The sequence below is a fragment of the Lissotriton helveticus genome, chromosome 7 (assembly GCF_964261635.1).
Source record: "Lissotriton helveticus chromosome 7, aLisHel1.1, whole genome shotgun sequence".
NCBI lineage: Eukaryota > Metazoa > Chordata > Amphibia > Caudata > Salamandridae > Lissotriton > Lissotriton helveticus.
The window spans coordinates 1,245,059,454-1,245,131,542 of NC_136068.1; positions in this window are offsets into that span (position 1 = coordinate 1,245,059,454).

A 72,089-nucleotide genomic window follows, 5' to 3' on the forward strand; every position below is an offset into this window, starting at 1 on the left:
ATTATTTTTCAAAAAGTTTTGAAAAAGTTTATAAATTGTAGTTGCAGCAACTGCAATGCCCCAAACAAACAACACCAACTTACTTGTAAAATCTCAACTCCAAAAGTGATCCAAACAAAAAGTCCTCAAATACAAATATCCAGCAGCAGCCACAAAAAGTAATCCTTCCAGCTCCAGATCCAATTGAAAAGTGACCACGACATCGACAAAGCACTGGGAGGAGCCTGCTGGACAGGAACAGTAAGTTGGATACTCTGGGTCACTTCTTTCCTCCCAAACCCCCAAAAATGCACTCCTTGCACAAAAAAGTGCAGCCAAATGTCAATCTGAGGAGTTATTCTGATCCAAATCATCAATTTCAGAAGGTTTATGCTGCCAGCGATAGATTTCTTGTGCAGAATTACAATTTTTGCTATTTCGGGAAAGCGAGAAGTTCAAATCTCCTGCCGGAAGTCAGCTGCGCGGTGCATCTACGTGTTCGCAATTGTTTACTCTTGCAATGCTTGATCGCGGGCCCTTATGACTTTTTCACGTTTTGAGGGCCTCGCAGTGAAAGATGGCGGGACGCTATGACGTACTCGTGGTCGAAAAGTCTTGCGCTATCAAGCAATGACGTACACGCGTTAGAAAAGTCTTGCGAAATCACACAGCAAGATCGAAAATGGCGCAGCGCACGCAAACCGGGAGGAAAACAACTCGGCGAACTTAGAATCACGGTAAGTCAATGCCGCGCGTGCGAGATTGTATTTTTGAAGCACTACCAAGCAAAAAAAATCCGCCAACTCGCGAATTGTGAATTCTTTGACAATTTCGCACGATTTGCGGACTGCGAAATTGCCAAAAATCCGTAAATTCCGCGAGCAGAATGGATTTTCAGCCCATACTTAATTATGAGCATAGGGATAACAAGGAAAAGGAGAGGACAGAAAAAAAGCATATGGATTTGAAGACAAAGGTGATATTCCAGCAGGCGTTTAGAGGGAATGGTAGAGGTCATGGTGGTCCTGCCCGACAGCTTCCACGTACTAGTAGGCAGCTGAATACGACACCTCTGGGGCCGAATCAGTGTGCATACTGTAAAGAGGAGTGATATTGCCGTAGTGAGTGTCCTGTGATGTTGCAGAAGGTGGCGGTCCCTAGAGGACGAGGTTCTCATGGACTGGGTCATGGAGCTGGTGGTGCTGATAGGGCTTTGAATGCTGCAAGCCTCACCGGGTCGTTCTGATAATAATTATTTTGATTATCCTCGGGATGGACAGTACTACCATGATGACTATGAAATGGAGGAAGTAACAGGAATGTCTTATAGCTAGGACAGCCAGGGACATAGTGGGGGACCAGTTCCACTACCTATAGATCATCATGGTCCTTATGTAACAGCAGAACTGCAAGGTTCAACTAAGGAATTTTTGTGAACACAGGTGCAACAAAAAGTTATGTTTCTCAAAATTTGGTCACTTGTGCAACTCTGTCTAGCCATAATAATGTTTCGGATTGTATCAGTGTGCCGGTTGTAAGCCCCATTTCAAGACCTCTTGCATTAACTATTGGTCCTTTCACTATGGATTCACCATTTTTGCTGACATCTAATTGTGGTGAAAATTTGATAGGTTTGGATTTGTTGAAGCAATTGCATGCTACTATTTATTGTTTCCTGGTGGGTATCTATATGACAATGTGTCTAGGTGTAATATGCGCTAAACATTTTCTTTACAAAGATGTGCCTCTTCCTGTTGAATTTGCTGATGTGCTACCCACTCTGTGGGTGTCAGGTGACACAGACATGGGACTGCTGCAGATACCACCAGTTTTGATACAGGTTAAGGATGGTGCTATTTTGCCTTGTATCCCTCACTATAAAATACCACAGGCAGGAGAGCGAGCCTTATTACAGATTATTCAGGAGTTGATAGAGAAGGGAGTGGTTGAGGAGACGACTGCCAATATTTGTAATAGCCCTATTCTTCCCATTCTTAAACGGAAACCTTCGGGTTCCTCTGATGATCATGAAGATGTTTATCGTTTTGTGATTGATTTGCGCGAAGTTAATAAAATAGTGGTTCCCCAGTTTCCAGTGGTCCCCGACATTATTACACTTTTGACAGTGATTCCTTCTTCTACTAAATTCTTTTCTATAAATGATTTGAAAAATGCATTCTTTAGTATTCCTATTCATCCAGATAGCAGGTACTTGTTGGGTTTACACTAGCTGGCAGAAGCTTTAGGTTCTGTCAAGCTCCTCAGGGCTCCACTGAGAGTCCAAGTATTTAAAGTCAAACTCTAAAGTCCCAATTGGATTCCCTTTTGCTTCCAGCAGGTAATGTTTTGGTGCAGTAAGTTGATGACCTCCTTATTGCTTCTGATACTGAGCAGCGTTGTAGAGATAGTACTGTTCAATTGTTGTTGCATTTGGCTCAACATTGCCATAAAGTGTCTCTTTCCAAATGTCAGCATTGTTGACAGGAGGTCACCTATTTAAGTCACCTACTGTCAAAGGAGGGTAGGAAGTTGACCCCTGAGCATATCAGTATCATGGTTAAAATGCCCATCCCACAGACAGAAAGATGTGCATGCTTTTATAGGTATCGCTTCCTACTGTTGGCAGTGGATACCTAACTACTCCTTAGTAATCAAACTCTTGCTTGCATTAATAACTAAAGACGTGCATGAACCCTTGCCTTAGACGCTTGAATGTCAGCAGTCTTTTGAACAATTGAAAACTGCACTTTGCTCAGTTTCAGAACTTGGCACCCCTGACTACAACAAACGGTTTGTGTTGTTTGTCCATGAGATGGCTGGTTGCGTGCTTTCTGTTTTAACACAAAAAATGGAGATAGGCAAAGGTTGTGTCCTTATTTCTCTGCTGTTCTTGACCCTGTTGCAAGAGCCCTCACAAGCTCTCTAAGAGCAGTCGCAGCTGTGGCCATCTCGATAAGACAATCGGCTGGACTTGTACTTGATACTGATCTCACAGTCGCGGTACACCATGCTGTGGATACACTCTTGAATAAGACTAAGACACAGCACCTTACCAGCGCATGTCTGACTGGCTATGAACTAACATTGTTCCCTAAACACATTACGATTAAATAATGTAACACTCTGAATCCGGCCATGTTACTGCCCCTCCCTTCTGAGAGTGATGAGATTGATAAACACGACTGTATTTTCCAGACGGAATAAGAGACGAAAGGATGGGTAGACTTGACTTATGTTCCCTTATTTGACCCACAAAGGGATCTATATGTTAATGGCTCTTGTTTTAAATTACCAGATGGCACTACAACAGCTGCGTATGCTATCACCACACTGTGTACAGTAGTTGAGACATCAGGAGTTCCTTATCAGTCGGCCCAAGCTGCTGAGCTTGTTGCCTTAATACGGGCTTGCGAATTGAGTGAGGGACTGGTTGTCAATATTTATACTGACAGCCAGTACGCCTTTGGAGTCGCCCATAACTTGGGCGACGCTGGGCAGAGAGAGGGTTTCTTACTTCATATGGCACAAAAATTCAGTATGGGCATCTCATATTGAGGCTCTTGTCTGCTTTGACACTCCCTAAGAAATTGCCCATAACAAAGTGTAGTGCCCACCGGAAAGTCATTGACGATGTAGGTAGGTGAAATGCCTTTGCAGATCAAACAGCTAAGGAAACAGCTCGGACTAAAATGTAAAGAATGTCTGTAGCAGGTCCCACTAGGTGGGTGCTTGAAATTACCATGTTTGAGGATGCACTTGAGAATGTGAAAGAGATACAAAGTGATGCCACAATAGAGGAATTAGCAATGTGGTAAGAAAGTACACCACAATTGAATGATGAGGCACATTGGATTGATAAGTCAGGGAAAAAGAGATGGATGCTGCCAGATGCATATGTTCTTCCTGTAGTTACGATGGCCCATGGCCCAGCCCATATTAGTGCTAAGGGTGTTTGCAAATTGTTAGATCATGTGTGGCAGAAGGACAATATTTCAAAGACAGCTGAACATGTAGTGAAGTACTGCATGGTGTGCATGATGCACAATTCTGGAAAAGGCACCCCTACACCACCCGGTAATTTTGCACTACCCACTTTTCAATTTGAGGTCTTTCATATGGATTACATAGAAGTGGATAGATGCAATCATTTGAAGTATGTGTTAGTGGTTGTTTGTGCATTCAGTAAATGGGTTGAGGCTCATCCTACCAAAGACAATATAGCCATTACGACCGCAAAGGCAGTAGCGGTCGGTGGTGGGAGTAGCTGCTAGGCGGTGATGTGGAGAGGGGGAGGGGCAGGGTGGGGGTAGTAATCTATGGAGTACAGAGGATTACAGGTAAGTAAACATATAAATAAAACACATTTTCTTGCGTGCACTGCATCGCATTTGGGGATGCAGTGCGCACAACGAAATTTGTTTTTTTTATTTATATGTTTACTTACCTGTAATCCTTCGTAATCCATAGATTACTAACCCCCACCCTGCCCCTCCCCCTCCCCAAGTCACCGCCCGGCAGCTACTCCCACCACCAACCGCTACTGCCCAAAGGTACTCCCGAAGGAGTTCTTTCCTCTTTTTGGCTTGCCCCATTTGATCTGGAGTGATAACGGAAGTCATTTCAATGCTAAAGTGATTCAATTGATTTGTGATGGTTTGAGTATGAAGCAGACGTTCCATGCTGCCAATCATCCACAGTCAGCAGGTTTAGTTCAGAAGTACAATGGTACTCTCAAACTTAAATTGGCAAAGATTCAGGAGAAAACAAGGTTACAGTGGCCAGATGCTCTACCATTAGCTCTTTTGCCGACAAGAACAACAGCACATTCTAGGACAGGATTGTCACAGTACGAGGTCTTGTTTGGACGCCCAGCAAATGTCTGGGGCATCCCACACTCTATATGGTTTTCTGATATTGAGTATCCGTTGTTGATTGACTATCTCTCCCAGTTAACTGAAAGTTTATGTTCTATTCACCAACAGGTCCGGGAATTCCTGCCAGCTGCACTAGAGGGGCCCGGACACCATATTCAGCCTGGTAATTTTGTGCTGGTGAGGAATTTTCAGTGGTAGAAGAGTTTGGAGCCACGGTGGAAGGGACCGGAACAGGTCTTTCTATCAACATGCACACAAATGAAGGTCGCCAACCGTAATAACTGGATCCATGCAACTCATTGTCGCAGGGTCCCTCTGCCTTTGCCCTATGATCAATGGACGAAAGATCGAGTAGGAGACTCCGAGTGTAATACGGTGCCTCGATTTGTCCTCTTCTGCGACGCCAGGCTGACCTGGACCAAAGCGGATGAGGAAAATGATAAAGTGCTGAATGCAGTGGTCCTTCCCGAAATACGAGCTATCCAGGAGCCACTTTTTACTGATCCTTCTGTGTGTGTAATCACTAGTTACAATTTGCGCCCTCGGCTCAAAGACAGTGCACCAATGGAGAATTCAGATTAGTTGGGGATGGACTGTGTAAGTTAGGTTGTACTTTGCTATAGTACCAACGGAATTAGTTTAGGGTGATGTGAGATTTGTGCACTGTTTAAACATTGGACAGGATAGATAGAAAGTCTCCCCTTGGGGGCACAATATCCTGCCCGACGTTGGATCCCGAGCTTAGGACAGAGCAAGCTCCATCGCCAGTGCTCAAGAGCGCCAACGTTTTGATGGACAATAAGAGCCTGTACCAGTGAGGCTCTGATGGACACTGGAAACTTGTAAATCCTCTTGCTGGCATTTTGCCCCTTTGCTTCATCATTTGCTATGCATCCATTTCGCAGAATGGTTGCTGATGAAGAGTAGCCAGAGATTCCCCTTGTTCACAAACGTATGTTTTGGTCTACCAAGAAAAATATATTATGTGCTATTTTTATGATTTTGCTGCTATCGATTCTGGGTGTGGTGTTCTGGGTTTTCAAACGTGATCAGGATGCACCGTAAAGTACTGAGAATAATGTTGTTTCCTAAATCCGCACAAAAAGGGCAGACCAAGTAATGTATTTCTAGACATGCGTAAAAGGTTTTTTGGGGAAAGTACAGCTGGTTATCCCACTGAATCTGTTAGAAGTTTGTAGACTGCTAACCCATTGTCACTTGCCAATTACACGTATATCCGCCCTGCACAATTTGTAGAGGTAAGGGGTGAGTTTGGTATGCGATATCCCGGCCCTTGCTTATATTATAGGAAGCCACGAGGAAGGGGATATCCGGGGTGTGACTATAATACGTATTGTGATAATTTATATATGAAAGAACAAAATGTTCAGCATGAGCTGAAAATTCGTTCCGCTCGCGAAATTTGCGGATTTTTGGCAATTTCGCGTTCCGCGAATCGTGCGAAATTGCCAAACAATCAGCAATTCGCAAGTTTGTGAATATTTTTTGCTTGTTCGCGCTTCAAAAATACAATCTTGCGCGCACTGCGTTGACTTACCTTGATTCTGAGATTGCCGAGTTATTTTCCTCCCGCGAACAAGATGGTTGCGCCCAAAAACGACCGCATGGGTAAGTTCGCGGTAGCCGCGCTGAAAAAAAACCCTGCGAACATAAAAAATAAAAACATTCGCAAATTTCACCCATAGTGGGTTGGCACCACCAAGATTTAACAGTGACCTGAAAAGCTGGTTATCATCCTGCCTGTTGTACGATGATAAATAGTACTGATGCATTTCTGTATATTAATTGTTCTAGGATAGTGTCAAAAATACGATGTCTTTAGCAAAAGTTAAGGATCCAAGTACCTTTAAAATGAATACCAGATATGCTCCAGTAGATTATCAAGGCTCACTTTATGCATACCAAGGATTTTTTTTCCCAATGGCACTTACTCTAATGTTTATAATGGTACAGATGATGTTGCTCTAGGGATGGTGCTTCCTCTAGGCGTGCCTTGTAAGTACAGTAAGCCTAGTGTAAGATGCGTAAAAAGAACATTGAATGCAGAGTTTTGCGATGGAGTGACAGATTTGGAAGTCAATAACTATAGTAATAGTATCACCTTTGGGTATATTCTTTCCTCCATTATTACGTTTGGTGATACTGCAATGGCCAGGGGTGAAAGAGATAGAGAATATTTTGTTTGTAAGCTGCAGATACTGTCTAACAACACAGTAGCGGCTTTGCGTGACATTACTGCCCAATTGGAAAGTATGCAGATATAATCTGAGCAGACTAGATAGCCTTTTGATTTCATCTTAGCTAAGGGTGGTGGTGTGTGCGAGGTAGTAGGAGACGAGTGTGTAGTTGGGATTACTAATATGGAATAGAACATTACCCAAATCATGTTAGACAACCTACTTGTCTAGTGGTGGGTAGAGACAGAGTGACCTTGAATAGTAGATAATGTGTGCCCAGCCTCAGAATCAAAACTTACTCCTTTGTAATTTACTGTCCAGCTGCATCTCCTTGGAAAATTACATGGTGGGCGTTCTTTTATTGGTTTCAAAGTGTACTTAATGTAGCGTTATGATAGTTGATGCAAGTCCCTCTGCAGCACTCCTAGCGACTGGGCAGACAGGGCTTCGTTCTGAGTGCATCTGAATAAATCCTTATTGGTTTGTATTCTCTACTGTCTGACCAACTCTTCTATTGGTATGGAAGGCTGAGAGGTGGTTGTGAGTGACCCTAATTGGGTCACTTCCTTCAGTCCTCCCTGCTGAACCTTGGCCTCCCGCAGTCTGTGTTCTAGGTCCAGGATCTGTGTCAGTAGTGCTAATTTCACACTATATGTGGTCTTAATACAGAGGCCTCATATGACCACTTTGAAGACATCCCACTCCATCCCTCTCTCTGAAGTGGTTCCCTCATTCTGCTCAAAATTAGTGATATCCGAGTCTATGGGTTTGATGAAGACTCTATCTCACAGTGCTGGCATGTATAATTTCCAGGTGGGTACTGGCACTCAAAGTCTGACCCTTGTTAAGGAGGTGTGCTCAGAGAGTGTACAACTGAAGTGTTAAGTGGCTGAGATATGAGGCACCATGTCAGAATTAAATAGGAAGAGATAATTTCTAGAGCACAATTGATGGACTGCGGATTTATTGCTCTCTCGCGGTGGGGTACATGGAGCATCAAAGGTTGTGCCTGTGACTATGACCAAGTCAGTCTTTATAGGTGCCTGCAGTTCTAACCACCATTGTGCACTGCAGTGGGGAAAGAGCCCATCCAAATAGGTATCATGTACAGCATTGAAGTCTCCCCTACATATGCTGAATGATGTCAAGTCCTGTACTATTGTAGGAGGTGGATTTGTTAGGAATTGAGGTTGATTGTTATTAGGTGCATATATCGCCACTAGAGCACTCAAGTGCATCTCCCCCCACTACTTATCTACCCTCAGTGTCTACCACTGTGCGGGCTGTAACCAGCAGTACTGTATGAGCCACCCAGATGAGCAACCCAGTAGCATATGCCACATAGGAGGTGCCAATGATTTGGTCCTTCAAACTCTTGTGTACTTTGAGGAGTTCTGTGGAGGTCATATATGTTTCCTGCAAGTAAGAGATATGTGCCTGCATCACAATTACAAATATATGATGTGGCAACGACTGGGAGTAGCAATCCCCAGAAATTCCAGGACATGATATTATGCATAGGTGAAGAATAAATTAGGCAGTTTGTCATATTGCAGCCTTGTTCCCCCCCACCTCCCACAGGAGTTGGGCCCCTAAGGTACATGTGTAGATCTGGTCCCGGCGTTAATGAGATGGTGCTGAAGTTCCACGAATAAAAACAGAAAATTATTACCCCAACTCTAAGTCTCATGTCAGGACAGAAAAGTGTCTACGACCAAATATAAACTACAACAAAGATTGGAAATACTTGTTCCATCCAGAATTGTGTAGATTCATCAGTCTGGATTAACAGAAAAAGGTATGCATCATCTGTGGTTACATACAAGTGTTACAAGTCCCCCCCCCACTTTAGTGAGGAGGTTCCCAGCTCCTTAGCCCTTCACCTCAAGTACAGCGACCCTCTGTAAAAGCATATGGTTCATATGTTGATATCACTTGATCCAATGTCATTGGAATAAGGCTAGGACCTATACGTAGCTTTGCTGGAATGTTCTACAGAGTGAGGGCCAGTTCTCACTTGGGGGAGTAGGCTACAGGTCTGGGAGATCTTGTTGTTTGGCTGTTTTGGGTTTCTACCCCTGCAAAAGCCATAGTGTGCTCTTGTGCCACTTGTTGGTCTGCCTCTGGAGGCCTGCGAGGCAGCTGGCATGGATTTCTCCAGCCTGTACCTGGTTGAGTGACTCGGGGTGCAGTGGACACCCCGTTCAACTCCATCCACTCCCAGACATCTGCCGATGTTTTGAAGAAAAACAAGGTCTTGGAGTCCATAACGCATAGTTAAGCCGGACACATAAGGGAACATTTCTGTCCTAGCTTGCGGAGTTTCTGTTTAACCAGCCTGAATGAGCCCCTGAATCTTTGCATCTCCACAGTGTAATCCAGCTAAATGTTTACTGAGATATTGTCAAACTGCCAGGGACCTTTGCTCCTGGTGACTTGCAGGATGTGATAGGGATTGCGATAATTGAAGAGGCGCGCCACCACAGGCCGTTACAAAAATCCAGAAAGGGGGGGCATCCAAGGACTGTGTCGCCCATGTTCAGATATCTGTGGGCTCTTTCCAGTGAGAAGAACTGGATCACCAATCCTCCATGGAGAGTTCGATGTTGGAGCCCTCCACTCCCTCCGAGAGTCCCACCAGAGAGATAATATTCCAGTGTGACTGGCCTTCCACATCCTCCACCTTGGCACGCAGGAGGGTGACTTCAGATTAGAAGGCTTTATTGTGAGATTGCATCTCTGACCGTGAAGGGCACATCCCAGTCAATGTAGGATCATTGGCTTCCACTCCGTTTCTTAGATTGGCTTGGTCAACTTGTAGCAGTCCCATGTAATTCCCCTGCACATAAAATGTGGGCTCCGGGGAGGTTTTAATGTTCCTGATGTTCTGAAATAGTTCATTGAACTTTTCTGGTAATTTCTACCAACTGGGTGCCACATCCTTCACCTGTCAGAGGAGGGTGGGACAGGGCTCACTTCCTCACTTTGGGGCCCTTTGCGGGGCTATTGTTTGACCATCATTGCTGGTTAAGGTAGCAGGGGGAGGGGAGCAAAGCCCGCGACTGCCAGATGTTCGACCTTAACCAGCTCATAGTCTCAGGCTAGCAAGTGAGAGATTGTGGGCCGTTTCGAATGTTCCCCCTGCTCACCTCAACTTTTTACGTGTTTCTGTCCATATGGCATTACGGGATGTGCCGGCATCAGTTGCCTTTACCAGCTGGCTATCAATTTCAGAGTCAGTGCTATGCCACCAGTGAAGGCAGAATGGGACGGGGCTGTGGGGTGTATGCCCCCTCCATTCAGCTATGAAGCTGGCCAGTCTGCAGGTAACTGTTAACATCTCAACAGCAAGAAGGGGCAGGTTTGGAGCCCATTTTTCTATGGAGCCCAGGTTGCAGTATCCACATACACTGGCAGGTGGGGGCCCTGTAGACAAGGAGTGCGCTAAAATGAGTCAGAACCACCAGCAAGTGTAAACTGCATGGGCAGATCTTCCCAGCTCTTCTCTGGGCAGCACCACCTCCATAGGTATTGCCCTCGTCATCTCAGGGCAGTCGGGGGGAACAGGGTCACTTGATGAAAACAGGTGTTGCATCATGCCACTCCCAAGTTGCCTATCAGTAGCAGTAGAGGTTAGCAACTGTGGCAGCGGGTGACCGTGGCCCTTATGTGTTACAAGCCCATGTTGCAGAGGCTGATTGCCATCAGGCCATTGTCGCACAGTACCTTGCATTGTCTGCATCTCGTTGTGTGTAGCCGAGAGGGAGTTGAAACAGCAGCCACTTAGGGTGCCTCTATCCTGGTCAGCTGAGATGCAGCAATGATCGTAGGCAACAGCGTCAGGCTGGGTTGTGACGAGAGGACAAGGTTTTCAGCATGTTTTCAGCATGTGACAAGCCGTGGCCCAGGATGTGCCTGTATCTCCGTTGACTGCTCTCCTGTGTGTTGTTGCTAGGCAGGATGTGATCACTGCGGCTTAACCATTCCAGTCTACCCCGACAAGGGGTAGGATACAGTCACAATGATTTTGGGCAGGGATGTGGCGCAGAGCTCCTTCACTCTACGTTTGACTTGGTCATCATCTTAGCCACGCCCCTCTGAGAATTCGCACTCAAATGCAATTTGCCATATAGATATTTCCATACTGATATATATATATAGAACAGTGAAGCTTTTCCTACTTCAAAAGATTACGCCGAGCCTCAATTTTCCATCAAGCGTGCTTTATTTAAATGAACAAAGTCGTGGCAAACACTGCCCGACGCGTTTCGGAACACAGAGTTCCTTGGTCACGGAACTCTGTGTTCCGAAACGTGTCGGGCAGTGTTTGCCACGACTTTGTTCATTTAAATAAAGCACACTTGATGGAAAATTGGGGCACAGCGTAATCTTTTGAAGTAAGAAAATATTCACTGTTCTGATATATATATATTTAATTCCATTAATGTTATTAAATCCATGACAACAGGGGTTTAGAGATATGTTCTTGTATAACTTCCGCAGCTATTTCGATCTAACTTGTACATATAACTGTGGTTTTTTGGATTTTTAGGCAATAATATGATTATTTATCAATATTTATTAGGCTTTTAACTTTTACAGTCATTTCAGAAGTTTTTCCTAGCCGTTGCCATGAATACTTATTAACTTACTTTTTACTCACTGAGGTTTTATAAATTGTGTCTGTAATATGTATTTTACTGTTATTACATCATGATTATTTTGCTGTGTATATTATATGTGCAAATATTGGCATTTATGCCGTGATTTTTCTTTAAGAGGCTTTGAAATCAACAGTATTTCTTTGATTTCTATGACATGTGATGGCACTCTTGCACTTTAAATGGGTGGTCAGCCCCTTTGGCGCTGACATGTGATCAAGGCTATCCTTAGCCGAAACGCGTCATGGTGGACTGGTGCTGGGCTATATTTGAATAAAAGAAAATTTTGCACCTTCTTGGGTCTCGCTGGTTCCTGCTTGTGTGCGTGGCTGCCTTGCTGCGCTTGCCGGTGTTGGGAATTCAACATACCTCATATATATATATATATATATATATATATATATGCTCTCTTTTGGTAGGTGTGTGTGTGTGCTTGCATCCGGGTGTGTGTGTGTGCGTGTGTTTGTGTACCAGGGTTTACTCACTTGCAAACAATGGCAAGCATCCACAAACGTATATGTTTGAGATATTCATCACTGATTTGTATGCAGTTTCCCACCCTAAAAGCAGTTAATATGTTAGTGTTGGGAATGACCATCGTTTGTGAAGTATTCTCTCATATTTTTGCCTGCTTTTGCTGAACCCGTTTTTACTGGTCTCTGCACACTTTACTCCTGCTAATCAGTATAAAGTACTTGTGCTTTTCTCTCTAAGCATGTTTGAATTGGTATAGCTCTAGTTGGCACATTTAGTTTATCTGTACGCCTCTAGTGTATGGTGTCACTGGTACACAGAGCATGTAAATAAATGCTACAAGTAGGCTGCAGAACTCATTGAGCCACCCACTAAAGTAGCACTGCAGCTCAAGTGTGCAGTTTAAATTGACATGTCGTCCTGGTTAAGTAAACATTTGCCAGGCATAAACCTTCCTTTTCAATGCCCAAAAGTCCCCGTTAAGGTAAGACCTAAAAACCCATCGGGCAAGGTGCATGGCATTTTAAAAGTAGGACCTGTATATTTAGTGTTTTACATTTCCTGACAGTGAAAAGCCTCCACAGTTGTTTTTCTGTGTGGCTAGGGTGGTTCTCCCATAGGCTAACACGAGTTTACACTATTACATTTATTAAGTGTTACATTCAGTTTGGGAGTAGCTAAACAACTGTTCAAGGACTCATTGTAATATTAATTTAAACTCCAACTAAATGTTCAAGTTGGATTTTATATTACTATTTCGAAAATTACACTTTTAGAAAGTTGTCATTTTCCTCTCTACAACCAAAAAGCTTTCATGATAGTGTCAGGCTGACATTTAACCCCTGATGGCTACCCTGTGCTGAGATCTGGATTGCTCCCAGGTGGTGGACAAAGGGCTCTGGGTGTCGGGAGAGGTAATCTCACACCTAGTCCTGCCTCTCTGTTGTCTCTCTAGTCAGGCAGGCTCCAAAACCATCTCCACAGAAAACATCTGGACCTGAGAAGAATCAGAAAAAGAGCTAACCTGCTGTCTGATGAACTGGAAGGAAGATTGGACCTGCTTGCCCGAGAGTGACTCCAAGGATCAGTTGGTTGACCTCCTGTTTGCGCTGCCAAAACACAGCAAGCTTCAAGAGGCCTTTTTCTGTTTCCAGCTGACCAGTACCCACTGGCCCGGACCTGGTCCTTTTTGCTGGCCTTGGCAGGAGTGGGTCATGACCCCCCCCAAGTACTGTCCCCTAAGGCCTCGACCCTTTGGTAGTGGTCAGAATGTAGTCTTCCGTGCCTGAATGGAGGTTTACTGGACTCAATGCCGAGCATCAATGCCAAAACACTCATTGGCGACTCCCCACACCCTACATACTTGGTTGACTGTTTCACCAGATCCAATAAGGAGCAGCACATGGTTAATGGCTACCCCAGACTCCCTGCTGAACAGTTTCCGAGTGACACCACCAAAGCTTATCAACTACTTCACTGGGTCCGACACTGAGCAACCTCCGATCAATAATGAGACCTCACATAGAAGCTCCCTGTTGTTGTCAAACCCTTCTTCTGCTCCAGTCATGTGCCTGGCCCCAATTAAGGTTTATTTCTCCATGAACATTTCTAAGTCAGAAGGCATTTTTCCACCAGGAAGAACCTAGCCCCCCTGTACCTGATCCAGACTCCATTATCGTCAGTCAGTCAGTCTAGTCCAACTAGACACCCCTGGTTGGTGCTTTGTGCTTTTTTGGTGCTTTTTTAAATTCTAACTATTCTTTTTCCTGAATCTATGACATAATATCGACAGACAGAATATCTACATACAAAAATATCGACACAAAAATATCGAAATCAAAAATATCGGAGTCCTATCTTCATAAAGGTAAGTACAAAAATATCGAAAAATTAATATCGTAGTACAAAAATATCGAAAATAAAAATATCGTTTTTTTTAATATATTAATAATAATGTCAAAATAATATTAAAATACATATAAATGTACAAATATTAAATAAAAACATTAAAACATAATTAAAAAATTAAAACTAATACATATACATTTAAAATAAATTAAAAACGTAATAATTTAATGTAATTTTAATTTTTTTAATTTCATTTAATTGATTTAATTTAAATATAAATTTATTTTATTTTTACCCTGCACGCCTGTACCTCAAAAACCCAAAACTGACCCTGAACCCTAAAAATACTCCTTTACCCAAAAACCCAAAACTGACCCTGAACCCTAAAAAGACCCCTTTACCCAAAAACCCAAAACTGACCCTGAACCCTAAAAATACCATTTTACCCAAAAACCCAAAACTGACCCTGAACCCTAAAAATACCCCTTTACCCAAAAACCCAAAACTGACCCTGAACCCTAAAAATACCCCTTTACCCAAGAACTAAAAACTGACCCTGAACCCTAAAAATACCCCTTTACCCAAGAACTAAAAACTGACCCTGAACCCTAAAAATACCCCTTTACCCAAAAACTGAAAACTGACCCTGAACCCTAAAAATACCCCTTTACCCAAAAACTGAAAACTGACCCTGAACCCTAAAAATACCCCTTTACCCAAAAACTGAAAACTGACCCTGAACCCAAAAAATACCCCTTTACCCAAAAACTGAAAACTGACCCTGAACACTAAAAATACCCCTTTACCCAAAAACTGAAAACTGACCCTGAACCCAAAAAATACCCCTTTACCCAAGACCTGAAAACTGACCCTGAACCCTAAAAATACTCCTTTACCCAAAAACTGAAAACTGACCCTGAACCCTAAAAATACCCCCTTTACCCAAAAACTGAAAACTGACCCTGAACACTAAAAATACCCCTTTACCCAAAAACTGAAAACTGACCCTGAACCCAAAAAATACCCCTTTACCCAAGAACTGAAAACTGACCCTAAACCCTAAAAATACTCCATTACCCAAAAACTGAAAACTGACCCTGAACCCTAAAAATACCCCTTTACCCAAAAACTGAAAACTGACCCTGAACCCTAAAAATACTCCTTTACCCAAAAACTGAAAACTGACCCTGAACCCTAAAAATACCCTTTTACCCAAAAACTGAAAACTGACCCTGAACCCTAAAAATACCCCTTAAAAAAACTAAAACATATAAAATTTAAAATATTATTATATACTTACCTATACTTACGTTGTAATGGTATGCGTTGTAAAGGTACCTGCGTTGTAAAAACATGCGTTGTAAACACATGCGTTGTAATGGTTTTTGCGTTGTAAAAATTTTGTTGTAATGGTAGTGCGTTGTAAAAGTTGCGTTGTAAAGGTTGTTTCCCCGGTGGATAGCGTAGGGGTAAAAATTACTATTCACACTCCAGAGGGTGCAACAGTAGGGAAAGCGTTGGATAGCATGGGGGTAAAAATTAATTCCCACACTACTCCCACTTTAACAAACAACACACTACACATATAAAAAAGACAATTAATATAAATTTCAATTAATCAATTAATAATAATTAATATTACTAAATTGATGTAATTATAAATGAACTAATTAACACATATTAATTACTAATTAATTAACAATAAATACCAACAAATAAATACAATCGCTTTAATTTATTAAATTTAATTATATCACACCCTATCCACCTATAAACACACAACCCACTACACATAAATAAATCACATCATTTAATCACTTAATAATTATTAATTACCAATTAATTATTAATTAACAATAACAAAAACAATAAATATATTAGCACATTAACTCTAATTAATTTAATTAAATAATTAATAATATTTAATTACCAATTAATTATTAATTAACAATAACAATAAATTAAATATATTAGCACATTAACTCTAATTAATTTATTGTACTAATTAATATTATTTAATTACCAATTAATTAATTAACAATAACAAAAATGTATATATATTAAAACATTAACTCTAATTAATGTAATTAACTAATTAATATAAATTAATTACCAATTAATTATTAATTATTAATATTTACAAAAATATATTAATTAATTAATTATTATTAAATTACTTCCCACCCTATTCCCCTATAAACCCACAACCCGCTCTGATACTAAAACGCAAAATGTAAACAAATTTACTAATTTTCAAACATACATTACAAAACATATTTAACAAACATATAAACAAAATAATAAAATACATAACACTAAACAAATTTTAGATATTACTCAATTTCGATATTTTCGATATTATTAACATACATACCTTAAAAAAACGATATTCTGTCTGTCGATATTTTGGACATCGATATTCTATACCATCGAAATTAAAACATCGATATTATTGTATATCGATATTTTAATTTTGATATTTTGTCTCACTACCCTTTTTCCTATATAGTATTGGGATTGTTCTTTTGTTGTGTTTTCAATATATTAATATTTGTGTGCTTCATAAATACTTTGCATATTGCCTCTAAGTTAAGCCTGACTGATGTATGCCAAGCAAACTGACATTTGAGCACAAGTTTATTTAGTGACTTTTGTGGTCCATCCTGACAAGAACTGTGATTATTTGAAGTCGGTTCTTATCCCTTCAACTCATACTCCAATTTCTTACAACGTAGAAACACTGTCCACATAGGCCCTACTACTTACACACGGCCCGATTCACACACCTAACTGAAGACAAAATCCTAAACTTACTACCATTTTGGTATTCACAGAAGGCACTTACTCATTTTCGTATTCACAGAAGGCACTTACTCATTTCAGTATTCACAGAAGTTAGGAGTCCTAACTTTAGGACTCCTAAATACCTTCTGTGAATACCGAAAGTCTTAAAGTTAGGATTTTTCTCATTTTAGGAGTTTTAAAGTTAGGACTCCTAACTTTAGGACTCCTAAATGCCTTCTGTGAATAACGAAAGTCTTAAAGTTAGGATTTTTCTCAGTTTAGGAGTAGCGAAGTTAGGAGTCCTACCTTTACTACACCTCATCAGCAATAAGTAGCGCTATGTCAGTACACAGCAACACAATACAATAGTAAACAGTGGGCTCAAAATCAGAGTGTTATCGACACAGAGGACATTGAGGTATACTGAATCTAAATCAGCTGTCAATCTTTTGTTAAAGTAAATTGAAAAGGCAATTGCCGTACTGTGCGCTCGTCTATGGGCATTGTGGTACTGTAGAAGCTGAACAAAATGCTCGAAGATTAACATTACCATGCAGCAAAAAAACGTTCTGTTTTTGGTATTCACTGCTCTTGTTCCACAGAGGTTGCGTAAGGGTTAACCAAACAACAAACATTGAAAATGTGAATTGGATGCATATCCTAAATCTGCTGGAGCTGCAAATCATATTTGAAAAGCACGCCATGGTGATATGCCCTGCTGAAGATGAATGTGATGCACGCATCATAACCGGGATACAGAAATCTCTGTAGGAGAAAATTGAAAAAGAAACACGGATTTACCAAAATAAGCCATCCCGCAAAAGCGTGTTTCTTGTATATCAATAGGGCTTTATCTAGGAAAATCGAACACTCGCAGTCTGCATTGAATTCTCCTTTAAATTCTCATTCTCATTTAAATGTACTCATGCAGTTTTTTTCCACAGGTAATCTTTCGAACGTGCCCTGAAATGCATATTTGTTCCAGTTAATATCATTTTACATCTGTTTTTTTTCTAGATCTCAGTAGCTGTCATCATGTGGCGATGGGTTGCCTTGCATATCCCAATTACAATTAAATTAAAACAAGCTATTTTCCTGGTTGGCTTTTGCAGTTAATTACAGAGTGCTCTACACTTGATAAATGGACTGTAAAAATAGCCTGTTTTAAGACGATTGATTAGTTCTATAGAAAGATAAGTGGTGTGTAATTAATGTCGCTATCTCTATTTTACTATGTAAACACACACACACACACACACATATATATATTTTTTTTTTTAAGAGACAAAGGTTAATATTTACCACTTCTTAATTATAGAGTGACCAGTCACAATCGAATGAAAGATAAAATCACAGGACTAACATCAGAAAGTTGGACATGCTTCTTCAAAGGCATCCACCACCAAGGATCTGTTTTTTGTCAGGCAGCGAGAAGAGCAGATTAGGACAAGCCTTTGGCCAGTCGATAACAGCCCCACTGGAGCTGGAAACACAGCGAGATGAGGGATACATTCAAAATGGTAAATCGAAGCAGTGGCAAATGGGAAGAAGAGATAGAGGGGACTCATTAGGTGCGGGTTCACAAACCAGGGATAATATTAGTCTGTCTCTGTGTCGTTCTTAAAATTATGATTCCCAGCCCAAACAAGCAACGAAGGCTAACATGAGTAATTTTTTTAATGGATGGGAAGTAAAGAAAGACCCATCCTGAACTGCACCAACTGCATAAGCTAAACGAGCAAGTCCAAGTTCCACCAGCTGGGTTATCCCCTTCCACCCCAATAGAACATTTTGATGATGATAGTACCAATGTGCAACAGACTATACAGACCACTTGTCCAAAAAGTCTTGGTCTGGGAAGGAGCTGCTTTTATGAAATACATTTCACTGCTATGCGAATCATCTCTGACCTTCCCCAGGACTGTTAGGAGGTCACCTGCCCTAAAAAAAACATAGGAATTGGTGCTCTATCATTTTAACACGTCTTGACAAAGTTAACTGGTTCAACTTAAAACCGAAACTGCCTGGATGCTTAAGCTCATCCATCCATGCGCTCAGCCTTAGACTCGTGCATTTATTCACTCATTCATTAACTCATTCTTGCACTCAGTTACCAGCCAGACTATAAGCTTTTCTACTATTTTCTAAAAGATTTGAGAGTGCTTCCGGTAGCAAGTGATTTCTAATATGTGAGGGGTGTGGGAGTGCTGTCATTAGTTTGTGACTGCTACTCTATGAGGGAGTGTGAGAACTGTTGGACCTGTGTGCTACTAATCTGTGAGGGGTGCAAGAACACTTTGGTAGTGTATGGCTGCTACTGAGATGGATATCAGTGTGTTGGTAGTGTGCTATTAGAAGTATGTGAGGAGCATATGAATGGTTCTGGCAGCGTGTATGACTGCTAATACATGAGGCATATGATCGTGCTGTCAAGACTAAGGTGTTTGCTTTTCCTTTCTTAAGACTATAGCAGCTTTCCTCATATTTTTCTTGAGAAAAAAAGCAACATTGTGGAATGGGCTCTGACCCATTTCCTCCGCTCCCTAAATGTTTTACTTTTTCGACCACATGGTTTTTGGATCTGTGCCTTGAGTGAGTCTTACTAATCAAGCCTTACTCAGAGTAAGCTCCATTAAAACATACTTCAGTGCTAACCGGGACTGCCCACCTTCTAAGATGAGATCTGCTGCTGTGTAGCTGGGTCAAAGGGCTCTAAACTGGTTATACATGTAGGTGAAACGCTACCTATGTGCAGATACCGGGCTGAGCTAGACAGTAGTCCCACTAACTCAGCCTGCACACGTTGTACACACGTGTCCAGGTTGAGTTAGTGGGACTACTGTCTAGCTCAGCCCGGTATCTGCACATAGGTAGCGTTTCACAGATGGGACCTTTAGTAAGTTGTTTTCTATTTGCTTGTGGTTTAAGTATGCAGTATTTCACTGAAGATTTTCATTGCTTAATTGTATTTACACTATGGGCAAAAGATCCTCTAAAGTATAATTTTGCATTGACTAGGCCTAGAGAGAAGTTCAAAGTGTGGTTCCCTAGGTAAACTCGGGCCCTACTGCAAATCTAACATTACTCTAATAATATTTGATGTCCTTAATTACTTCAAGTGTGGTCATATTTCTCGGAGTCAGCCACTTAATTAGATTTGGGCTTTAAACTACCCTGCTGGTCTAAGTTAATTAGTCTGCTGGGCAGTGGGAGGATCAAGTCCTTTCCCGCACAAAAGCAAACAGGGAAAAGATTAACCTTGTTCCTGGGAGAGGAAGATGGTAAGGCCAGAATTTATGTTATTTCCATTCACATTTCCTCACAAGCCTGGACATGTCCTTCCTGGGTAGAAAGAGATGGGATACACCAGGCCTCAGTCCCTAGTGTCTCCTGAAGACTATTTGGACTTTTTGGTGGTATTGAACTTTTTTTGCCACTGGCAACTAGGGGTGGAGCTTATAGCTCTCAGAGAGTTGTGACCAGTGACCACTAGAAGTTGCCATCTTCGAAAGATCCAAGATGCTGTGGAATGGAGTGATGATGTATCACCTTTGGATTGGGCAGGGGTGCCCACAGTTTGGAACTTTTCACCCCCATTACAAATCACTGCACGAGAGAGAGGCTTTGAGGAGCACTGCATTATGCTGTGTCCCAAGGATGGATGGACTGCTCATGGATGGGCCCAAGTATGGAGTGGTGAGACACTAATAAAGTAATTTGTAATAGCAAAGTAATTTGTAAAGCGCCTGGCTACACCCACTGGTGTGTCCCTGGGCTAAGAAGCAGTATCAGCGAGAGTAAGATGGAGGATAGGACTATAGTTGGTATAGCCAGGTTTTCAGGACTCTCCAAAAGATAGATTCAGATTTCTCTGCGCGCGGCAGAGTTGTGAGTGTGTTTCAATTTTTGTCTGCCAGATAGCCAAAAGAGCATACTCCCATTCTTACCCTTGTAATCTTCGGTATTTTGAGCAGGTGAGCTCCTGTCGATCTTAGCTGTGGAATGGGATTATAAGGGGTCAGGAAATCATGCAGATAACTGGGGCCTTTCCCCTGTATTCTCTGGTAACAGAAACATAAGGCTTTGAAAAGAATTATCTTTCAACTGGCAGACACTGAAGGAAGTCATGCACTTTTGTCGCTGAGGCATGCCTAGGTAAATTGAGAACTAGGCGTGCCGCCGCATTGTGAATGAGTTGAAGGCATTGCAGGCTGTATTTTGACACGTATAGGACATTCCCATAGTCAAGCTGCGAGGTCACCAGGGTGTGGACTATAGTTTTTCCAGCCGATACGAGGAGAATGTCTAAGGTTTTCCTTAGCATTTTGAGGGTTCCAAATCATCTCCCTGCCACCTTCCTAGTGTGGGACTCAAAGGATAATTTAGGATCGAGCCACACTCCAATATTCTTTACCTCTGTTTTAGGCGTGGAGACAGGCCCTAGCCTCAGGCTGAGCATCAGATGGAGGGTGATTTCCCAATGACCATGACCTCTTTCTTACTACCATTCAACTTTAGGCAGTTATTCGACAACCTTGAGGCCAGGTTGTTAAGACAGGAGGAAAACTGCATCACTGACACACTAGAGTTTTGTGCTAAGGTCAGTACAAGTTAGGTGTCATCCGCATATGACACTTTGGTGATCATGTATTTGTCCATAATATCTGCCAACGGACTGATATAAAGATTAAAAAGAGTAGGGCTTAAAATAACGCCCTGTGGAACTACTTGAAGGAGTGGTAGAGTTTTGGATCGGTAGGGGTGCTGCGCAACCTGGAAACTATGATCTTGTAAGAAGGACCGCATCCACTTCAGTGCTACTACATCCAATCCGCACACCTGATGACGCTGATGTAGTAGTTTTTTTGGATACCCTGTTGAAAGCGGCAGTTAAGTCCAACAGGACCAGGGTCGCCATCTGACCGGCTTTCACCTGTCTTCGAAGAGACTCTGTTGCAAAGAGAAGTGCAGACTCCGTTGAGAAAGAGGCTCTGAAACCTGATTGTGTAGAACGTAGAAGATTGTGTAAATTGATATGAGCCACTAAGTGTTTATTCACAACCATCTCTGTGATTATAGAGACGTAGGGAAGCAGATAGATGGAACACAGATTCTCCAACATCTCAGGGTTAGCCGAGGGTTTTTTCTTTAGGAGTAGGACAATCGCGTGCTTCCGTGAACTAGGGACCTCCCCACATTTAAAAGATAAGACAATTAGTTGCTGCACTAAGGGTAGTATCAATTCTATGCCCTCACTTATTCTGTTAGGTGCAGCTGGATCGATAGGGGAGCCTGATTTAATATTTAAGGCCACCTCCTTCAGCTCTGTCACTGGGGGAGATTGGAATTCCTGCAGAGGAGTAAACCCCAGCTCAATGGGTCTCTCATGCTGTGTGGTAGGACCATTACGGGCTTCCTCAGGGAAGGTATTGTATATATATTTGATATTTTTATTAGGAAGAAGTTGGCAATCTGATTGCACTGTTCCTCAGAGCTGGTAGGGGTGGTCAGTGTCCTCTCTAGAGATCTCTTTAAGAGTGTCATACAGTTCCTTGGATGAATTTTCTGCCGTTTCTATTTTCTCCTTATAGTATATTATGTGCCTCTTTTATAGCAGAGAATGGTACATTTTTAGTGCTGTCTTATAAGCTTCTTGGATTCTTTAGACAAGACTGCCCTCCATTTACGCTCCAGGTGCTTATAGCCTTGTTTAGCAATTCTCAGCTCTTCATTATACAGGGCGCTGAATTAGACCATCTCTTTGGTATTTTTGTGGTCCAAGGTGCAACCTCATGAAGTGCTTCCAAGATCCATTTCTCTACTGAAGAGTTGGCCACATTAATGTCTTCACTTAGTAGAGGTGGATTTTTCTGTAGTGCACAGGAAAAACTCTCACCATTAAACCTGGCCCATTTCCTATGTGGAATGGCAGAGCACTTTATTTACTTGGGTCAGGGCTTGATCAGAGGCATGTGGAAGATTATGAAATGGTGATCAGGCCATGTGATGGGGGTCGGTGGTTCAACCACCAGCCTCGGATGAATCGAGAAGATGGGGTCAAGCAAATGGCTTGCACAATGTGCTGGTGCCATGGACTTGAGTTCCGACTGTAGGCTAGCCAATTCTTTGCATAAAGCTTGCGCCTTGATCTTCAGGTGATCTTCCACATGTAAATTTAGGTCACACAAAACCATAAAGTTAGTGTATTGAAGGGCAAGTTGCATGGCCAATTCCACAAGATTTGTCGTAAAGTCGGTGGGCAGCCAAGGTGGGCGGTAAATTAGAAGACCGCTCAAATTGAGGTCCCGCAACCTCTTCAGGTTGAAGTGTGCCGCTTCAGCATTTTCTATTTGGACTTTCTTCAAAGTGCAGTTTATTGTGGACTTGGGCTGATTTGGACTCACTGAATCTATTTCACAAGGGCCAGTGGCACTGCTCTTCCCACTCGCTCTTGAAAACAATAGCTGAGTTGAATTACTGGTGTGACCCTTGCAAGGGGTTTTTCTGTGGAAGGTCAGTAGTCTAAAGACTATTAAATGGGGTCCCACTGGCTTCTGCTGTACACACTGGTGCTCTGCTACTGTTCAGGAGGCTGTGCAGCCACAGAGTTGCAGATAAATCAGCCTTTGGTGCTTCCTTTTGTGGCAGAAGCTGCTCAGTGGGCCCACAGTGCCGCAGGCCTGATATTCTTTGTTTTATTTCTCTGAGGGGTGCGGACCTTGTGTGTCTTGCGATTTTTCAAAGCAAATGTAAAAATTAAAGCAATACCTATATATTGGTCAGTATTGAATATTAAAAGTTTTATTGTCAACAACAGAATTAACACAGAAGCATTGCACATTATTGAAAACCAATATCACCCTCAAATGTTGAAAACATTGATTTCGTTGTCTTTAGCTGTTTTGTTAACACCTTGAAAAAACAGTAGACCCGACCTTTAGTGATTGCACCCACTGTAATAAGCACCTAGGGACTTATTATCGTTTTGCGTTTAGGGCTTGTTAGTGTCACTAGCTGTTACCAGCTGTAATCTGTGGACATGCTTTTAGTGAGCGCCACCTGTTGGTCATAAGGCCTTCCAGAGGTTGTCTCATTAGGCATCCCCATAAATAGTTGTAAATGTGGACATCATATTTAGTGGTCTGCGCAAAAAAAGCTTTTTCATATTATAAAATGTTACTATTTTATGAGTGGACAAAGATTTACTGAGTGTTGTTTGCTGCATATCTGAATCCCGAGTCTCTAACTCACAGCATTTCTATTGAGTTATCCATGGACTGCTCCATCTCGCTACCCTGAGAATAAGGTGCCAAAAATGAGTACTTGGTCTCTACTAAAGGGGTTCGCAGTACAGGGCCCATGGTCACCCATGGAGAAATACCTCATTTATTACAATTGCAGGGCAGTACCCCCTATGTTCCTGTGATCCTCCAACCTCTATTCCTGACAGATACAAAATGTACTTATTTAATAATACCGCGCCTTAGCCTTGAAGCAATGCTGTAACAATCATTCATAAGAAGAATACTGCTTTGGAGTCTTGACTTTATTGTCCTACTGGGGCTACTAAGAGATTTAGGTTGAGGGAGGGAATTATTGACCTGGACTGTCCATTTATGTACTTTTGAGAGCCATTGCTCAGTGGCCACTGTCAGGTTGTTCCTATCCTCCACCCCCTCACACTGACTCACAGACTCAATGTGACTTGTGACTCGCCTTACACATTTGCTGAATATATCTCATTACATCACCATGCATTATTTAGCATGCTTTTACAACGCAGTCATTACAATGACCGCATTCTTAGTGTGCAATACATTTATATTGCAATTCATTACAACGACTTTCACTTGGGGGCGCCCTGGACTTAGGAATAGTATTAATTATTATTTCTTCTCCAGTTTTCGCAACAATTGGGAAGGTGATGGAATTCATTTCCAATACCTCAGCGCCCCCTAGTGCAAGTCGTTGTAATGACTTGAAATGTAATTGCATCGAGTACGAACAATGCAGCCGTTGTAATGACTGCGTTGTAACAACAGCATTGTACTAGTAGCAAGATGTAATGCCAGCATTGTAAATACTGTTTCCCACATTTGCTCTGTGGTTTTTGCCCTAAAACTTTAGAAAATCATGTCTTGTTTCCCTGATTAAATTTGAATCATTTTGTGTTGTTTTTCTAATTACATTTTTCTTGATTATGAGGAATTGATTATGGGAGTTTATTGTGTTGATCTTTTTAGGTGTTTTGGTACAGCTAAATATTTAACGTGCTTTCCTTAGGTTAGGTCTTTGTCATAGTAACCAGGGGCTGAGATTAGGTTATTGAACTTGTGTGTTAAGCCTGACAAGATTTTGAATAATTGTCTGACAGTATTCTGTGCATGTGCAAAAGAGCATGTATTCATGTATGCACCAGAGAGCAGCATTCTCGAAGACTAGACAACCCAGTATTGCTCAGCCTAGACCCCAGCCACTACTGACTTCACCCATTGGGATAGAAGGGTATTGGCTCCTGGTCAAGAATACAGCTGTGAAAACAGTGCTGTGAGAAATTGGGTTGTTGGTTGACTGGGGTGTGAGCCCTGGTCAATAAAAGACACAATCCCTTACAGGGTGAACCACAAAAAGCCACTAAATTAACCTGTGCTTAACCCTGGGTAAAGTATTTTTGCAGCAAACAAACAGTAAAAAAGTGAACACACAATACAAGACAATTCTATCGGCAATTTAGAAAACCTCATGGAGTCCCGCCTTCTTGCACTGCATGACTTTGAGAATGCGAATATGTCATAAGGGCCCCTGATCATGCATCGCGAGAGTAAACAATAGCGAATACGTAGATGCGACGCGCAGCTGACATCCGGCGGGAGATTTGAACAGCTTGCTTTCCCGTAGTCACAAAATCAGCAATTCTGCACAAGAAATCTATCGCTGGCAGCATAAACCTTCTGAAAATGATGATTTGGATCAGAATACCTCCTCAGATTGACATTTGGCTGCACTTTTTTGTGAAAGGAGCCCATCTTTGTGGGGTTGGGTGGGAGGAAGGAAGTGCCCCAGAGTCTCCAACTTCCTGTTCCTGTCCAGCAGGCTATTCCCAGTGCTTTGTCCATGTCCTGGTCACTTTTCATTTTGATCTGGAGCTGGAAGGATTACTCTTTGTGGCTGCGCTGGATATTTGTATTTGATGACTTTTTGTTTGGATCACTTTTGAATTTGAGATTTTACAAGTAAGTTGGTGTTGTTTGTTTGCGGCATTGCAGTTCCTGCAACTACAATTTATAAACTTTTTCACAACTTTAAAAAAAATATATTGTGGGTAGCCACAGTATTCAGTAGGCCCAGGGTTAGTCGTGGGTGCATGATACAACTGTTTCTGTGAGTTTTGCTGAACTTAAATATCATTTACGGCATGGATGGCATGGCATTGAATAGCTCACTGTTATATGTGGAAGTTGTTTTTAATTTTAGGGTGCGTGTTAAAGCCACACTAGCCAGTAGGCCCAGGGGTACTCAGTGGTGCATGGACCAAGACTTTCTGTAGGGTCTATTGAATTTAAACATCATTTAGGGCATGTATGGCATTGGATTGAGGTTATTTTTGTGTGTATTTCGATTTTTTGGGTGTTGTTGGGGCCTGGTCCAGGGCCTGGCCAGGTGGGTGGGGGCCATTTTGAGGCCTGGTCCAGGGCCTGGCCATGTGGGGGGGGGGTCTAGGGGCCATTTTGAAGCCAGGCAGTGTGCTTTGTGTCATAGGCCTTCACCCAGTCTGCCTTGCTTTCATCCATTATGCCCGGGGGTACTCAGTGGTGCATGGGCCAAGTCTTTCTGTGGGGTCTCTTGAATTTAAACATCGTTTAGGGCATGGGTGGCATTGGATTGGGGTGATTTTTGTGTGTATTTCGATTTTTTGGGTATTATTGGGGTCTGGTCCAGGGCCTGGCCATGTGCGTGGGGGTCTAGGGGCCATTTTGAAGCCAGGCAGTGTGCTTTGTGTCATAGGCCTGCACCCAGTCTGCCTTGCTTTCATCCATTATGCCCGGGGGTACTCAGTGGTGCATGGGCCAAGTCTTTCTGTGGGGTCTCTTGAATTTAAACATCATTTAGGGCATGGATGGCATTGGATTGGGGTGATTTTTGTGTGTATTTCGATTTTTTGGGTGTTGTTGGGACCTGGCCAGGGCCTGGCCAAGTGGGTGGGGGCTATTTTGATGCCTGGTCCAGGGCCTGGCCATGTGGGTGGGAGGGGGCATATTGAGGCCAGGCAGTTTTTGCCATAGGCCGGCAAGCTTGCGGCCAGTAGGCCTAGGGTTATGAATGGGTGCATGAAACAACTCTGTTTTTTATTTTTATATTTCCACAGTTCAGCAACATCTGTTAACAAAGACAAATTAAGATTAAATCCGGAAATACAAGGTTTACAAAAGAAACTAATACAACTAATATGGCAGGTTCAAAAAAATTAAGTACACTAGCAGATCATAAGTCATAAATCATGAATCATAAATCATACATCATACATTCCTACCTTTAAGTGTTCATATGGGTAGCGAAAAGCTCCCAAATATTCAATCCTAATTTACGTTTTGTTGCCCACTTTATTGAATATAAACTTAATTCTAGGTTAGCTAATCGATAAATTTTAGCCCTCCAGACTTCAAACCTTGGTGGCTCGGGGCATACCCAGTACCCACCAATACATAAACGAGCTATGGTCATTGCTTCAAACAAAAAAAATCGATGTTTATGCAAAACACTCCTTCTTGTGACTAGGCGCCCCATCCCTAAAAGCATTAAAGCTGGAGTGATGTTAAACATAACCTTTAAAATAGTGGACAAAACATTTTCAATATCATATAAAAACAAATGCAATTTGCTCCAGGTAAAAAAAATGTGTACAATGTCAGCGTTATTCCCCCCACAACCAAAACATTTACCGTCATAGCGATCACCCCACTTTTTCATACGTGCTGGGGTATAATACAATCTAAATAAAGTTTTAAAGAATTGTATTTTTAAATTTGCTGCTAAAAAAACTTCCTGTGATCTTGCAAGTGCATCTTCAATTGATACATCATATTGGGTTTCTCCCAATGTCAGTGACCATTGTAAGATTTGCTTCTCCAAATCATCCTTTTTACATGCCATCAGGATGTTATACAACACTCCTATTTTACTCTGAGATTTAATCGCCTCAATCAAAGGATTAGAAATCAATTTTAATTTCCTTTTTAACAAAAAGTCCTGTACTTGAAGAAACTTAAAAAACTGTGAGTGTGGTACATTATATACCTTAACCAAATCTCCAAACTGTTTGATAAATCACTTCTCGTCATATAAATCTTCTAGCTGACATATCCTGTCTCGCCAACCAGTCGCTACCCTGTCACAAAAAATGAAAGGGAGCAGTTTCTTTGCATTCGTGGGAGTATAATAAGAAAGATCTCCTAGGTCAATTAATTTACATACTTTCCTCCATGTTTTTAAGCTCCCTCCAAAATCTTAAACCTATTTCTTTTGTAATAATTACCTTCAAGTTCACGAAGTAAACTACGATTAGCTTCTGTTCCCAGAACTAAGTAGGAAATCGAACTGAGTCCGATCGTGTTACCCCCATCAGCTCCACACAACAATGCATACATTTTTTTGTAAAAAACAAACATAATATTACAGAGTAAAATCTGGTACTGCTAAACCACCCCTTGCAGTCGGAAGTGACATGAATCTCATGGCTCTACGAGGTTTCCCAGGGGCCCATAAGAATTTGGAGCACAGTGCCTGTAGCTTCTGCAATTGAGGGCAGGATATTTCTAGCGGTATTGCTCTAAATATTCGCTTGCCCAATCAAAGTGAAATACAGCCTGCCCAATCTCTCCAAAGAATCTGCAATATTGCTACATATTGATCCCCAGTTTACGTCGACTAATGCGGTCATTGAAGACCTAATCTTCACACCCAAATATGTGGCTTCAGTCACAACTCTTCGATCGTTCAATACTACAGTGTCAGTACATACAAGTTGCGTTTTAGTGACATTCAACTTGTATCCAGACATCTGACCAAATTTCCCTTCTAACCGTTCAATCTCCAATATTGCAGTAGCCGAGTCCTCAGATGTAATCGCAATATCATCCGCATATGTAAATACAGTGTAGGGGATACTGCGTACCACAAAGGGATGGATTAGCTGACTTCTGGAGAGCATTTCTATAAAAGGATTAATATATAGGGCAAAAAGTAAAGGAGAACAGGGGCACCCCTGTCTCGTGCCTCTAGTAATCCGGACTATTTCTGAAGTTGATCCCATTACCGCTATTCTCGCTACTGGTGAAGCATATAGAACTTGCAATGCAGTCATAAAACTTTTCAGAAATCCCACGATTTCCATTAATGTCCATAGATACTGCCATTCTACACGATCAAACGCTTTATCTGCGTCTAACAGAATCAACCCTGGTTTTCGCCTCTCTACATCCGCTATGTCAAATAAAGTGATCACTGTATTAATATGTGATACCGTCCCCCGCCCCGGTATAAAACCATGTTGATCTTGAGATACCAAGGAAGCAATTACTTTGGAAAGACGGTTGGCTCAAATTTTTTAGTATATTTTACTATCAAAATTTAAAAGTGAGATAGGGCGGTATGAACCGGGTAGCTCTACATCTTTGTCCTTTTTTGCTAAATACTACAATTGTAGCTTCATCCCCCGACTTTAGGGCTAACCCGATTTGAGCCGCCATAAACGTAGCCAACATAATTTCCTTTAGATGTTCAATTTTTTTTGTATAAATCTCTCCAGGTAGCTGGTCAGGGCCCGCTGCCTTCCCCATCGCCAGCGTATTCACTGCATTTGTTAATTCTTCCATCGTTATTGCGGTATCCAGCATATCTGCCGCCTCTGAGTCTAATTTGAGGATCTTCCCAAGCAAGGTTGGTGTTAATTCCACAAGCCCCCCTTGTTGACTGGTATAGAGATCAGTATAGAATTTTGAAAAATAGCTAGGATCTCTTTTGGGTCCGACCTTGATATCCCTGCATTATCTTTTAATGCAGCAATATTACGACTAGCTTCATTCATACGCAATTTAGGAGCTAAACATCTTCCAACTGACTCCCCGTATTCATGGCATAATTTCCTATGGATCAAATACTTTCTTGCAATCTCCTTATCCCAAACCCCCATTATTTTGGCCCGCTTTCTGACAACCTCGTTTTCTAAATCGGAAATATTACCCTGATTAACAATTCCCTGCGTCAATCTCTCCTCAGCCTTCTCCATCTCTCTTTTAAGTTTTTTTTTGATGAAATAACTCAAAACTCAAAACCTCCCCATAAAACAAACTTTAAAAGTATCCAAGACAATACTAATACTAGCTGAGCCCCTATTATTATCAAAAAATTCCTTTAGCCACTGAGACATATGTTCTCTAAAATTATCATTAACACACATCTTCCGGTCAAAGGACATTTTTTGGGATCTACTAGTTTCCCCCCAGCCAGAAAGTATTAATACAATAGAGGAGTGATCAGATGCAATTTTAGGGTAAATCTGCATTCTAGCCCTGGCCAAGAAAGCGGTACATATAAAAAATAGTCTAACCGGACCCTCTTTTCATGGCGAAAGCAGTAAAACGTATATCCGGGGTCTGTCGAAAATAATGTACTCCATACGTCTATCAGGCCGTGATCCTTTAATATATTAAACAAAGCTTTAAACACCTGTGGTTTTCACCCTTTATAGCTTTTAGGCCCTCCCACAAAATCTTGATTGGTTAAATTAATATTCATATCGCCACAAATAATTAAAGGGGTGGGCCATGTTGCAAGCTCTATATGCAGTTCTACCAAAATTGCTGCTTCATCTAAATTAGACCCTTAGATATTGCAAAGATTAAAGGCTCTACATCGCCCGCCAAGTTTGACTAAAGCCCAACGTCCAAATGTATCAGCTAATTTTCGGGGAACGAGGAACATGTTCGTTTTTGCTAAAATGGTCACACCCTGAGTCATTACTGATTGTTGCGAGGAGACAAGGACAGAGAATCCCAAATCTGATAGCAGATTGTGTTTACTCCATGGCAAATGCGTTTCTTGAATGCAAACAATGTCCGGATTAATATAACGCAATTTAGCAGCTACCCTCTTTCTTTTATTAATATTATTTAAACCAGAAACATTTAAAGAACATATTCGAATATCAAATGACATTTCAGGTTTCCCTTGGACGTGTCTATACAGCACCATTACCCCGCCAGTAGATTTTGATACATTTTTTGTTAACTTTTTTATGCCGAAACTGTAGATTTTTTCCCCTCATTTTACCCCACCACCGTGACCTCCCTTACCTCCCGCATACCCGAAAACCCAGAACCCACCCTTCCCTTTAACAAGGCTTTGAGACTCATGGTCCTACAGATGGCGGCTGCCAACTTCCCTACCCTTACCCACAAGCCAACGACACAAAAATAATCTCATTCATATAAAGGAGAAAAAAATCTATAAGCAGATAATAATCTTTTACCATTATACATTATCTCCAAAACTAGGAAATGAAAGAAACAGCGAGAGAGCACTAAGTTGAAAAAACGACAATACTTAACTTCTATAGCCCTGGTTCAACTTTTAGTCAATTGACCAGTACTTTACTGGATGCTATGCAAAAACTCTTTAGCAGGTGCAGCAGCAGAAACAAATTGTTTATGATCCTTATATATTATCTTCAATTTTGTGGGATTCAATAAGTAAACTTGCGCCCCTTTAGCCTGAAATGGTGTGATTAATTGGCGAAGCTGCCAACGAGCTTCCATAGTATATCTACAAAAGTCAGGTCTCACGAAAAACTCAAAGGCTGGGCCAGTTCTCCGCTTATCCGGGTGAGCAAGTTTGAAAACATCCTCACGGGCGAAAGAGCTATTAAAAGAAATTAACAATGCCCTGGGTCTATCCATATTTTGTACGGCACACTCTCCAGCAGATTGTCCTGTGCATGCTCGAATATTAAAAGGAAAACGATGAGCTCTCTCAATTTCCCTGTTCCAATCCCATTTACTTAATTCTAGGAATGCGTTTTTAAATAGATCCATTATGAATTTACGAGCATCTTGACCTTCTTTTCCTTCTGGAACTTGTAGAACCCTCAGATTGTTTCTACGCGCTCTATTTTCAAAGTCCGCTAATTTACATTACGTATTCTCCTTAATCGCCAGGATTGAATCAGTGGCTACTTTCTGTTGCGCAACGACATCTTCTAAATTTGAAATGCGGGTCTGTGCCTCATCGAATCTAGATGTAAAGTCCGCCTGTGATTTTGCTAATCTGCGAACCGAGATCTGTACTTTGCGACAAAGTGTTTGAATCCTCTGACTTTCTTCTCTTGTTTCATCACGCGAAGACATTATGGATTCATAAATCAATGACAGAGATATATCCTCGTCCGATACCTCGGGGGTTCCATCCTGAGGCTGATGCTGAGTGCCATGTTCACCCTTGTTGCCCGCCTTTTTTAAAAAAATGTTACGCACTGTAGAAGGACTACTTTCAACTATGTCTACTGAGTCATCCAAGCATATACTGCTATGAGGGCTGCCCCCCTCCATATTCATATGCTGAGCGTATTGCAAAACTAGATCCTCACAAGATGAAGGGAGCGACTGCTCTGACATGGAGTAAAAGTCTCCACATTCCGCATCTTGTTGTTTAATTAGTCCTTTCCCCTCCCCTGATGGTATCTGGGATTCGTAGTCATCATAGTTTCCATCACTATCAGACATTTGTTGCTTAGTTTGACTATCTGGGTCGATAGTTGTAGGTGGAGGAGAATCTACAGCCATCATCCCAGCCGGTTTAGAACAATCCGGTCCTTTTGAAACACTTTTACTGCGTAAACTGTTGCCTTCTAACACTGATACATCTGTTCCTACATCCACTCCTGCGTTTGTAGCAATTGAGATAGCTTGATCTTTTTCAGTAGAAATCTAATTTTTACCCCCTTTGAACTTGTCCTTTACAGTAGAAAAAATTGTCGGTATAACTTAATTTTTTTCTCCCACTCCCCCTGTTTTACCTTTCACATTGTCTTGTGGACCTTTTACATTTTTTATATTTGTTTGGGGGTGAGGGGGGTAGCAACGCTTTTGCTCACCTCTGAGGGGGTGGCATTTTCTCCTTGCTCCTCCGGTATGCATGCCTTCCCCCTTGCGCCTTTTGGAGGCATGACTCTTGGGCTCTCCCCGGCAAAGGTCTTGTGTTACTTCTCTCTAGCGAAGGGAGCGGAGAAGGTGGTTTGGAGCGATTAAGGCGGTCAGAAGATTCTCCTCCCTGCACCTGTGAGCCGTTACTGCCCGCGCCGAATCACCCACTGCTGCTCCTGCGTTCAGACACTCCACGGCACGACACAAACGGCAAAAGCCGACAGAAACTCGCTCCGTCTTTCGCCTCCGACCAGACTCCAACCGCTGCTGCCGCCGTTGCCTCCACCACTGCAATGATAAATATTAGTCAGTAATGCTTGTAAAAATCTTAGTACTCTCAACTCAGCTCCCTCAATCTCATGTCACTTTCTCTTCCTCTCGTAAATTGGCTTGTAGGTCGAGCCGGGAGCAGTCAGCCTACGCGTCCACTCGCGTGGGCGCCATCTTGCTTCCGCCTCCATGAAACAATTCTCTCTGTGTGGTCCCTGTTCTATTAATTTAAACATCCATTTTTGATTAGAATTGCAATTTTTATTTTGGGTCTTTCTGTTTTTGGGTGTGTTGTGTTAATAATAATAAATGCCTAGTTGCAATAGTATTAATTGAAGCATGACATATGCAACATTTATTTAACTGATGTTCCTCTGGCTTCTTTGCGTTTAGGTACACAAAGACTGAGAACCAGGAATGATCCTTATCATCATCACTTGTTGTAGTGCCAGGAAGAAGTCCTTCTGCGGTGTGTGCACAACGTCACGTGACATCACGTGTAGCCACAGACAACTCTGCAACTCGTGCAACTGCGTCCTGCTTTTCTGACATCTGAAGAAAATGGGCCCAAAGAAAGGTGGTCATAGCTCCTCTACCAAGAAAGTTGCCAGTGCCACTGCCAGTAAGAAGGAGCAGAAGAAGCATTTGGCGCCACTTACCAAGGAGACTGGTGTGCCGATAGACACTTTTTTGGGAGAAAAAACTACGCCTGCTGCAGCGGTGTCCGCCGGGGACCGAGCGGGGAGCAGCACCTCCTCTTCATTGGTCTCAGTGCCACCACACCAAGTTAGGCCCAAGCCCATGAGTGCCGCAGAGGCAGCCTCTTTAATTGCTCTTTCACCATTGACCAGTGATGATGGCGTTGACTCATCACAAAGTAGCATCCAATCAACGCAGGGTGTTACTCATCTGACGAGTGTTCAACCACAGCCACAACGCAACCACAGGTGTAACAAGGAGAGGCGCAAGGAGTGGCGCAAGGAGTGGCGCGAGTAGAGGCGCATAGAGAGGCGCATGGAGAGGCGCAATTAGAGGCGCATGGAGAGGAACAACTGCCCACAATGCTTGTTCCTCCAGAAGTAGGGGCACATCAGGAAATCGAGATTCAAGCGGAGGTATCATCTGAGCAAGCCACTCCTCCTGATGATCCATTGTCTTGCAGATCTCCAGCAAGAAAAAGGTCAAGGAGGGCTAGTACAAGTTCTTCTTCAAGCCCCCTTCCTTCTGATTATCTAGATCTTTATTGGAAAACACCAATGCAGTCTGAGAGGGAGGCACGCCATGAGCCGACAAAGGCAGCTAAAAGGAAGGTTCCCACAAGGCTTTCACTTATGGGTAACGACGAACAAGAAGTAGAAGTGGTGTATTCTGCTGCTGATGAACATTCTGACAATGATGACCCAGTCATCACAGTCGTCACTCCGGCCCCAGCAGGCATGCAGCTGACAGACATTTTTACCCTATCCCGAAATGCTGCTGTGCAGGATGTGGGCGGCGTGGCACTGGTACCACCACCAACACAGGTAACTTGCAGCAGACAGACATTTTTACCCTATCCTGAAATGCTGCTGTGCAGGATGTGGGCGGCGTGGCACTGGTACCACCACCAACACAGGTAACTACTTCACCAACACGACCTACAGCTTCCATATTTTCTCGTCAGAAGGGCCGGTAGGGACCTCCATCCAGCTCGACCTCCATTACCTCAAATAGTGGTGCTGTGGGTGCACAACAGTATCAAATTCAGCCACGCCCATCCTCCACTTCATCTGGCATTGAAAGTAGCACCTCCACCACCACCAGAAATCTCCAGTCTCTCATTTGGGCCTTCTTTAGTATTAGCAAAAAGGCAGAAAACCTAGTCATTTGTTCGATTTGTAAACAAGTAGTTAGTCGGGGTAAGATGGTACCAACTATAGTACCGGAGGCCAGAGAGGTCATCTAAAAAAACACCACATTATCCAGTGGGAGGCGCACCTAAGTAACATCCGGAAAGCCAAAAGTACAAATCCAAATGTAGACATTTTTCTTGCATCTGATGACGAGGAGGAGCTGATCGTGCAGGGGGAGGTGAACAACTGAGAGACATTTTTTCTGGGACACACAGTACCCCTGGCAGCAGCACTGCAGTTGTAGCGCCCACACCCTCCTCTACCCCAGCAACATCAAGGAGGCACAGTAGTCTGGTAGAGACACCAATGCGAAAAAAAGTACATCTAGGAGCCTCACTGGGTTGAAGAGGTATGGATCCTCCTCATCACATATGAAAATGGTCCAGACCACCATTAAAAGCATGTTTTGGTCACAGGCGCCATTGGAACGCAACCACCCAACGGCACGTCTTTATAATGCAATGCTGGCTAAAATGTTAGCGCTGGACCTTCTCCATTTTTCTTTCGTGGAAGGGGTGGTTTTTCTAGAATTTGTGGCAACAGTCTGTCCTAAATGGAAGGTTCCTAGCCAGTCCTATTTTGCCAGAGTTGCGGTTCCAGAATACAAAATACGTGAATCCACGCAGGAAGAAGAGGACACCGACTTAGGTGACGGAAGTTCTTCTCTGTTAGATGACCTACTCCCGTTTCAATTCACAGAGTTTGTGGACGAGCTGTACTTCCCTGACACCTAGGCCTGAAATACTTATTCACTTTTATTCTAATCACAACAAATCCATCAGCAGCACTGTCTTCGTCTTATATCCTTATTAAAGGTGCCGCTGTCTGCAATCCTGAAGTTCACAAGCTTAAAACTCAGTCATGCTCCTCTATCCTCCTCATCCAGACTCCCCCTATCCATTTCCCTCAAGGCAGATGGCTGAATTACGCAGAATCAAGAAACTGTCACTTTGTAGACGAGTCCCCTCAAAAGAAGTGGGACTGGAATTACTGACTATATGCTGACTGTTACTTCTGAAATTGACACGAGAAGCTGCCCTGTGGGCCTTCACTTTAAGAATAAGATGCTGTCAAAAAGTGGAACAGGTAATGAATAATGAGTGGCATACAGTGGACAACACTGGCTGTCTGGCTCTGATGAAAGCAATTGCTGTTTGTTTGTTGTGCATGAAATTAATCATATGTGTTCTGTTATTATTTCATCTTTTACACAATAAATGTAACTCAAGTCTACTCTGTTTTTACCTTGTTTAATTCAAATTGTACTTCTACTGCAGGGGCCACTACGTTGCATTTTTTAATATGGAAAATGTCCTTGGACTCACTGTGTGTAGTCTATGACTGCATGAACAACATTGAGTTTGCCAATACCATGATAATGATGATGAGTCTTGATGATCAAAGTTAACATCTTTCTTTACAGTCACCCACTGGTATGGATGGATCATCATCGTCGGTTTATGGAAGAACTATGGCCATTTCGTGAGTGGCAAACAGGTAAACAAGTCAACAATAACCACAGCAGAACTACATGTCTGTCTAGTCGTGGTATGGAGTGGTTGAGCCAGTGTAGTGTTGTTATGCCAGAGTCCAGACAGCAGTTCATGTAAAACTGCGGCTACGTGGCTTGCTGCATAAAATTAGACCTGCTTTGTCAGTCTGTGTCAAAGAGGAATGCTACATGGAGGTTGGTTCACACAGTGGTGCCTGCCTTGAACGTCTGCATGGCCCTGGCCTGCTGTGTGCTAATTACTATCCTTGAAAAGGAGACTCTGAGTATGCACTTTAGAAATGATGCTTGTATGTAATACTGTCATCTCTGAAAGTGAAAGTGTTATTTTTGCACTACACTCCGTACATTATATTTTTCCTCCGTGGTGTTTTAATATCCCTTCCTGTTTTTCCATTGACAATTACAGGCTGGCTTGTAATTTCCTTTTACCCTGTGCGATGGGAAAAACATTAACTCAGGCTTACCATAGCAATCCGCAATTCTGCATCCGCCAGGCAGACAGTGGACAGTGTGTCTGGTCACCAAGATTGATCGACAGAGCATCAGATGGAATGGAGGAGTACCGCGAACAAGAGGGATGGCTGGATGCATGCAACTTTCCAAATTAAACAGGACAACTACAACATACAGTATCCTCTTCAGTACTCCTTATCTTTTAAATAATGTTATTGTTGTGAACTTCTATGAGTGCGACTGCTCTCTGCTTCAAAATCATACCTACAGCTATTTGATAAGTTTCTTTGCTATTTTTAAATCTAATTTTTTATTGTACTTTTTTTTTTTTTTTTTTACTAATACGTGTTTATTCTCTCTGAGGGCAGATAGGCAAGTGAAATTGCGTAATTACTGCAGCCCTGTACTGTGAAATTGTCTATTCATAGTTAGTAAGTTGTAGTAACTACTACTTTTCAGTAACCTAACAATCCATTTAGCAAACAACTTCATGCATGCAGTGCACTTCCTTTATGTCCCTTAAAGGATTTATGGATATCTTCGTATCCAAAGATTTGTTTTTCTTCATTTGTTGTTTGTCCATGCTGTGGTTTTTTCCTCTCTCCACAAACCTTTCCCAAAAACCCCCATTCCCATCCAATTTTCTAACTCTAACCCTTACCCTCTTCCCCCGGGCTGTGTGGTTTTCATTGAGGTGTGACAGACTAAATGACAACAATAAATCCACACACTTGCTGGGGAGGATAAGGTCAAAGTAACAGAAAATCAATTTCAAGGCTGGTGAAGGAATCCGAGGATATATTCTTATTCTTATTCTACTTGACACACACCCATGAGTACATGAGTATTTGCCCATAACAAAGCTCCCCCCACTGAAAGGAGGCTCCCGGTGCACAGCCTCGAAAAGACAATGCGGTCTAATGCCAGTATTTCAGTTCAACCAAAGTTCAATCAAGAATGCTGGAAAAGTTCATCATGCATTTATTCCATAAATCAAAGTTTGATTTATGGAATAAATGCATGATGAACTTTTCCAGCATTCTTGATTGAACTTTGGTTGAACTGAAATACAGGCATTAGACCGCATTGTCTATTCGAGGCTGTGCACCGGGAGCCTCCTTCCAGTGGGGGGAGCTTTGTAATAGTCTTCTAAGTTTACGCTGACAGGCCAGGCAGCGTCATTCCGGGCAGCACGCCACAGACTAAAAACTTGTGTTACTTTGGATTTACAGAAAGCTGTGCAAGTCTGTTCTCACTGCTTGTTTGTTTACATGAGTATTTGCAAATCAAATCAGAATTTCATGTGCGCGATCAAGTGGATTGATCATCAACAACATCCTCCTCCTACACGTGATGAATGCTTACGCTGCTGTGTCCTTCACCTTCAGTACTATTTCTTGTAGTAGCCATACTCCACGCAACTAGTACTTATATTTTGAATACTTTAGCATTGCTTAGGCTACAATTTATGGCACTGTTCTTGTGTACTGTACTATCTATCGTACTGTTCTAATGCTCCGCTCAGGCCACTCAATGTCTCATTTCCTTTTTTTTCATATGCTGCTACTGCTAGTGTATACCACTACTACTACCACCACAACGATGCCATTTCATTCGTCCAGGATTCCATAGCCAACCTTAATCACCATTTGTCATGCAGCCAGCCCTGTGCCTAGCCCTATTCTCAAACACAAATCACAGGTAAGATAAGCATTTTGGGGGAGGAAGAATAATGGAATAGGAGGAGAGGAGAGACTGACGGTAGTACTAGTAAAGTAGTAGGACAATTGAATTCACTAACTCTGTCAGTGGCACTTTTGTACACATTTGGGTGATTACTTAGACAATATGAATCAACCAGCCAGTTAAGTTTCAGGAAAACAAACGTACAGTTAACCCCCCCTGCCTCCCCCACAAAACAGTAAAAACACGTATGCTATGTTTAAGTGGAAAATAAATAATTATTTTGACCCTAACAAAAATAAACTATCCCACAAGACCTGACCCACCCCCTCCCTAACCCCAATAAATGTCCATGAAATGTCCCCAAAAGTCCAAAAACCCCAACGCCCAATTCCCCCCCCCCAAAAAGTATTTAAAAAAGGGGCAAGGGCATTCTCTACTTTGGCCTGCTGTGTCCTGTGGCCAGGTGGTCACGCAGCTCTCTCCGGAGGGCCTTGAGCAGGACTTTCTTCCTCTCCACCTCCTGCTCAAGGTAGGCCACTCACAGGGTTAGGCGGTGCAAACGTGATTTGCAGTTACTGTGGGGGGCAGCTGTTGTTTTCGCTGCTTGGCGGCGGCGGGTGGCAGCCGGGCCACAGCATCGTACCGCTGAAGGATTGTGCTGGCTGTATGACCCAGGGGCAGTGGAGGAGGATAGAGCTGTTGTTGTTGACGGAGAGTCATCCTCCTCCTCCTGAGCCACCATCCGCCGATATTCGGCGACAATTGCCTCTAGCTTCCGTCGCCTGGCCCGGATAGCCAACTCCTTCCTTGTTAGTTTAGAAGGAGTACCTATATGAAGAATGAAAAAAATACTGTAACCAACGCTCTTCAAGATTAACACAAAATAGTTCAACAGAAAGTTGTGTCGCAGTAGCACTAGCAACTTTCAAGTACAGTACATAACATTTGTGGCATGTATTATCTAACCTCCCACTTCGTCGGCCTCTCCTCTAACATTAGTGGGAGTGTCAGGAATTCTACTAGCACTATGGACTCACTACATTAGACTCAGACAGTACACCAGTCTTTTCTTCTCTCTTGTTTAGCAAAATTAGTACGTAAACTTGTGGAAGCTGGCATAATGCCAGCGCAGTCAGCTTGCACCCAAGAAAAACAGACGCAAGCCATGATGACGCAGACTCGCGTTACTGTTACCAGTACATGCAGGTGGGGAAGCTTTTACTTTTCTATGACAGGTGGCACTGGCCATACTCTGTTACAAGTTACAACAAGGGCTACTGCTCAATTTATTTAACTTTCACCCTGCCCTGCCCCTGACTACTACAAAAGGAAAATGAAGAATATAATATGATCATCTATCCCTTCAAATGATATTTGCTTATGTAAGGGATGACTTTAGGTGCTTTGTTTTAATTGATTGAGTGAACACCGATAGGCCACACATGAATGACAGAGTTGAAAAAGAAATATTAACATAGGTAGTGAGTGGTGCCCGTAATCGCCGGAGGAAGGCACTTGTGACTTGACTTGATAATGTGAACTATACAATATAGATACACAATATATGCTGTGCTTGCAAACTACTGTTAGTCAAGGGAGTATTCTGAAAAATTACTACTTCTACTTTCCTTGGCTTTGCTACTCTGGTACGGACGTGCGGTGTTACATGCTCTTCAAACTAACACTCTTCATCCATTGACCGTCTACTCTGACTACTCTGTATACACCTATGCTATATATGAGGAAGATACCATCCAGGCATCCATCCATTCAAAGTAAATGGCAATCATTTCTTCTTAATGTCTCAACTGGACAAACCTTACTTTTTCTCACCGAAAACACCCTTTTTATTTTATTTTGTAAACCGCCACCCATGCATCCATGCTTGACTTGCATTTGAATTTGTCCCAAAGGATATATTGCGCACGCATACAGTTTCTGTTTCACCCACCCAGGCAGTCCTCTTTTCCTTCTCCTTCCACCCATCCTTGCTTCAACCGGCCATGCATCAGATTCCTACCAGCCACCTCTGCCTGCATTCAAAAACACGTATCATTCTTTGCCAGTCATTAATTTAACTCGCTCGTCCTTCCTTACACCCTTATTTCCCTTTTCGTTCATCCCATCCATCAAGTTCATCTCTGATCTGACTTGGCTTCTCGATAAAACTTTCACAGCTGAGTTGAAGTCAAATTTAGAGGAGGCCATTGGTTACTCGACAACTCCCGCCGCTAATGCTATTGTTAATGCGAAGTCAAGAGTGACGGTCTTCTACCTGGTTGACAAAAACTTAGTTCTAAATTTGTAAGTCTTCTTAACAGTAAAGTGTACTTGTACTGTACAACATATACACCCCTGCAGCGAGCCTACTCTGCAATCTCAATAAGTAAGGAATATAATAGCTTACCACTGCCCACCACTACCGAAGCATCCCCCACAGCAGTTCCTGCTGGCACTGGTGGTACAGCATCCGCCCCTGGAGTGACCACCTCCGCGCTGGCCCTGGCACTGGTGGTGGGCTGTGCTGATGGTGTTCCGCCTCGAAAATACATTTCATATTTTTAGATGCCATATACACCACTCCCTATTTTGTCTAGGAATTAACATTTTTTTTTACTACATAAACAAATTTAATTATTTGTGACTCTCTAGTCTAAACTAAAAATTCCCCTTTCGGAAGTGGAGGGTGTTTTTATGTATGCTTAGCCATAACATGCTACACTTTTTGGCACAACTGATGAATGCTTGCTTTTTAACACGCACCATTTTTCTCATAACAGACAGAAGCTTCCCTTCTATGAACAAGAGCAATATGTTATTCATCATCATCACCACCAGTACTTTAAGTACCAACCAGGTGGAGGGTCTCCCACAATTAATGTGTAAAATCAGCCACTGTTCAGTTTTCAAGAGTTCACCGTTTCTCTTCCATGAAGTTGATTTTAATAAATGTTTTTATATAATGCACAATTGAAAATTAATATACAGAGTACACACAGGGCTAGTTGTTTTACTTTTAATAAAGCTTTAAAACTTACATAGACTCTGTGGTTTTTGGTCATGAGTGAATGAGCGAAAGAGAGCGAAAGGGTTTGCAATTTGCAAGCATGATTCCGTGGCTCTGAGAGGTTGGGACTCTGACTATCCAATCAAAAAGAAAACTAGTATCTTATTCTTGGTGGTCATTGACATTTTATTGTTGGGAATTGTCAAAACATAAACATTAAGAAGACTTCAATAAACATTATGGACAACCCAGAGTACTGCACTCAGTGCCTAGAGCTATTGCTGAATAGGAGTTTTGTTTAACACCTTTTGCCAATTGTGCAAGCTTAGCTAGCTACTCAGACAGACTAATAATAATAATAGTAGTAGCACAGAGACTCATAGTAGAGGCAGGATAAGAATTTAGAAACAGTCTACAAGAAAATCAAAGACGATTTAGGAAAAAATAGAATTATGATGAACGTTTGGAGTAAATAGGTGCTGTGAAAGTTAGGGAAGTATAATTATTAATATTAACAGGCACACTTACTGGGGCCAGCAAAAGAGCCCTCGACGGACCGATCCTGGCCTTCCATGCTCCATCGGCGTTGCCACCGCCACCTCTGTCCTCTTGTTCCTGGGGGGAGCTGATGTACAACATGAAAGAAAGACACACACATGGATGATTGTTGTCAACCAAATCAAACATTTAAAGAAAAAAATAACAAATTATTTCGGGGAAATAGACAACAATTGAACTAAATTTATTGACCTATCTGATGTGGTCTACTAGGATATTAATATTGCTGGATTCGCGGACCGTCTACTTGGAAAGTTATGTAACTCACTAAACCAACTACAAAAAGGTTCTACTAGGACTGGCAGGCAGCACTCCGCAGCACGCAAAGTGACAGACACAGTCCGTCATGATTGCAGACCACTAAAAAGTTTCCTACTAGATAACCAGTCATAAAATACTCAAACTATCAATCCAACACCACTATCTCTTCTTAGTGGCAGGAGTACAAAGGAAGGACTGGACTTGAGGCTCTAGTGTTTAGCATTACGCAATTCTGTAAAATACACTCATACATAATCACTCAGAACAAATGAGCACAAAATTGAAAACAAGTAGGCATAGTAGCACCGTCACTGACTGAGCAGGTGAGCACCTGCAATCACAGAAGCTTTTGAAACATGATTGACCTGCAATGTAATCGGCAGCATTCTTGCTCTCCGGAAAAAACATATATTTACAATATAACACAGAGCAGAAGAAAACAAAGTAGTTATTAAATAGCTACTAGTACTCACCTAGCCCAGGGATCTCGATGCCAAGCAGGTCAAGCAGGTCTTCCCGGTCCAGTACGTCGGACCACCGGTGCGTCACCTGGTTGTAGGTGCGCTGGACCCCTGACTCCCGATATATGGCCCGGCACACCTTACCCCATAGTTGGCGACGCTCCTGGTGGCCGTACCCGGTACCAGGCCTGCCACCTGCTGCGATGGTCTTGGGGAGGTGGCGCTGCACAAAGAAGAACAGTGCGGTCACCTCCACGGCGCTGAAGATCTCCCTGGGACTTACAGACTCCCCGCTTAAACGCCCGCAGGGGAGATGGCTGTGGGGTGCGGGACTCTTGCCCTTGGACTTACAGGCTCCCTTGCCATGGTCCTGGGTTAAAGAAAGGAACAATAGGAAATATTAGGGAAAAAAAAGTAAATATAGGAAAAGAGAGAGCTAAAAAAAAGTAGTTATTAAAGTAACTAAAAGTAGAAAAAACACAACATATAGATGTACAAAAATAGAGAGATAGATAATGAGTAAAAAAGATTAAAAAAAAGTTCAAACAAACAAAGGATTACAAAGATTGAAGCAGGATAGAAAAGGCATGCCCAGAACCATAGCAATGAATGAAAAACAAGATGGCCGCGACCATTGCAACCACGTGGGTAAGTTTGCGTGATATTTTCCCCGCAAGCACGCAAAAACGGACACCAACACGCAATTGCGCCCTGGAACAGGAAATGCACAACGCGAGCATGCAACTAGCGCATGGAAACAAAATACGCAACGCGAACAGTGAAAACAAGATGGCTGCGCCCATATACGACAACATTAGTAACTTCGCGGTAGCCGCGGAGAAAAAAAATCCCGCGAACTCGCAAAAAAAAAAAATCTGCAATCTCACAAAAGTTTGCGTATTTTGCGGACGGCGAGTATGCTTTCACGCGAATTCGCGTACTGCGAATTCGCAAAATTCGTCCATACTTATAAAAAACCTGAATTTACCATTCAATAGGGTTTTTCATTGCAATTCAAAATACATTAAACAAGGCACTGCTAACTGCTCCCAATTGAAAATTTCAGATCTTTAAAGGTAATAAGGAATCCCCAATGTTATTCTATGGGAGGGTTAAGCCGTACAATAGTGAAAAGCAAATTTAGGAGTTTTTCGCTAACATGACATGTAAAACGCAAAGGTAAATGTCTAACCCGTTAAATACACAGCACCCTGCCCTATGGGCTACCTCAAGCCAAACCTCAGTGGTGACTAATATTCTATAAAATGAGAGTTTAAGTTTGGAAAGATGGTTTTATTGTCAAGTCGACAAGGCAGTTTATAAGTGCATTCAGGCTCCAGTGGCAGGCCTGAGTCATGTTTCAAGGTGCCACTTAAGTTGGTGGCACAGTAAGTGCTGCAGGCCCACTTGTAGCATTTCATTTACAGGCCCTGGGAAATTAGTTTACCACTCTTCAAGGGACTTAAAAGTAAATTGAATACGCCAATTGGGTATAAGCCAATTTACCCCCGTTTTAGAGGAGTGAGCACAAGCGCTTTAGCACGAGGTAGCAGAAGATTACGACTATTAAGAATTACACTCTACATCATGAACAGGTTTATGTTATGCATTGCTTTCGACAGTAGTGGTAGGAAGCCTTGAAACACACTCAGGCGCAATTATGGAATATTAAAAGATCAATACAAAGGCTCAGGCACCATTATGTAATGATTAAAGTTTGAAGCAAATGAGAAAGTTATATTTGACTCAAACTTATGTACATTGTAAAATAAGGGACATGTATTACTTAGTTTATTATAAGTGCACTTTGTTTTATACTAAAGAGTGAATTGAATTGAAAATACACTATTTAAGTCTTTATCTTGAGAAATGTGAACATTGCTTGAAGACTGTGAGGTGAGTCTCAATGTAATTTGCATTATTATATTTGCTCCCCCTCTCTTGATTTTATGGTTTTTGAGGTTGGAAAGGTTCTGACCTTGAAATGGTCCATAGGGCATTGTCACTACTGTAACTTTATGTTAAATTACTCAGGGAGGTTATATAGGTTAGAAATTCAGAACTCAACATAGCATACAATAGCACATGATAATGCAATGACCAACCAGGGATTTTCTTAACATTACAAAAGTACACATTAAAAACCAGACATCTAAAGACCCTCCATAATTAGCGATTTGTAAATGAAGGTCTTTCAGTATTAGACACATTAATCCCCTTACCATGGTATGTGTCATGGTGTTCACAATTGTAACCCTCTACTCTGGCAGAGCCTGGATACCAGGTATCACAGTGGGCTTCACTGGGTGGGGCCGTTTTAACTGTCAGTGGGGATAGTTTTATTGTTAGGGACCTGCCGGCCACATCCCTGCCTGCAGCCCTTCTACATAAAGAATGCAAAAACAAATGGATCTGAAGCGTGCTTAAAACCATTTGTTTTTGCATTGTTTTTTAGAATGAACCAACTGCTAGCTTTTCCAGCCCAACCCTACCTGCTGTATTTGTTATGGAGCATGCAAAACTCATTTATTTTGTTAATTACACAGGGTGTGCATTCAAAATGTCTCTATAAGGCACCACTTAAGTGCATGCTAACACTACTACTGCCCAATGAAATGGCTGTATAATAATATCAACAACGTTTCAGAACAAAAGGTTGTTGGTCACCTTACTATTGGATCCAAAGAGAGCACCCCATCAGCATTTTGACCCTCAAAGTAGGGAGGCAGACTGCTGGAAGCTTAATAAGGAATGTTGTGGGGTTAAAATGGCAGAACTCTGCAAATTGTATACATACATGCAAAAAAATCAAAGCATAGACAGTGCTTTTATTTTTTAAACGAAAAGCACTTACATTCACATACATATAAATTCTGAATAGAAAATTACAAATGTACACATTGAAAACAGACTTTCAACCCTTCTTACACTAGAGACCTGTGTATGATGTCTCAATTTTAGGACATGAAAAATCCCTGCCTCTTTTTTCTTCACCTGTTCAAATTATAAAGCCACTGCCTATTGTAGGTGTCACAGTGCTCACAATGTAAATGCATTCCTATTGTATTTGTCATAGAGTTCACAATGTAAAACATCTTCCGATTCTAATTGTCTTGGGGTTAAAACATGCAAAGCCCATACCTACCGTACTTGACATGGAGTCTACATTACCAATGTCTACATTGGTTATTATTAATCAAAGTAATTTATAGATGAGCTAACTTATTGGCTGCCCGTTCAAATGCCTGAAAAATAAATCAACGAAGAGCCTCAGGCCATCCTATTATTGGATCCGAACTGAGCACCATGTATACCTGCCCTTGCACGTCTCAGGATTGGAATGCAGACCTTGCTAAGGCTTACCGAGGGAGGCTGTGTAGTATGAAAACTGTGAGCTCTGGAAAGTACACAATGATCGTAAATCACTGTCCAGTGACTGCTTTTAGTTGAATTCACCGTCAACTAAATATTACATTTAAGATTGCAAATGCACACAATGACAACTAGACCTCTCTAGCCTGTCCTGAACTAGAAATCTATATAAAATGATCGCTCCAATAAAACAATGTGAAGCCCCTGGATACAGTGTTCGTTGCAGAGTTCACAATTGAAGCCCATTCCTTTGCATGTGGTAAGGAGTTAACAATATAAAACTCATTCTTACTGTATTTGTCAAAAGGTTCACATTAGTGTGCCACCAGCAATGTAACTGCTGGTGGCACACTAAAAATACACAATATACTCCATTCAAAATTAAAAAAATAAATGACAGTGCATGTTATCACATAAAATGTAATTATTGTAAACTATTTAATTTGTATATAGAGCCAACCACCATCAAACTAAGGGAGTGTAAGAGATGGGTAAAGAAAATAGGCCTTTATGCAGATTACCTAATGATATTTACTGGACATCTTCAAGATTCAATAGTCGCTCTTTGGGACACTTTAAAAAAAGTTTCGGGGAGGTATCAGGATATGCAGTTAATCCAGCCAAAACAGAGGTCATGCAATGGAATGCGTACTACAGGTGTGACCAAATTCGACATAGCATTAGGTATCTGGGGATAGAGGTGGTTCAGAGTTTGAATTACTATGGAAGGTAAATTGTGATAAAGTAACATCTAAGGTTAGGGCACAACTTCAAAAAATGGGACTCTCTACCTCTATCCGTCGAACCTGTTGAAAATGGCAATTTTACCCAAATATACATTTTTATTCAATTCAATTCCATTGGAGTTCAAAAAGGACTGGATAACTAAGATACAAGGTCTTTTCTCTAGTTTTATTTGGGGCAAGAAAAGACCCCGAATAGCTTGGGGAAAGCTTAGGGAAAAAAAGGAAAATGGAGGGGTCGCCAGTCCAGATCTTCTGCAATACCAGAGAGCTATTCACTTAAACATTTTCAGGCAACTATTTGGTGACATTGCTGATTTTACACCATTATTCTGGGCATTGACATTAGGCTTCCCGCTCCAATCCAGGTTTTTTCTCTTTAAATTTGGATATCCGAATTTTTTTTTTAAAGTGAAATTAAAAATTCTACAGGCAGCTTGTATAGTGTGGTATCAAACAAGAGTGATATTGTGAATCCTCTATTATATCACCTACCCTTCAATATGGAATTCACCCTTAACGCCAGTATGCCTACTAGATTCTCTTGCGGTTCCAATCCAAGCAAAGGGAATCGAGAGATGGGGTAAATTGCTAGAGGGGTCGGAGTTAATCTCATGGCAAAAGATACAGGACCTTACAGAGGGGGATGTCTCCATATTTAAATATTACCAGCTATCTAGTTAGGCTAAATCACTGAGAAGATGTGAGAAACTGTAAAAAACTTTTTAAATCTAAACTTGCTACCCCTCCTTCGGGTCGAAAAGAAATTGCTGAATGGTACTGGATGCTAGTTCAGCCACAGGAGGACTCACAGCCGTGGTTTAAATCAATTTGGAGGAAGGCAATGCCGAGCTACGATCTTGACACTTTATGGCAAGTATCACTGTCTTTTCCATGCCAAAGTGTTAAGTCTGCACCTCTAAGAAAAAAAAAATGTATTTACTATTCACAAGGCGTATTGGACTCAGCGAAGGTTATCCAAAATTGGCACCAAAGCTGTGAAGTACCTTAAATGCGGGGAAGCTGATGCAGACGAAGCACATATGTTTTGGCAGAGCCCTTCCATCCAAACCTTTTGGGGAAAAGTAGGTGAGACAATTTCCAGCATTATGGGGCATGAAATTAAGGTGAGTCTTCCGCAGGTTATTTTTGGCGTAACACCAAGATTTAATATTCAACATATCTAAACAACATAAAATCCTTATGTTTTTGCTAATCTTATTGGTGCACAGGGAATTGTGCATTAAGTGGATTCCCTCTTCCCCCTGTTGTAGAGTGTGAATCGCTCAACTCGATACATAGAATTGCAAAACTGGATAGGGCAATACGCATCACAAAAAAACCTAAATTTTGGAATGTTTGGGATGATCGGTGTAGTAGTAGGCAAATAAAAAAAAAAAACCTGCCAAAGTATTGTTATTTAATTTTTCATTTGTGGTAGCTCTTTCTTCATTGAGTTTTTTAGTTAATGTTGTTTCTTTCTCCATTATTTTTAGTGGTTAATTTAGTCCTAGAAATTCTGTGTGTCCTTTCGTAGTGGAGAAAGATAATTGGAAAGAAAAAAAAAAGGAAAGGGGTATACGGCTAGACCAATCGAGGGTCCGAGATGCTCAACACATCCCCTGCGCAAAGGAGAGATATTGGTGCAAGGAAAAAGTTGTAATTAAAAAACCCTTTCTTGTGTTTCTTTTTCTTTTTTGCATCTCTAATCCATAATTGCTAAATACAAATGGGGACAAAAAAAACAACCAGCCCACCACGTCCTTAAGTGCATAGTGCAGAGTGAACCATTTATAAATGATTATCTTTCTGAAATGTATTGGACCTCCCTCCTACCAAGACCTACTAAACCACTTGGATATAGGGGCCAGGATTCTCAAACCCTTTTGTCGTGTACGACTACCTTCCTGCATGTATATGGCCTTTTCTAGATTATAAACTGCCAATAACCTAGCCAACCATATTTGGAACCAGGCGGGTTAGGAAACAACCAACTGAAGCAATGCAGGACCTGAAAATTGCCATAGCAATTAAAATCAGCTCATGCCCATATTCCAGCTGATTCATCTCATTACTCCTAATAAGATTACATCTGGAGCTAAAACTACATCTAACTTCAGGACCACCGAAAGAAACCAAAATATTTATTTTTTCAGGTTTTCTAACTCTCCACAGACCACAAAAATATGTACAATGTCTGCTTTATATAGGTCATATCGAGGGCAGTGTGTTCCTTTAGCCACTCCCCATTTTGCAATCTTATGAGGTGTAGAATATAAGAAAATATAAGAAAAAGCAGGTCTTATACAACTGTGCTTGTAATCACGCAGACATTAAAATGGATTGTGCCGAATCAAAGCGATTGAAAGAATGTTCTATCAGATATCCTCACCTTCTCTTGCCATTTTTGTGAGTGTTTATCCATGTCATCGGTCATGACAGAATTAAGACATAAATTTCCCCAATGGAAATTGCTTTTGCTCCTTTTCACAGCAAAAAATTGCTTACTTGCAGATATTTACAAAAATCTTTCCACACAAAATGTAATTCAGTTTTTCAGTTCATCAAAAGAGCTTATCCTGAGGAGAAAAACAACACCCAAACCGATACACCCCTCCTAGCAATTATATATTATAGAATCACCACTGATAAGGGTTATTGGGCGGTAAGAACCAAGTTCAAGCGGTGATTTGTTTTTGTTCAGAAAAACTTTCATTCTACAAGAGGACCAGAAGTTCAGAGACCTACCTCCCTTAAACATATGCTCAAATAGCTTGTTCATACACTCCTTGAGCTGGGGCAAAAAATATGAAAACATTTGTGTTATAATCCCTTGTTTTTACTGGATTTTTATCAGATTATTTGGTCTCTCCCTTATTGTTCCTCTGCCCCACTCCCTCCTTCCTCTCCTTGGAACGTTCCTACAGTTGAGCCAGAGGCTGCCTTGGAATGTTGACAAAGGCACCTCCCCTCCTGTGTTCGGCCCGTGTGACTCTCTTTCTACTCCGAGGGTCGCTGTCTCACTTGTCCTGGCCCGCGGGGATTTTGAGCTACCTTGCTCATCATTAAGTTTCATTGCCCCGTGGTGAAATCCTCTTCGCAGTGGTGCGCTCATCCTCGACTGTTCCCCCTGCTGGGCATTTGTCCTTGGTCTGACGCTGACTTCTATGTCAGCTCAGTTTGTGGGCGATGCTGCTCCACTTGTTGGTCCTGTGAACCCTTCTAGTGCGGCGCAGCCATCATAGTTGAAATTTCCCTCAGAATAATCCTGTGTGACTCAGCCTCCAGCTGACAGAAAGGGTACAGTGTCATATTTCCCGCTTCAAATCCCCAGCGGTGTTATGGAAAATTCAGTCATGCACAGTGACTGATCTCCTCAGCGGTGTGTGGGAACTGCCTCTGTGCCATTACCCATTAAGCGAATTGAAGCACTCATCCCTGTGAGGAGTAAATTTTTACTTTGTCCTCCCTCAGCTATGGGAAGGCGCGTTAACACTTCTCCTTCTTCTGCCTCTCAGCTATATTGGAACTACCTCTGCTGGCGGAAAGGCGCATTTACACTCCCCCTGTCTCAGCATCTGCGATGTTCAAAGGAAATAAAGTCCGGTTTTGTGCAGGGTCCTATCTCTAAATCTGTGTGTGGAAACTTTCAAAGGGCTGCATTTCTATCCTTCCACTGTTATATTTGCCTGCCAGCTTCATCCACGCTGAGAGGCACAGCTTTCACAAGGTGGTTTCATCTGCCTCGTCCTTGCAGTGCTGTATATATATATTATCACCCTGCCTCATCCATGCTGACAGACACAGCTTGTACAAGGTGTTTTTCATCTACCTTGTTCTCCCAGTGCTGGATGTATGCTACCTGGGTTTCTCTGGCAGTGTGCCCACCGCTGACTGGCACAGCTCACACCTTCTCTCTTTACTTCTTTTACTTTGCTCAAATGCCCATCCAATTATTGACATCACCGGTGATGCGCACACCGTTTCGCGTGTCTCAAGTTCTTTAGTGACACATTCCTGCTCTCCCCTGATGCTAACCTCTCTGCAGTGATACACACACTTCATAATATTTTGGTGTCATCTCCAGGGCTCTCTCACCTTACCTGCTACAACCTTTTGCAGTAACATGCACACCTGTCCATTGTGTACCTCGTCGTTTGCGTGCATCTAGCATTGTTTCTTTCAGTCTCTACAACAGGCCGTTCCAGTACTCCACTTCCGGCAAGTTCCTCTTTCTCCTGGGGTTTTGTTGTATCTTGAGTCTCCCTGCTGCTCAGCTGGAATGCATGTTGTGTGGAATGTTAGATGAGTGGAATGCTAGTGCTGTGTGAATGTCAGTTGGGTGAGGGCTGAGCAGCAGGACAGCTGCTCCTGATGGGGTTGTCATCATAACTTACTGGTTAACATCATAACTTATAATCTATTATCCTAATTCAAAAAAATAACATACTTAATCAACAAGGAAGATCCAGCTTCTCATTGATTACATCATTTTGGCGACATTTTTGGGAGAATCTACGCGTGCAACATAAACGAAAACGAAAAGCTAAGGAGTACTGATAAGGAAAAAGGCTCAGAAATTCAAGCTTGAAGAGAAAAAGTTCATGAAAAGTAAAGAAAATCGAAACCAAGTTATCTCGAGGTAAATGAATCTTAATTTAAGTGTGTGTGACGTAGACTGGCAAACTAACCCCATCAGTGACTCGTACATCGGTCGCCCTAAAATCGGAGTTTGCCAGATCCATCACCGTGTTGTAAGTTGTATTCGGGGGCAGTAAATCGAGCCTCAGTGTAAAGCATTTACACTTTGACAGCTGCTGTGTCATGGTATGTGGATCGGGGGCAGTTAAATCGAGCCTCGGTGGAGAGTGATGATAATTACAGTTATGCTGTTCATTTGTAATCAAGGGCAAAAAAGGAACCTCAGAGAGTGGTGTGAGCATTTGGTGAGAGGAGCTGCTTTGCCGTTAATTTGTACACGGGGGCAAAAATCGGGCCTCAGTGAGAAGTCTGCGCATGGATTTTCAAGAGCAAAAAATTGACACTTGCTGACTTTTAATTAGTTTGAACTTCGGGGGCAGAGAATCGAGCCTCAGTGAGGAAAAGAGTCTAATTCTTGAAAAGAATTTTGTTATTCTTGTTGGAAGAATGAGGATTTATTAGAAAAATACTCTGTGGGGAATGAAATTAAAAACGAGTGACTTATAAGGTGTGTGAGCCCATGGAACAAAAATTAAAGAACAGTGAATTCTAAGGAAATACGGTTGTTTAGTAACAGCATATACTTGGACTTGGGTGAGTGTTCTTACTTGGTCCCAACTGCCAACTGCTGTGTTCTTCGTGCCCAGAAAGATCCTTTCACTGGGAAATCGTCTGTTGTTTGATGACGTGTCAGAATTCTCGGGGCTCATGGTGGACAAGCTGCGTGACCCACGTCACTCGTTTTCCTCTGTTTTCCTTCGAGGATTAGAAGTTGCAGCTCCTGGCGTCTCATTCCATTACGTTCTGACGTGCTGACGTCTCTTTTCCCTACGTGATGGCAACCATTTGCATTTATATAGCAACAACGAGGGTTGCTAAGTAACGCGCGGCTCGAACTTTTTATTTATCGTGAGGAAGCTCCGTAGCAGTTGAGGGATGGAGAAACAGATCATGAGGTCCATGTGCATATACAGCGGTTTCGACGGTAATGTGCTCAGAATTTGAGACAGTTGAGACCCAGGATAAGAAATTTGTGGAGAATAAGAAAAATGGAAAATGGAAAACAACAGTGTGTTATCAACATGACTTTCTTCAGTGTAGTTCATTGCTTTGTGGATATCGCCAGCGTGATAACAACTGTGTAGATGCAGTTTTGAGAAGTGTCTGTAAAGTACAACTGTCCTGGAAATAGTTGCAAGACTGTTAACCAAGAAGTGTCTGAATTAGACGATAGTCCCAATAATAGTGGCGGCTGAGTGAAACCATATTCGTAACATTTTACAGACGGGAAAACACAATGGGAAAAAGTTGGGGACAACTCTTTTCATTGTTGTGGTTTGGTTGTTGGTGTTGTATTCCCCAAGAGCTGTCCCACCACTATTATTGTGTGTATGTTGTGCATGAATGAGTTATGTAAGTGCTCGTTCTGCTGTATGAATGGGTTATGTAAATGCTCGTTCTGGTGTGTGAATGAGTTATATAAATGCTCGTTGTGGTGTATGAATGAGTTATGTAAGTGCTCGTTATGGAGTGTGAATGAGTTATGTAAGGACTTGTTCATTCGTATGTGAATGGGTTATGTAAGTGCCCATTCAGTGTATGAATGAGTCATGTAAGGGCTTATTCATTTGTGTGTGAATGGGTTATGTAAGTGCCCGTTCCGGTGTATGAATGAGTTGTGAATGAGTTATGTAAGTGCTCGTTCTGATGTAAGAATGAGTTATACAAGTACTCGTTTTGATGTATGATTGAGTTATATAAGTGCTCAATCTGGTATATGAATGAGTTACATAAGGGCTTATTCATTTGTCTGTAGTGCACACGTTGGTTCCTGATATTTGGTGTTATGGTTTGTTCCTGTGAGTGCTGCTTGTTGTCCTGGTCTGGCCAACTGGTATGATTTGTGGCATTTCGGTTTGATGGTGTATGATGGAGGATAGTGCTTTATTTCAGAGACCTTTTGTGACGTTCTGCTCAGACTGTGATGAGGAGATGAGGCGTTACATAGCGCTTCGAGTTGTATTCTTTTTGTTGTTGGGAGAATCGTAGTATAGCGATTCAGGATGTATTTTCTTTATAAGTTAGTTAGTAGAATGGTATTGCGTATATTGTATATTCATTTTATGTGCATTGTTTTAAGTTTGTGACTATGTGTACTTTACATATAGTCATTATCTTAATTAATTCATCTGTTATAATTTACAATGTAATTGTTCCCATAACGATGGGAAGTATGTTAAAAAACATATCTTAATTAGTTCATCTGTTATATTCCACAATGTAACTGTTCCCATAACGAAGGGAGATATGTTGTATCTTGAGTCTCCCTGCTGCTCAGCTGGAATGCATGTTGTCTGGAATGTTAGATGAGTGGAATGCTAGTGCTGTGTGAATGTCAGTTGGGTGAGGGCTGAGCAGCAGGACAGCTGCTCCTGATGGGGTTGTCATCATAACTTACTGGTTAACATCATAACTTATAATCTATTATCCTAATTCAATAAAATAACATACTTAATCAACAAGGAAGATCCAGCTTCTCATTGATTACATCAGGTTTCCTCTCTGTGTTATTCTTCCCAACTTGGCTGCTGCACGCAGGACCCAGCCCCCACCTTTCCTAAATGAATGTGGGGAACACAACCTCCCTTAGAAGGAATGGGTCAAGATCTATGAGTCCTACCTGATCGGCGTTGGTGGGGAAAAATTCAGTGCCTTAGGAAAACAATGCATCCTCATTCACAATCTGGGTATCCATGGGAGGAAAGTATTTGATAGTCTACCAGAACCAGACCTAGAAGAAGATGGAGACGCTTATGAAACATCTTTAATTAAATTGGAAATAAACTTCAGAGATCAAAATCAACATTGTGCTGGAACGCCACAAGTTGTTTTGTAGGGCCCATGGAAAACAGGAGAGTATTTGCAGCTACGTAGCTGTCCTGAGAGGTCTAAGTGAACCATGCCAATTCGGAGATCCCAACGAATCTCTTATTAGGGACCAAATGGTGAGGTGCACCAATAATGGTAAAATCCAAGAAAAATTTCTGCAAAAACAACATAATTTACAAGAAGCAATTGAGTTAGCTAAATCTATTGAATATACCACCCGCTGCATAAAAGAGATCAGACCCAATCCTGTTCTACCCGAACACTCCCACTCAGCCAAAAGCCAGGTGTCGGAAATTGAATGATAACGCTATTTGCAAAATTAAAAATGCTAAAACCCCCAAAACAACTCTTGACAACAACCCTAACAAACTTAAATGTTACCGTTGCGGTTTCAGCAACCACCTTGCCAACACCCTAATTGTCAAGCCATATCAGCTATTTGCAAGAAGTGCAATAAGAAAGGCCACCTAGCTAGAGTTTGTCACAGTAAACAAAACAGTGCGGTGGTTACTCCTGAGTCCAAAATTCAGTCAGTTCAGAAAATTGTCCTCCAAGTTCGAGTCTCCAGCACAATCACATTTTTACGGATTCCTGTTCTCCATTCACGTTTGTGAAGGTTTCTGATTTCAACAACATGCACTTCTGTAAATAAAGTGATTTATTAAAACCTGACATTTCTCCCAGCAGCTACACCAGAGAATCTATCCCTTTGAAGGGCATGGTTAAAAGTCACATTTCATTCAAAGACCGAGTCACCCTTGGGAAAGTTTACATTGTTGAGGAGGGGTCCGATCTTCTCGGTTGCAACATCAAAAAGAATTGGGAATAAAATTGGACCCTAACAACCTGGAGCAAGTTCTTACCATTGATTTATTCGCCCTGGGTAAAACTTTTGTCAAAGAGTTCCCTGACGTGTTCTCTTCCGAACTCAGGCTCCTTAAGAATTTCCAACACAGAATAAAACTGTAGCCTATTGCCAAACCAATTTCACACAAAACGAGGCCCATAACTCACCTTATGTGGGAACCCCTTAAAGCTGAACTGGCCAGACTACAGTCCCTAAATGTTATTTAACTGGTGGATTGCACCGCATGGGCCGCACCTGTGGTCATCGCCAAGAAAGCCCATGGGAATGACAGTAGATTATGCATAGACCTCAGAGACCTTAATGATAACATCATCATTGAAAGACACCTACTACCACGCATCCATAAGGCTTTAAGTACCATGGGGGAAGCCACCGGCTTTAGTGTACTAGACCTTTCAAGTGGCTACCCCCTGGTGGAATTACACCCTGACTCCAGAGAATTAACTGCCTTTACTACTCCGCTGGGGTCATACATGTTCCTCAGAATGCCGTTTGGACTTGCAACTGTGGTGTTTAAAAAAATAATGCAGCACAAACTTGACGGAGTCCCTAAAACCTTGTGCTTCCAAGACGATTTCTTGATCTATGGGGCAACACCTGATGAACATGACTCCTCTCTCAGAACGTTCCTCGAGAGATTCAAGGAGGCGGGTCTTACCCTAAAAGAATAAAAATGCCAAATCAGGGTGGGAACCATTGATTGCCTTGGGCACACCATATCAAGGGACGGATTTAAATCCAATTTGAGCCTCCTTGATGCTGTAGAAAAAGCAATGCACCCACCACCAAGCAAGAACTATTATACTTCCTGGATCTTGCAGAATACATCGCCAAATATGTCAAGAACTTCTCTGATATTTCCAATGATCTTAGGAAACGCACTAAACAACATGCTCCCTTGAAATGGCTAGGTATGCAACAAACAGCATTTGATAACATTAAAAGAAACATATTAAATGCCCCTCACTTATGTAATTTTGACCCTTCCAGGAAGCCGGTACTTTCCACTGATGCCAGCAACAAAGGCCAAGGAGCAACTCTCTCTCAATTTATCGGTGGAAGCAAACGCATTTTTGCTTTCGCTTCCTGCACCCTGAACAGCGCAGAAAGAAGCTACTTTGTAGTAGAAAGGGAAGCCCTGACCTGCTTCTGGGCGATCAAACATTTCAAATTCTACCTGTGGGGGATAAAATTCACAGCTCACACCGATCACAAGCCCCTCATCTTCATGTTCTGTTCGAAAGGTTCAGTTAACACAACACCCAGAATAGCCAGATGGGTATTAGGCCTGGAATGTTTTGTTTTCAAACACGAATATGTCGCAGGTGACCTCAACACTGCAGCTGACTTCCTTTCAAGGGCACTATTAAACCTGACTTAGAACTTTGAAATGTCAGAATTTCCCATCTTACAGGTTTACTCCTTCACAATAAAGAAAGATGAATGGATCGAGAACATGACCCAAGACGCCACACTTACTTGTCTTAAAGCCTATACTCTTCAAAGATGGCCAGCTTCGCGCAAAAGTGTCAGCCAAGATTTGCGCCAATAGTGACAAAATGAAACGTACTCAGATGGTACCTCTTTCCCGAGTTTCCATTCTAGACAAACCATGGGAAAAACTAGCACTGGACATCATCGGCCCGATCAATAGGAGAGTTATCACTAATAACATTTTTATTTGTTCTGACGGATTTTCACTCACACTGGGTAGTCAATAAAATGGTGCATCAGATTCTACCGAATCCCTGATCTTCTTCCTGCCAGACACCTTGGTCACTGAAGGCTTTCCGGCCACCCTGGCCATGGACAACTGTGTCCAATTGACCTCGTCAGCCATGTCCAACTTCTTAACCAGTTTAGCTATAACCCATCTAAGAACGGCTTTGTACTGTTCTCGAGCTAACTGCTTAGTTGAAAGAGTAAACAGAACGGTAAAAGAGAACATACAGCTTGCTTGTATTAACCACCTACCTGTTGAACGCTCTATTTAAGATATTCTCTGGGCATATCACACCACCCCCAACCTGGGCACAGGCATATCTCCCTTCTCATCACTCAGGAGAAGGAACCCAGTACAAAATTCTTCCCCAGCTGGATTGGGAGAGGAGAAGTAACAGAACACTCTCATGACAATGCCAAATCCAAAATAGCTTCCCTCCAGGCAAACTACAAAGACTGGTATGATCAAGAGCATAGAAGAAAAAAAACGGAATGGTCTGTAGGCGACTGGGTAGCTGTGAAAAAACCCACACTCGCAGGCGATCACGAATCTAAGTTCTATGAACCTAGAAGAATAGTGAAGATCAAAAACAACACAGTAGTCCTTGAGAATGGGCAAAACTGGAGCATGGATAGGTTGGCTGAATGGTCAAACCCAGAGGACACCACTCATGGATACTTCCTTACGTGGGTAGGCCCTGGAGACCCTGCAACACTTCCTAGGATCTGTAGCAGAAGACCTACTGTTTCACGTGAATGGCATAAAGACTTTATTATGCAATAGTGTTAACGTTTTCCCCTTCTTTGTGTTAAGAGGGGAAGATGTGTTATAATCCCTTGTTTTAACTGGATTTCTATCAGGGTATTTCCATGTACCTCATTTGGTCTTTCCCTTACTCCCCCAGGGCTCGAAAACTCCCAAAACTGGTTCTAGTCCTGCAGGACTAGTACCTTGAACAATCTTCTCGACCTAACTGCAACCTACTTGACCACCGTCTCTGAAAGGGGAGCAAATGTGAAAAGATAACAAGATTTAAAGGCATCTTATTGCTCATTAACTTTGTGAGCAATAAAAATGCCTTTAAATCTTATCTTGTCACATTTGCTCCATTTTCACAGACAGAGGACAAAAGTTAGTTTATTTTCCTACTCGCCAGAAAGGGCAAGTAGGACCTAAAAACAGCTCACCCTCATTAAATTTAGCTTGCAAATGTGAGCGGTCGAGTGGATTTTTCGAGCCCTGTCTCCTCTGCCTCCCTCCCTCCTTCCACCCCTTGGAACGTTCCTAGAGTAGAGCCAGAGGCTGCCTTGGAATATTGACAAGAGCAGCCTGACTGGCAGAGTTCATTGCTGTGCTTTACTGCGACATGTTAGAGGTTCCAGAGTGGAGGCCGTAATAAAAGAGTAACTTGAACTTCACCAACCTGTTCCAGGCATCTTTAAAACAATTTGGTTGGTATACAATAGATACCAGCAGCTTTACCCCTTGCAAGGCTATTTATAGAAAGCAAAATCTAGACCTACTGCGAGTGACTGTCTAGTTGTTCCTGATCCTCAGTAGAGAATTTCACACATAATTGAATCTGGGTATTCCCTTCAAAGAGTCAGTTCCCCTTCACTGTTTTCCAAATACAAGGTTTGATTATATTGCTTAAATGCTTCTCTGATCATATCTAGGTCAGTTACTCGACCTAACACTGGGCCATTGATCTCCTGGACTATATTTAACATAGCCTCCTAACTAGTTCGGATAGCTAGATGATGGCACATCTGCTCACTAAATTCATAGGCTGAGTCCTTCAGAGCCACCAGTTTATCTGCAGCTTTTTTCACCAATATTCCGTAATAACAGACTTGGCAACAGTGACTCTTATTGGACCCTCTTCCAGATCCTTACCCATTTGAGTGGCAGTGACCAAGCCTTTTTCTGCAGAGGCTGGAACAGCCTGCAGCTTCTGTAGAGTGTGTCCGCTTTGTTTGTCATAATTGAAGGAGAACCTCAATGTGTCCCCTCGAATTCCTGCAATCATGGCACCCTAAACCCTCTCCATTGAAGTACTCCCCAAATTGTCCCCAAAAATAAAGGGATCCATTGTCTCATGTAATTACAATATTCTTCGTTTAACAGAAGAGTTTTTTCAAAAGTCCAAGACCTCGCCTTTAAATTGAGGTCAGTGCCCTCTAGTTCTAGAACTAACTAATTATGGTCTGAAAGAATACATGGTGCTTTTTCTATACTACATTCCTGGATTGAGGAGTAGGACACAAACATCCAATCTAATAGGCATGTGATAAGTGAGGGGCAGAAAAAAAGTAAACCCTGGATCTAAAGGCTTTCAAAAAATTCCAACTTTCAACCAAGCCATGATCTTGACACAGACCCCTCAATGCCTGAAAAACCTTTGGTGGCATATTCTCAAGGACTTATCGTCAAGTTATCGGCACTTTAGCGCAGCAAAAGTGGCAAAAGAATTATCCCCCCATCCTCAACACAGGCCCCCTGCAAACCCAGCGGCACAGCACCGTGAAGATATGTCTGTGCTGACTACAGCCTTTGACCTACACTGAGGTCAGTAGGGCTCACAGTTCAGATCAAGTCGTGATTGCAGATGACGCAGTCCAGTAGGCAACAGACATTGCTACCAGTGCGGCCCGCCTGAACCATGCATCATCACAGGCTGCACACCCCCTGAGTGCTTCAGGTGCGACTAATTCTGTGCACCACAAGTCAACGCCATGTGGCTGTGAGCCCCTGCTGACCTCTGCCTCCGGCCTACACTGCAGCCAGCAGGACTCACACGCATCCAATCCATTCCTGACGTTCCCGGACAATGCATCTTCGCTGGCTGCGCACCGCCTGAGCACTTCAGGTGCCACTAGCTCTGTGCACCAGAAGTCGACGCCACGTGGCTGTGGGCCCCTGCTGACCTCTGCCTCCGGCCTATACAGCGACCAGCAGGGCTCACACACATCCAATCCATTCCTGACCTTCACGGACGATGCATCATTGCTGGCTGCGCACCCCCTGAGTGCTTCAGGTGCCACTAACTCTGTGCACCACAAGTCAACGCCACGTGGCTGTGGGTCCCTGCTGACCTCTGCCTTCGGCCTACACTGAGGCCAGCAGGGCTCACACACATCCAATCCATTCCAGGTCTTCATGGATGATGCAACATCGCAGGCTGTATACTCGCACAGTGTCACAGGTGCCACTAACTCTGTGCACCAGAACCCATGGACCCTTTACGATTGAGTTACGTACTGCGAATGCAACAATGACACTTCAGTAAGCATGGGCATAAAATCCGTTTCGCGGACGAATTTGTGGATTTTTGACAATTTTGCGGTCCGCGAATCGCGCGAATTTGCCCAAAAATCCGCAAATTCGCAAGTTGCAAATTATTTTGCTTGGTCGCGCTTGAAAAATACAATATCGAGCGCGCGGCGTTGACTTACCGTGATTCTGAGTCCGCCGAGTTGTTTTTCTCCCGGTTTGCGTGTGCTGCCCCATTTTGGTTCTTGCTGCGTGATCGCGCGTGAGTTTTCCGACTGCAATTACGTCATTGCGGTTTGCCATCTTGCACAGCGAGAGTTTGACAACACGAGTACTTCATATGGGTCCGCGATCACGCATCGTGGGAGTAAATAATGCCGAACACGTAGATGCGGCGCGCAGCTGACATCCAGCGGGAGATTTGAACAGCTCGCTTTCCCGAAATTGCAAAAATTGCAATTCTGCACAAGAAATCCACCGCAGGCAGCATAAACCTTCTGAAAATCATGATTTTGATCAGATTAACTCCTCAGATTGAGATTTGGCTGCACTTTTTTGAGGAAGGAGTCCATTTTTGGGGGGGTGGGAGGAAGTAAGTGCCCCAGAGTCTCCAACTTCCTGTTCCTGTCCAACAGGCTTCTCCCAGTGCTTTGTCCATCTCCTGGTCACTTTTCATTTGGATCTGGAACTGGAAGGATTACTTTTTGTGGCTGCTGCTGGACATTTGTATTTGAGGACTTTTTGGACTTAACTTTTGGATTTGAGATTTTACAAGTAAGTTGGTGTTGTTTGTTTGGGGCATTGTAGTTGCTGCAACTACAATTTTAAAACTTGTTCAACTTTAAAAAAAATATATTGTGGGTAGTCACAGTATCCAGTAGCCCCAGGGTTTGTCATGGGTTTTGTTGAACTTAAATCTCATTTATGTCATTGAATTTTAGCTCACTATATGTGGATTTTTATTTTTTATTTTTGGGTGCCTGTAAAGCCACACTAACCAGTAGGCCCAGTGGTAGTGACTGAGTGGTGCATTGGCCAAGTCTTTCTGTGGGGTGTCTTGAATTTAAACATCATTGAGGGCATGGATGGCATTGGATTGTGGTGATTTTTGTGTGTTTTTCGACTTTTTGGGGTGGTGTTGGGGCCTGGCCATGTGGGAGGGGGTCATTTTGAGGCCTGGTCCAGGCAGGGCCTGGCCATGTAGCTGGGGGTCAAGGGCCCATTTTGAAGCCAGGCAGTGTGCTCTGAGCCATAGGCCTGCACCCAGTCTGCCCTGCTTTCACCCATTATGCCCAGGGGTAGTGAGTAGTGTATGTAGCAAGGCTTTGTGTGGGGCATCTTGAATTTAAACATCATTGAGGGCATGGATGGCATTGGATTGTGTTGATTTTTGTGTGTTTTTGGACTTGTTGGGGTGGTGTTGGGGCCTGGCCATGTGGGTGGGGGCAATTTTGAGGCCTGGTCCAGGCAGGGCCGGGCCATGTGGTGGGGGTCAAGGGGCCATTTTGAAGCCAGGCAGTGTGCTCAGGCCTGCACCCAGGTTGCCTTGCTTTCATCCATTAGGCCCAGTGGCAGTGAGTGGTGCATGGGCCAAGTCTTTCTGTGGGGTGTCTTGAATTTAAACATCATTGAGGGCCTGGATGGCATTGGATTGTGGTGATTTTTGTGTGTTATTCGACTTGGGGTGGTGTTGGGGCCTGGCCATTTGGGTGGGGGTCATTTTGAGGCCTGGTCCAGGCAGGGCCGGGCCATGTGGTGGGGGTCAAGAGGCCATTTTGAAGCCAGGCAGTGTGCTCAGGCCTGCACCCAGGTTGCCTTGCTTTCATCCATTAGGCCCAGTGGTAGTGAGTGGTGCATGGGCCAAGTCTTTCTGTGGGGTGTCTTGAATTTAAGCATCATTGAGGGCATGGATGGCATTGGTTTGTTGTGATTTTTGTGTGTTTTTTTACTTTTTGGGGTGTTTAACTGATGTTCCTCTGGCTTCCATTGTTTTTAGGTGCTCAAGAGAACCACCAGGCCAGGAAGAAGTCCTGCAGCAGTGTGTGCAGCACAACGTGACGTGACGTCACTTGTGGCCACAGACAAGACAACTCTGCAACTCGTGCAACTGTGGCCTGCTGTTCTGACATCTGAAGAAGATGACCCCAAAGAAAGGTGGCCGTAGCGCCTCAGCAAAAAAAGTTGCCAGTACCACTGCCAGTAAGAAGGAGCAGAAGAAGCAAGTGGCACCACCTACCAGGGAGACTGGTGTGCCCACCGACACCTTTTTTGGGAAAAAAAAACATGCCTGAAGCAGCAGCGGTGTCCGCCGGGGACCAGGCTGGAAGCACCACCTCCGCTTCATTGGTCTCAGTGCCACCACGCCAAGTTAGGTCCAAGACCATGAGTGCTGCTGCGGCAGCCACTTTGGTTGTTGAATCACCATCGACCAGTGATGTTGGCTCATCACAAGAAAGTACCATCCAATCAACGCCGGGTGTAACTCAGCTGACGAGTGTTCAACAACCACAGCCGCAACGACAACCACAGGTGCAACTAGTACAAGCGCAAGTACATGGGCAAGGAGAGGCGCAAGTACATGCGCAAGGAGAGGCGCAAGTACATGCGCAAGGAGAGGCGCAAGTAGAGGCGCAAGTAGAGGCGCAAGGAGAGGAGCAAGTAGAGGGGCAAGGAGAGGCTCATTGAGAGGCGCATCGAGAGGCGCAACTAGAGGCGCATGGAGCGGCACAACTGCCCACAATGCTTGTTCCTCCAGAAGTAGGGGCACATCAGGAAATCGAGATTGAAGCGGAGGTATCATGCGAGGAAGCCACTCCTCCTGATGTTGATCCATTGTCTTCCACATCCCCAGCAAGAAAAAGGTCAAAGAGGGCTACTACTGCTACAAGTTCTTCTTCAAGCCCCCTTCATTCTGATGACCTTGATCCTGATTGGAACCCACAAATGCAGTCTGAGAGTGAGGCACGCCATGAGCCGACAAAGGTAGCTAAGCCTAGAAGGAAGGTTCCCGCAAGGCTTCGACTTATGGGTGATGACGACGAACAAGAAGTGGTGTCTTCTGCTGCTGATGAACAGTCTGACGATGACCCAGTCATCACAAACATCACTCCAGCCCTAGCGGGCATGCATCAGACAAACATTTTGACCCTAGCCCGAATGGCTGCTGAGCCGGATGTGGGCGGCGTGGCACTGGTACCACCACCAACACAGTTAACTACAACACCAAAACGACCTACAGCTTCCATATTTTCTCGTCAGAAGGGCCAGCAGGGACCTCCATGCAGCTCGACCTCCATTACCTCAAGTAGTGGTGCTGTAAGTGAACAACAGAAACAAATTCAGCCACGTCCATCCTCCACTTCATCTGGCATTGAAAGTCAAAGTAGCACCTCCACCACCAGCAGATATCTCCAGTCCCCAGTTTGGGACTTCTTTACTGTTAGCCAAAAGGCGGAAAACCTTGGTCAGCGGACTTGATAATTCTCGCTTCGGTGCTTACTCTAATCAGGGGTTCCACTCGGCAACTCTGGGCATTAGCTTGCCTAATCTCCACAACGGCCCCACCAATTCCGGGGATGCCTGGCTCCACCTTGGGGACTCCCAGCAAGGGACCATCCCACAGGGAAAGCCAGGACGGGTTCCCCAGAGTTATACAGCGCCGGGACGCCCCGTTGCTGGGGCAGCTGTGCGCTTTACAAGTATACTACATATACTACATGGTCGTTTTTTCGATTTGTAAAGTATCAGTTAGTCGGGGTAAGCTTGGTACCAACTATGGTACCGGAGGCCAGAGAGGTCATCTCAAAAAACACCACCCTATCCAGTGGTATGCGCACCTAAGTAAGATCGAGGAAGATCAAAGTAGAACTGATCCAAATGTATCCATTCACATTGCATCTGATGCTGACCAGTTTCCAAGCCCTTGATTACATGTGCATCACTGCACACTGGGTCTCTTTTGCAGGGCTCAAACAGTTAGAAAAAGCAGGTGTTGACACGGACACATTTTTTCAAGCTACTCGCAAACATGCAACAGTAGGCATGTTTGCCATGGAGAAATCTCACACTGCAGTTAACCTTTTGGAGGAGTTTAACAGGAAGGTCAAAGAATGGCTGCATCCAAGAAATCGCATAGTTGGCTATGTTTCCACGGATGATGGCAGTAATATAGTTAGGGCCATGACTGATGGTGGATATTTCAGAGTGCCTTGTTTGGCTCACAGAATTAACATCGTGGTGCAAGAATTCTTGGAAAAAGAAGACCCAGTCATCAAATTACTGACCATCTGCCGAAGAATCTGCACACATTTCAGCCATTCCTTTAAGGCCCGGAAACAGCTGAGGAACATTCAACATGAACGTAAACTGCCAGTCAAAGGACTAATCCAGGAGGTGGCAACACATTGGAACTCAAGCTTTTACATGGTTGAGCGTCTGTCTGAGCAGTGGGGGGTAATAAATGAGTATGTCTATAAACTGGGTTCTACTCAGAAAGAAATGAGGCTAGAGTTATAGGAATGGAAGCTAATTGCAAGCCTGACAGACATGCTTTGTCCTTTTGAGGTCTTCACGCGTGAAGTCAGCAGGGAGGACTGTTCTTTGGGCAAAGCTAACCCATTGTTGGTCATGCTAGAGCACCAACTGAAGGATATGTCTTCAACGTTCAGAGATCATGCTGAAAAGCAAGAAGCATATGGTTTGGCGGAGAAGTTATTAAGGCGCCTACTTCACAATGAAAGGCTTCAAAACATACATACAGACCAACATTACATTTGTGCCACTATTCTGGATCCACGGTACAAAAAGACAGTGGCCAGCAAAGCATTCATTCCTTTTGATGAAGCAGATGTTTCAAAGTACAAACATTGGCTCGCTGTGCCAGCCACTCGGTTCGAAAAAGAGCGGCAGAAATTGCACGGAGACAGCACAAGTACAACTGAATCAGCAGGCAATCCGGCGTCAAGTTCCACTTCTGAATCCGTGGCCGAAGGGAGTCACTTTCCCTCACAGCCGTTAACGACACATGCAACTGTGTCATCATCATCCATACCTGCACCAGGCCCCAAAAAAATATTGTCGGAAGCGGATTGGCTAACTCAGCATGGGTTTGCTCGGTCCACTGCTGCAAAGGCCACATATTTTACGCAAAGTGGAGCAAGCCTGGAGAACCTTGAGTCGGTGGTGCAGGCCTATCTGGATGAACCAACAGAGGTCTGTTTTAATGAGTACCCATTGGTGTATTGGTATAAGAAAAGGTCTGGATGGCGACTGATCATCAACCTGGCTCTAAATTATTTGTCTTGCCCACTTGCAAGCGTGTCTTCTGAACGTGTTTTCAGTGCTGCTGGTGCCATTGTAACTTCAAAACGGACCCGCCTCTCGCCCAAAAATGTGGAGAGGTTAACAATAATCAAGATGAATCGGCACTTCCTACCACCCGATTACAAAATACGTGAATGCACGCAGGAAGAAGAGGACACCGACTTAGGTGACGCCGACAGAAGCTCTTCTTTGTCACCTGACCTACTCCCATCTCAATTCATAGACTTTGAGGACGAGCTCTACTTCCCTGACACCAAGGCCTGAAAATTACTTCCTTTTTTTCCGTACTTATTCACTTTTATTCCTGTGTGTCTTTCTTTGTTTTGCAACTTTTACCACAACAAAAATCTAATCACCTAATCACAACAAGTCCATCATCAGCACTGTCTTCATCTTATTTTCCTTATTGATTTGAAGGTGCCACAGTCTGCATTCCTGATGTTCACAAGTTCACAACTCAATCATGCTCCTCTATCCTCCTCCTCCAGACTCCCCCTATCCATTTCCCTCAAGGCAGATGGATGGATTATGGAAAATAAATAAACTTTGTCTTCGTAGACGAGTCCCCTCAAGTGGGACTGAAATTACTGACTGACTACATGCTTGCTGATTGTTGACAGACTTACTTCTGAAATTGAAAGGAGAGACTGCCCTGTGGGCCCTCACTTTCCGAAGAAGATGCGGACAAAAAGTAGAACAGGTAATGAATAATGAGAAGATGGCATGCAGTGGACAGCAATGGCTGTCTGTCTCTATTGAAACCCATTGCTGTTTGTTTTTTGTGTGTTTTTGTGAACAGCACAATTTGCCATGATTTGAATATACCAGCATTGCAGGTTTTTGGGGGTTTCTTTGGGGGTGTTCTAGATTTGCGGTGCTGGATCGGGGGGTCTGGGAGCACTGCTGACACTGTCTAATTTTGATTGCATTTGTTTTTAAGGAAATCCATGGTGAAAAAGGGGAGTTATGGCCTAGCTGCAGAGCGCGTTTGGACAGAATTGAAAGAAGGCCGAAAATATTCTAAGTATGAGATTATCCAATTTTGCTTTTTGCCCGTTTGCGGGGGTTCTGCTTTTTTGCGGGTGGGTTGGTGGGTCTTGGGGCATTGCTGGGAAGGTCTAATATCGGAATCAAGTGGTTTGGACAAAATCCATGGTGAATTCTTTTTCCGTTTTTGCTCACTTGCCTGTTTTTGGGGGGCTGTTTGGGGGGGGTTCCTGGTGTTTGGGGGTGGTTGGGGGGTCTTGGAGCAATGCTAGGTATGGATAGTTTTGATTGCAAGTGGTTTGAAGAAAATCCATGTTGGCAAAGTGGAGTTAGGGCCTAGCTGCAGAGCGCGCACAGAGTGTTTTTGGAACTAGGCCTAAATAGTCCCCGTTTTTGTATTTTTGCTTTTTGCCTGTTTGGGGGTCTTTGACTTTTTTGCGGGTCGGTTGACCGTTCTGGGGGCATTGCTGGGAAGGTCTAATACCGGATGAAATTGTTTTGGACAAAATCCATGGTGAATTATTTTTTCCGTTTTCGCTCACTTTCGTGTTTTCGGGGGCCTGCTTGGGGGGTTCCTGGTGTTTGTGGGTGGTTGGGGGTCTTGGAGCAATGCTGGGTATGGATAGTTTTGATTGCAAGTGCCTGTTTGGGGGTCTTTGACTTTTTTGCAGGTGGGTTGACGGGTCTGAGGGCATTGCTGGGAAGGTCTAATATCGGAATCAAGTGGTTTGGACTAAATCCATGGTGAATTTTTTTTCCGTTTTTGCTCACTTGCCTGTTTTTGGGGGCTGTTTGGGGGGGTTCCTGGTATTTGGGGGTGGGTTTTGGGGTCTGGGAGCACTGCTGGCACAGTCTAAATTTGATTGCATTTGTTTTTCAGGAAATCCATGGTGGAAAGGGGGAGTTAGGATCTAGCTGCATAGCGCGTTTGGACAGAATTGAAAGAAGGCCGAAAATGTATGATTTTCCATTTTTGCTTTTTGCCTGCTTTGAAGTTAAGCCTGTCTGCTCGCAGCCACTTTACCAAGGGTTTAGCAAAGGAATAATTTTCTAAGACCTATGCTGAGTCCTATAATGTGTTAGTGGCCTTATTGCCAGTGGCAGACCTACATTTGCCCCTACCAATAACCCACTTTCCAACAGGGGGGTTCTTCTCTTTTGCGAGTGGGTTGGCGGGTCTTGGGGCATTGCTGGGAAGGTCTAATATCGTAATCAAGTGGTTTGGACTAAATCTATGGTGTTAAAGGGGGATTAGAGCCTAGGGTTAATGTTAGGGTTAGGGTTCTAAAATCGCAGTTTACACTTTACACCTAGCCTGAGGGGAAAGATCGGCAAATTTCGCCCACACTTATTTATCCTTGAAAACGAGACTCAGGGTACGCACTTTTGAAATGATGCTTGTATGTTTTGTAATACTGTCGACTCTGAAACTGAAAGTGATATTTTTGCACTAAACAGCGTACCTTATATTTTTTGACCTCTTTCACTTACTGTTTTTTCCCATCAAAAATTACAGAACGGCTTTTACTATGTGCCATGGAACAAACGCAGAACTCAGATGTAATCCGCAATTACTCATCAGGCAGCCAGTGGACAGTGTGTCTGGTCACCAATATTCATCGACGGAGCGTAAGATGGAATGGAGGAGTATAGCGCGAATAAGAGGAATGGCAGGATGCATGCAACTTCACCAATTCAACAGGACAACTACAACATAAAGTTACAGTATTCTCTCTTAACTTCTCCTTCTCTTTTAAATGTTATTGTTGTAAAAAACTTGAACTTCTACGAATGTGACTAGGTGCGTTTCTTTGTTCTCTGCTTCAAAGTAATCTCTCCAGCTATTTCATACATTTCTTTGAGATATATTTTTATGCAGTAGTGCACTACCTTTATGTCCCGTAAAAGATTTATGGATATCTTTGAATCAAAAAATTTGTTTCTCTTCATTTGTTGTTTGTCCATGCAGTTTTTTTTTTTCTCTCCACAAAACTTTTCCCAAAAAACCCCATTCCCATCCAATCTTCAAAAACCCTAACCCTCTTCCCCCGGGCTGTGTGGTTTTTCATTGAGGTATGACTGACAACAAGAAATTCCACACACTTGCAGGGGAGGATAAGGTCTAAGCAGCACCAGAAACATGTTGGAAATGGAATTTCATGTGCGACAACGTGAATTGAGCATCAAACATCATGCTCGTACACATGACTAATCAAATGGTTAATTCTTATGTTTAAGTATCCTTTGCCTTCATAATAGTTCTTATAGTAGCCATAGTCCACAAAGCTAGTAAAGTTATATTTAGAATACTTTAGCACTGCTTAGGCTACAATTTATGGCACTGTTCTGTAGCGTACTATCTATCGTACTGTTTCTAATGCTACGCTCAGGCCACTCAATGTTTCATTTCCCTTTTTTTCATATGCTGCCTCTGCCAGTGTGTACCACTACTACTACCAGCACAACAATGATATTTCAGCCGTCGAGGATACATGTCAACAACCAACCTTAATCAACATTTACCATGCAGGCAGCCCTGTGGCTACCCCTATTCTGAAACACGAATCACAGGTAAGATAAGCATTTTGGAAAGGTAGAATAATGGCCTAGGCCCGGGAGGTGAGCAGAGACTGGCAGTACTACTAGTAAAGTACTAGTAGGGCTACTGATTTCACTAACTCGGTTACTGGCACTTTGGTACATTTCAGGACTAGATGTTTCATTCATGCTGGTAAGTTGGAAGAAACCAAACGTCCAGTAACCACCGCCCACCCCCACACAAAATAATATGAACGCGTATACTATGTTTCGGTTTGAACAATAATTATTAAGAAATATATCTATGTAGTACAAAAATAAAATAAATTAACCCAACTCACCCCCTACCTAACCCCAACCAATGTCCAAAAGTCCAAAAGTCCCCTTTCCCAAACACCCAGTTCCCACCCCATAACAGTCTTTAAAAAAGGGGCAAGGGACAGTCACTTCCTCCGGTGGCGTAGTGTGGACAGCTGTTTCTGCACGTCCCGCAGCTCTTTGCAGAGGTCCCGGAGCTGACGCTGATGTTTTTCGGCCATCCGCTCCAGGTACTCCACTCTCTTACGGAGGCGGCGCTGACGTACCATCCAGGATCTGGGGGGGGCAGCTAATCATGTTGCTGCTGTGCGCTGGTGGCGGGAGGCTGTCGGGCCACGGTTCTATTTGGCTGGAGGCTTCTGGCTGGTGGACACAGGGGCACTGTAGGAGGATGCAGTGGTTGCTGTCTCCTCCTCCTGCTCCCGAGCCCACAGCCGCCGATACTCGGCACAAATAGCCTCCAGCTTTCGGGCCCTGGCCCGGACAGCCATGTCCTTTCGGGTGAGCTTTGCTGGAGTAGCATCTATGTGAAGAAAGAAAGAAAAATACTGTTGCCAATAGTCTTTAACATAAAGTCAAAATAATTTTACTGAAAGTTGACTCTCAGTAACACCAGCAAGTAGCAAACACAGTATAACATTTTGGCATGTATCTTTCCGCCGTCTTTGTAGGCCTGTGACATTACTGGGAGTTTCATGAATTCCACTAGCAGTACTATGGATGGACTCACTAATACATTACATACATAGTCAGAGAGTACTAAAAAAGTCTTCTGTTTTTTCTCTTGTTTTGCAAAAGAAATTGGTGGTACGTGAACTTGTAGTAGCCGGCATGGCAGGTCACTCAGCTTGCACCCAAGAAAAACAGACACAAGCCATGATGACGCAGAATCGCAGTACTTTAAGCAGTACATGCAGGTGGGGATAGGAAGCTCTTACTTTTCTATAGTGGCTCTGCGACTGGCCATACTCGGTTACATCAAAGGCTACAGCTCAATGTAATGATATCTTTTGCACTGCCCCCCCGGGCCTTTACTACAACAAAAGAAGGTTGGAGATTATTCAATTCTGATCATATACCATTATCCTGCCAATCACATGATCTTTGGTTATATGATGGATGGCTTTAGGTGCTTAGTTTTGATAGATTGAGTGAACTACAGCGATAGTAGACCCATGACACAGCCGAAATAAAATTATTACATAGGGAGTGAGTGTGGAACCCATAATTGGCGGAGGAAGGGGCTTGACTTGATATAATGTTGTCAACTATACAATCCTACAAAATAGATGCTGCGCTTGCAAAGTAAAGTACTGTACTGTTAGTCAAGGCAGGGAGTATTTGTGATCAATCACAAATTCTAGTATTTGGATTTCCTCCGCTTTGCTACTCTGGCATGGACATGCTGTTCAAAGTAACAATCTTTATCCACTCAGCGTCTGCTCTACTACATCATACACCTCTGCTATCGATGAGGAAAAAGAAGATAACATCCAGGCTTCCAAAGTACCTCTATCATTCTTCTTAATGTCTCAAATGTCCCAAGTTTTCTTTTTCTCAACAACCAACTAACACCCTTTTCATTATATTTGGGAAACCACCGTCTTCTTCTCTTGACTTGCATTAAAAAACACCATTCTTTACAATCATAAATGTTAATTCTCGCTCGTCCTTCGTTTCACCGTTCTTTCACTTTTCGTTCTTCACATCCCTAAAGTACATCTGATATGACTTGGCTTCACGATAAAAGTTTGCCAGCTGAGTTGAAGTCAAAAAGAGGGGGCCATTGCTTATCCGAGAAGTACCGCCGCTAATGCTATTACAAGTCAAGGTTGACTGTCTTCTCCGTGATAGCCAAAAAAGTAGTTCTAAATTATGAACTGTTCCTAACAGTACAGTGTACTTGTACTAGTGTACTGTACAGTACATCATAAACTCCTTTGCGAGCCTACTCAAAAATGTCAATAAGTAAGGAGTATAATAACTTACCACCGTCCGCTGCCACTGAGCCTTCCCCATCTCGTCCCGGTGGCGCTGCCGCATCCGCCCCTAGAGTAGAGCCCTCCGCAGTGCTGGCCCCGGCACTGGTGGTCAGCTGTCCCGCATCAGATGTTGTTACGTCTAGAAAAAACATGTCATATTTTCAGATGCCATACACAACCCCCTATTTCGTCTCGTAATGGAAGGAAATGTTACATAACACATTTTTTATTACTGGGATTGAAAAATAGTAACGGTTT